General features: G+C 35.9%; 1 protein-coding gene and 1 long non-coding RNA gene across 4 annotated transcripts; one reads left to right on the top strand and one right to left on the bottom strand.

Moving 5' to 3' along the window:
• Positions 1 to 22,913: 22,913 nt before the first annotated feature.
• LOC128791787 (heparan sulfate glucosamine 3-O-sulfotransferase 1-like) lies at positions 22,914 to 69,702 on the top strand. Of its 3 annotated transcripts, none has more exons than XR_008432144.1 (3): positions 22,914 to 23,005; positions 65,983 to 68,350; positions 69,401 to 69,702. XR_008432144.1 is itself a non-coding variant. In XM_053949679.1 (2 exons), the coding sequence occupies exon 2, from the start codon at positions 66,102 to 66,104 to the stop codon at positions 67,029 to 67,031; it is 930 nt and encodes a 309-aa protein (XP_053805654.1). In that variant the 5' UTR covers positions 23,574 to 23,640; positions 65,983 to 66,101; the 3' UTR covers positions 67,032 to 68,446. The 3 variants fall into 3 exon arrangements, 1 of the variants encoding a protein (XP_053805654.1); XR_008432143.1 differs by lacking the exon at positions 22,914 to 23,005 and adding an exon at positions 23,574 to 23,640; XM_053949679.1 differs by lacking the exons at positions 22,914 to 23,005; positions 69,401 to 69,702 and adding an exon at positions 23,574 to 23,640 and having other exon boundaries at positions 65,983 to 68,446.
• Positions 54,017 to 68,777, bottom strand: LOC128791788 (uncharacterized). The gene is made up of 4 exons (XR_008432145.1): positions 68,624 to 68,777; positions 66,047 to 66,185; positions 63,930 to 64,013; positions 54,017 to 55,462 (listed from the first exon to the last, which is right to left on the bottom strand). It is a non-coding gene; the product is annotated as an uncharacterized LOC128791788 (long non-coding RNA).
• Positions 69,703 to 72,089: the final 2,387 nt, after the last annotated feature.

The raw sequence follows: 72,089 nt of genomic DNA, 5'->3' as shown, positions 1-72,089 counted from the left end.
TTTTATACTTCAATTTTTATTTTTTATACCTCTGTTTAAGCTCTTCTTATTGTGGTATAATCCTACAGAGAGTGATTTGATTCTTCATTCATTGTTTACATTCTCTGTAAAGGTCTGCCCTCTATTCTCCTTTTCCATAAACATGTTAGGTGTGCAACGAGTCCATTGCACTCAACTAGTCTGAAACTTTGGAAGCAGTAAATGTAATAACTCATAGTTGAATATAAATGAAATGTTAATTAAAAAAGGAAATGCAAAGTGCACAAAGTTCCCCACCACTCTCAGTTTCAACACTGAACTGCTCCTTCCAAAATGTTCATTACAAGAAGGTTTTTTACTTTGTCATTTTGGGATAACTCCGTAGGATAGAGAACTCTCTTCTGGACTGTTATCAATTATGCTTTGCAATAGGACTTTGCTTCTCTGAGCACTGTGCAGCAAGTTTTCAGGACCTCTTTTATAATTTGAAAATCTATACGACTATTTTTAAATTGATTGAAAGAAAAAAAAAATCCTGGTTTTGCTCAGTAAAACAACATGTCCTTAGTTTTCCTGCATTTCTGTAGAGGCATAAGAAGCTCTGGAGTAACCTTGTTTCAGTAATTCCACCATAGGAAATGACATGTATATAGGGAAAATCAGAGGCACTATCTTCTTATCTCATTCTCTTTAATGTTCCTTATAGATTCTCATCTTGTCTCAGAGGATATAAGCCAAAATAAGCCATGGAGACATTGTGTAAATAATACTCTTTATAATATTCCATGTTCTCTTAAATAGAGACATCTTCAGAACTAAATTAAATTTACAGAGTTCTGCAGAATGCAAACAAATGCACACAGGCAAAAGAATCCTGAGTTATGCTTACAATAATTCACATTTCATAAAGGACAACAGGGAGAAATTCTTGGGATAGTGCAAAGACATAGGCTTGTGAGAGCTATGCATTATTTAGATTCTTACATATAGATGAAGAGGTGCTAAGCCTATGATGAGCCCTAGGCAGCCTTGGCAATTATGAATAAGCATAAGCATCACAAAGAATGAAGAGCACCCTGCAGCATTCACTGCCATCCACAGCTCTGTGTGTTAGACCTTACAGCAACAGGAAACAAAGAACCAAGCCTCCCTTGTCCCCTTCTAAAGAAGAATTTTGGTGCTGGACCACACAATGCATACAATATTGGTTATTTCATTACTGAAATTTTCTTCATGATGGATGGATGAATTATCTCCTGTGTGTGAATATATAGTCTTGTATGAAATGTGAGAAATAATGGTCTGCATTTCTATTGGTCACTAGTAATAAACAAGAAATGTCTAATAAATAATCACCGACTGATAGTTTTTATAGCTACATAAACAACTTGTGACCTGATATGCCAACTTTTAATGGTTTTTTCTTTGTATTATCAATCAAGCAAACATATAAACAATTGATATAGCTAGAAGAAATTTAACATTAGTCCCAAGATTCCTTAATGATGCATCAAGGAAAAAGAGCTCTAGTTGACAATAATAAGTCAGCTTAGAGAAATAAAAATTTTTAAATTTAAATTGTTAATAAAACAACAGTCATGCTTATGCTATTCCACTAGTTTGGCCCTGGACACTGGTATAAAGGGGGCAGTATTTAGGTAATTAAGTGGTACTATGTTTCAGATTCTGAATTATTTATGTCTGATAAACCATTGAAATCAGTGAAGATTTTTCCCCAGCACTAGGCAAATATCCAAAGTGTTTAGGGTTTTTAAGTCAGGAAGCTGGAAGGAAGTAACTCCATTAGGAGTTTCATTAGGAGAATGTTTCTCTTCTTTTCCTTAGCAGCAGTTCAAAGTTATGCAGAGGAAAATATTCTGTCACTCTGTCCTGTGATCCTTTTCCCCTCTTTGCTCTTTCCTTCTAACTTCTGAGAAAAGACATGAGGGAGCCATGTGATGTTTAACATGACTGCATGAGGTAAGAAAGATGTGACTTTCTGTCTATTTGATTCAGATAGGTTTGGATTTTGATGTGCATTTGGAGAAGGGTAACTGCTACACACAACTTCAAAAAGTGTCTGTTAAGATGATTACTCTACTTTCATCTAAGTACATACCGGCATTTGAAAACTATATGGAATGAGATTCAAGTTTTTGTAAATTATTATTGCCTGCTTGGTTAAAGCAGCCTAGTATAAATATTTGCAATAAAATATTAGGATTTAAACATTTGATAGATCTGTTTATATTTCATGGAGTGTGCTATAATTTTGTAAACCAAGCTGAATTTAATTCCAACATCCTTAGTATTTTCTTTCTTTATTTCTTTCTCCAGAGATGTCAATGTGCTTTGTTTTTCATACAGAGATGAAGAGATGATAACTAAATTACTTCCTCCACCTATTTACATATGATACCAGGTCTCTAGGATTTACAGGAAGAGTTCCAAAGGTAGGAATTAGGCAATTAGGTATCTAACACAACTGAGAAAACCCCAAGAACTCTTTTATAGAAATTGATAGAATTGGAGGACTGCAGAAGAAGCAGCAAATGGAGAGTGATATCCAGAAGCAGTCTAGGAGAATGTTCTCTGACATTTCTAGCCTCAATCAATTCTGGCCAGTCTTTATCTCAAATTGGTCAACTGTAGACTCCCCTGTGAAAGGAAGATCACAGCTACTGCAGGCCCAGGTTACCTGTGAGATTTCAGAGCCTTCTCTTGGGGAAGATCAGTACAAACATATGTCTGAAGCCATCAGGCCACTGCAGGAACACACAGCTTCCAGTAAAATAGGCTGTTAAGGGCTATTTCAGGCATTTTAACATAATTTTTCACTGTGTGATATAGACATCTTCAGCTCTTTTTTTTAAACATGAGTTTAGGGTATTGCTTGATGAATGGGAATGGTAAAAGTCTTGCAATTTTACTACTTCTCACTCCCTTTGCTGGGAATTATTGGTGGCTCAACTGAGATTCACCGATGAAGTCTGTGTTTTCCATGTTCTTTCTTTGCTTAAGTTCCAGTGAACCTATATCACTTTGTATTGAAACTGATCAGGATCAGTCACACTCTTCCTCTCAGGAGTCCTGCATTACCTGTGAAAAGGTAACAACTTTCTTCATTTCTTTCACCAAATAACTTGTGATTTTCTTATCAAACCATTAATTGGCAATGTCACATAAATTTGTGAAAATGTGGATGTGGTCTAATCACAGATATCCCTTTATTAACCACATTTTTTTCTCCTCTCCCAACAAGGTCAAGCTCCTATTGTGAATTTCACTTTACTCTCATTTAAATTACTGTTTTATAACAATTTAATATTTTTTCAGCACTTTCTTTCATAATTCACTGTAATGATCTAGTTGCTGTGGTAGTGTCCTAAATTTGCATCAGGTGAGTCCTTTCAGATCCTTCTCTGTGTTTACAGATTCACTGATACTAAATATTTGGGGAAGAATATTCCAATTCAGGTTTTTGAAAATGGTCCAAAGAAATTAGACATTCTGAAGAGAATAGGGAGAGAAGTAGATATGTAACATAAAGGCATATTAAGTAAGTAGCAAAAAGATTAATAACACTGGCAAAGTTTATTCAGCAGAAATGTGTCTTATACATTGTTGGGAAGGATTATGGATGTCTTTTATACTTGGCAGAACTAATGGCTATGAGTCAGACCTGGCTGTAAGGTTTTATGCATGTGCAAGTTTCTTTGAGAAAACCAATTGAGAATGGAAACTTCATTAAAATGCCAGCTTTTTTTAATCAGTCCCCTTCACAGCTGTCTTATTCTAAAGGGTACGAGAATGATAGCTGACCTTCTGGATATAGAAATGACATTTAAAAACATTAAAAAGTACAGATTAATCCAGTTATAAAAGGAAAACACATTGTATCATTTCTTTGTCTTTGGTATTACTGTTTTGCAGTGATAACCTGTCTCAGTTGAAATCTATGGGAATTTACAATTGATTTTAACTCAGCAAAATGTGCCATCTCCTGACATGGGAAAAAGACTGACTGAAGAGCTTAAGGTGTCTGTAGAGTTTTATTTTTGGAAAGAATACAAATAGACTTCCTGATATATTTTAACAAAACTAACATATACTGGGGCTGATTTTTGTTACTGCTGTAAGCAGCTTTCCCACACTCTGGGAAGTGGGAGGCATACATTTGAATTTGCAGTGGCTGAGGAGAACAAACCCACAGTTTTTATGCTTTTGAACAGATTAGCTTAATTTATGAGTTGTTTTGAAAAAGGCAGGTATCATCAGCCAGCTAATCTTCAGAAGAAGGGAGTCCCAGCTAATTAAGTGCCTGTCGTCAGATAATTTATTCCAGAGTGCAGAGGATGCACCTGTGAAGGTCCTTAACAATGCTACACTGTCACTGCTACATTTGGTGGCACTTTTGGTTCATGTGCTATGCTCACAGTGATTTATTGGCTAGAACTGGATATCTTCACCACCACCCCCCGCCCCCCCCAGGGTGTTTTTTTGTCTGCAAGTTTACTGAGATTTTTTTTCTGTATCTGTTTACTTCTGAGGGGAACCTGGGTACCTCACTTCCCTGGATCATCTTCTAACTTCTTGGATCAACCTAGTAGAATCAGCCACCTAAGTTTTTGCTGCTGCTTTAACTGGATATACTTTTACCCCATTCTTTTCATCCTAAGTTAATACACTTGATTTTCAGGAAATTATTTTCTCACTGTCTATTGCTACATTTGTTAAAAAAAAAAAAGAAAAAGAAAAAGAAAAGCATTTTTATATACTAGTATTCTTGCAGGGGCTGGAAGTCAATCAGATGAACTTGATAATCACAATTGATGTGGTAGTAACAGTTGTCCCAGTCTTGGTCTAAAATTAGAAGAATAAGCTGGAATCAGTCCTCTCATTTTTGTCCCTGCTGCATTAATGGTGTTAGTGCTGTCACAAGTTCATTTATAACAGAGACTGGGCCTGGTTGGAAAAAATCTAGCAGAACATTTCTATCAGACAGCATTGGTTTGTCAGGACAAAGTGGAAATGTAGTAATTGTGTTCAGTTTTTAAATGAAACCAGAGAGGTTTCTGGTAAATCCAATGTAGTTTCTCAACAGTTCACCTGACCTCATTGTGCTTGTGGTAGCCCATGGGAAATTGCAGACCCAGGGATTGTGGGGGAACCAGGGACTGTGGGTTATCTAGATTCCCAGATAACAGACTATATTTAGTTTCCCAATCATAATAGCAAAAATTCCCTTTTTTTTTTTTTTTTTAATTTTAAGTCTCCAGCAGTTTTAAATAGGAATTCTTTTTGCAACATATAAATACTTTAAAATGGATATATTTGAGATTCTGGAATATGAAATCTCTTTATCTAGAGGAGAATTGTGGGAGGGTTTTGCAGTCCTCTCCTCTCCTCTCCTCTCCTCTCCTCTCCTCTCCTCTCCTCTCCTCTCCTCTCCTCTCCTCTCCTCTCCTCTCCTCTCCTCTCCTCTCCTCTCCTCTCCTCTCCTCTCCTCTCCTCTCCTCTCCTCTCCTCTCCTCTCCTCTCCTCTCCTCTCCTCTCCTCTCCTCTCCTCTCCTCTCCTCTCCTCTCCTCTCCTCTCCTCTCCTCTCCTCTCCTCTCCTCTCCCAAAATTCTTGAGGGTGGAGAAAAGGCTGTTGGGTTTTTTTACCCCTGTCATAGGTAGGTTTTAATTTTTTGACAGAGCACTGTGCTAGGCAAGTTATCAGAATTTTGTAGCTACCTCCTTCATGCTGTCCTTTATAATTACAATCATCACCATCAGTTTCGTGAGCTTGAAAATGTACAGGGATTTTTGCTGTTTCTCCTCTCACTGAGTGTGTCTAACAGTATCTTTAAGAAGGCATTGAACAGAAAGCATGGTAGCAGTCTCACTATACAGAAGTCTGCATTTTGTTAAAATATGCTTTAACAAAAATTGAAAAGAGCATTATCGTTTCCTCTCTTGCTTCTGTAATGTAGTTTTTTATTAAGCTGGTGCTCAGGAAAAAAAACCTGACGGGGCAAGAACTGCTCTTGCTTTACAGATGCAATATTAGCAAGAAGAAAAAGAAATTCCTGTATTTTTAGGTAGTTTCTGTTAATACCAAATGCATCAATGAGTGGTATTGAAGGTTTCATTTCAGTAGTTGAATCAGCTGATAAACCATGGAAACTTTTTTTAAAGTACGAATGTGATTATAAGCAATTCTTAGCAGTAGGAAACAGGAGTGGGATTTGTCAGAATCTAAGCCCACAAATTGTTAAGTCATAGTTCCATCAACTTCAATTTATCAGAAATTTTAAGGCAGTGGAAGTCAATGTATGCAATGTAAATTACCCCAGTGTAAAAACTGAGCTAGATTTTTTCATTTCCTCACTTTTCCATCAAAACCATTGTACCAGTACAGAATATAACACATTATTGATTTGAGTTTCTCTGCTACCTTTTCAGCACCAGGCCAGCAGTGTGCTGTAATGATGGCAGGTCAGAGCATCTGTGTCCATTGTTTCTTTTACTGTCTCTCCTAAAAAGAAGGCCTATTTATGCCCTTACTAGCAGATTCACTAATTTTTGCTCAGCAAATACAGAGAGTTTAAACTATTCTAAGACTGGCATAATAGTTTTGAATTTCTAACACTTTCCCACTTCAAAATCTACCCATTTATTATAATGAGCAATTACACAAAGGTTTCAGTATCTTGGCTTGACACATTTTTCAAACTTGTTCCATACACATATTTTTCTATACATGTGTGTGTATGGGTAATTTTTTTTTTTTTTTGCATTTTGCACAATTAATTGATGCACAATAATAAATGCCTTATAAACAAGCTATGGTAGCTGTAGTCATTGCAACAGCAATGACAGAGTTCTGTTGCTGCATTTGGCTTTTTGGCCTAAAGACATTTAAAAATAGTTAATGGAATTTCATTTTTCACCCTGGTATTTAAACATGATAAATTTTCCCATTAAAGATCCCTGACATTCTCATGTGATAGTAGATGAAGCTGAGTGACATAAGCCTCTGCCCTCTTGTGGCAGATCAGGTTGATGAAGTAAGCAATGACTAGAGATATTTTCTTCAACGGTGTCTTCTTTTTCACGGTGTCTCTATAAAACAATAAATAATTTTAAGGGTTCAGCTCTGCAGATGCAGAAATCTTTGCCCAGTTCCTAATGGAATCAGGCACATAGGGAGAAAGTGGCTGGAGTTCCTGATTCATCTCTGTTATTCAAACTGTGCTTTGAAGACTGCTATTTTCAAATTTAAGAAAAAAAAGGAGTCCCTGTGCCATGGTGATCGGAAAAGTTCTGCCTGAAAAAGATGATTCATATTTTCTGCAGCTTTGCAGCAGACAAATCATCAAATATAGGACTAAGTTGTAACAGTTCAATCCCATCTTCTAAAGATACGAGGAAGAGTTAAATGAAGGCATATTTAATCAAGGTGTACTTTAATGTAAGTGTTAAACAGAGAAAACTAGTGTGTGAATGTGAAAAGGAATCAAAAGAGTATAATTTGGACATTCAGGCAAGGAAGAAACTCTTTTCTCATTTGTTGCCCTAGCAGCAAAGTATTTTTCAATAGTATTTTTCAAGGCAGTTGCTGATACAGCAAATTCCCTTTCCTGTTTCGAGCTTCAGGCATAGTCTGTAGATGGATCACTATGAGAAGAGGTATAATAATAGAAAATCATAGTGGCACGCTGGTGAACAGAACTAGAGAGTCAGGAAGAATTTGTGAAGACAAGCTAAAAAGCTCTGGGTCATCAAAAGCTAGAGGAGGTTATAGTAAATGAGTGATTCTGGTTAAAATGTAGAAATACAGAAAAGCGTAGCTAAGGGAGAGTGGAGGTCAGGTTTTGCTTGTCAGTGCAGAGCTGCCCTTCCAATTCACTCTTGGAACAAGATCAGAAGGATCATCTTAGTTCCAACTCAATATAATAAAAAGCTGAGAAACATTCTGAGGGGAGAGAAAGAAGAAATAAGAAATTATCTATAAAAAATGAAATTGAAACAACCCACTCTCAAACAAACAACAACAACAAAATCCACAAACAAAAAAATCAAAACAAGCCTAAAACAATCAACGAACTAAACTAGTCCAGGTTCAGCGAGTAAAAAATAAGTTTAGGATAAGTATAATGCTGTAGAAATTTATTTATTTAGTAATGTATTTTATTTGAATTTTGAAATTAGTCATAGATCTGAAGTACAACAATTACTTCTGTTTCAATCTGGGATTCAGTACTTTAAGATCAGAAATCCGCTCTGTTTGATGAATAAAATGTAGCAGTTGATTGTTTCGAGCTCAGCAGTGCAGAGATCTCTCTCCCCCAGATGTTTTAGTGACCACCAAGTACTATGATGTACTACGACTCAATATCAGCAAATGTATCCACCAAAAAAAACCCATAAAATACCATATAACCAAATGTTATTCAGATATCAGATTGTTGAATAAAACTATCTGTATGCAAGGCAAAACAAGGAAGCAACCGAAAACCATGAGAATAAAAAGTAGAAACAGGAAAGTAAGAAATACTGGTTCTTAAAGTTTGTAAGGCCAGTTTAACAATGTTATAACTTTTTTTTTTTTTTGTAAAGTCGCATCTGCTGAATGTCCTAGGTAGTCAATACCAGGGAATCAGTCAACAGAATGCTATTGATCTGGGGACATATGAGGTAAAACAAGAACAAAAGGAATAAGAGAGGACAATGGAGCTTTTGCCATGTGTTTTGCAGAATGTGCTATGTGTATGTTGGCAGCTTTAGTATTTCTGTAGTTTGTAATGAATGGCTCACTAAATGCCTTTCTATCCAACCTTGCTACTCTGTGTTGTAGAATTTAAGATATCTTGACACCAAAATTATTATCAAAGAAAGAAAGAGGTAAGGAAAGGGAAGGGAAGGGAATTCAGAAGGAAGTTCAGAAGTTCGGGAGGGAGGAAGTTCGGAAGTTCGGAAGGAAGTTCAGAAGGAAGTTCGGAAGGAAGGAAGGAAGTTCGGAAGGAAGTTCGGAAGGAAGTTGGAAGGAAGGAAGGAAGGAAGGAAGGAAGGAAGGAAGGAAGGAAGGAAGGAAGGAAGGAAGGAAGGAAGGGAGGGAGAGAGGACAAAGGGTGTGTGCACAGACTGAAAATAGGCAGAGCCCTGTAGCAGCGTGTGGCCACAGTGATGGTCATGATCCAGGGAGGCCACTACCAGCAGCAAAGAAAATAAGGACTGAGTAGGTGTTGGGACTGGAAGGGCCATGCACAAACAGGGTAGGTAGGAAAGCAGTGGAGAGAAGTGAATGGGAGAACAGAGAAAAGCCAAGAATTACTGGTGTTTGCGGTAAACTTGCTTACAAAAATTATTTGTGTTACTGCTGGTTTATACATTTAATTTATTTTTTTTTTAAACCCCACTGTGGATTAGCATCCATGTAGCTGTGAGTATATTCATTATTAAATCCCTCTTCTTCATGTACTTTGTGTACTGCTACCATGAGCAGACAGCCTACTATTTTTCAAACATCTGTTTTGAAAGACTTGTGAAAATTTGCTTACAGTAGCATATATTTAACATTCAAGCACTTTCAGCAGCTCTTTGATACAATTAGCTCATAATGAGCAGCTTCCATGCTAGCAACCTATGCTAAAATGCTTATTAAAAATGTTGAGACTGACTTTAACAAAAAAAGGCCACACAATCACCAGCTCACTCCTGGGAGTCTTTCTGAGGTGTTGTTTCTACAGAGCCGAAAATAATTGCTGCAAAAGTTCTGTTTTACTCTAAGCTTTTGTGCCAGGGCAGTACCTGAAGTTACCTCAAAACCTGCCGAGGTTGAGTGCGTGTGACAGATTCCTGAAGCATCAAATGAACAGAGCTATGACATGGTATATTCATAAAAGGTATTTGGACTCTTCTTGGCCTTCCTTGTGAACTTTTATCACACCTCCTCAATCATCATCAGGCCCAAGGTGCTACCCTGACAACCTAGCTGTAATAACTAGTTTTGACAAGACACTCAAGCCAGGTGAAAGAAGGGAAGGCAGAGAACGTGCTGGCTGACACCACCTGCTACAGAGAAGGCAGCTGACCACGTGGTCTTGCCACAGGCGTGGACCATCAAACAGAGGAACTTGTCTCCCAAACAGACTTTTCCCTGTGCTTCTTGAACATGTAATAGTGTTGCCAGTATTTGAGAACTTTGACTTCTTAAAGCTATCCTTAAGAATTGAGCAAGATTTCTTTGTGCAGATCCCTCACAGAGATCCCAGGAGTCTTAAAACAACCAGAAAACAACAGAAAAAGTCTTCAGCTTTGGACCTAGAATTCTTTAGTTAGCTGAACCACAGAAACATACATAAATAAATTAAAAATCTCTTCTCTCTAAACTTTAGGAATGTTTATTATTGCTTTAGGATGTACACCCTTCTCTTCAATATGCACCTAATTTTTACTTTGTAACTTCTAGACACTTCAAAATCAAAAAAATACCTAAAAGGGACATACTAATTTATGTCAACTCTTCTATTCCAGGTTTTCTTTCACATCAAATATGAGTAAGAAGGAGTTATTTCAAGGTTATGAAAAATTTAAGAAGCAAAAGTGCTATGAAAAATATACGGAATACATATGTGTGTGGAAGCTCAAGAGCTTTAATTTGTTATTGATAGTCCCCTTGGATCAGAAGCAGCCTTGGTGCTTCCATGTAAAGGAAGCAATTTTGTCATGACTTCAATGGGCTTGTGCATTTAGCTTAGATGCTTTACTCCAGCATCCTCTATCTTGGTTCCTTTTGTCTTATTATGTGAATTGCAATCCCATATATCACGTTCTGTCCTATTGAAAGATATTGCACTTATGAGGAAACCATGAAAATTTATTAGAGACACTTGTTTATAGAACGTGGTGTGCAAATATTTGGAAGTACTTCCCTTTCTCCTTCATATTCAAACACATTTGAAATACTGTTCTAAAATATGCATTAAGAATCAGAGTGATAGAATGTTTTCCCATTTTCTAAATAGACAAGAGTTCTTCTAAATTGTTCACATTCTACATACATAAATGAAATAAACAATGCATCTTCAGTACACCTTGTTTTCTGTGATTAGCTACATAATTACCATAATTACCCATTGTATTCAATGCATCTTGGTAATAGTGTAACTGCTGTTATATTCCTGAAAATGCATATTACTAGTCATTGTCAACCCCAGGGCATATGTGCTTGGCATCATAAATTATATATCATCTCAAAGAGAAATAATCAGTTTATCCTTGGTAACTTGGCTAATTTGGGGGTAAGGAGGAATCTACTTCTAAAAATTTTCTGCTTTAAGTGTCTGAGTATTGCTTTAGATCATGATTTTGCATACGTCACAAAATAAACTTCTGTGAATAACTTGAGCTAAATTACCCACATTACAACTTGAGCAAAACATCAGCTTCCTCAGCAGACAGCAAAATAAGGTATGTAGTAATTTTTTAAAAACCATAGTTACAAAAATAAGCTTTGATCATTCATATTCAGAAAAAATTCTGAGGTTAGTTAGATAAATTAATCTGTTAGATAAATTAATGTGAGCCTTTAAAGGCAAACATGATTTTTGCCTTCCCTCTCTCTGAAGGAACAAGAGCCAAACATGAGCCATCAGGCAGCTACAGAGCCTCAGTAGCTCCAACACTCTGCATCACAGCAGTCCACAGCTCCTGTTGGGAAGATGCTTTCCTCTATTCAGCTCAAAACATATGAGACTGACACTGTGTCTCTTGGTAACACACAGTGTCAATACATCCTCTGACAATATCACCTGAGTTAGTCGTTCAGCAGGCCTGGACTCAGTCTTTTAGTTAGTTCAAATCAGATTTCTCCTTCTTTTGTTGGAGATGTTTCATATAGGATCCTCTTGATACAGGGGACAACAACCCTGCATATCCAAAACTCTCAAGCACCCAGAGAAAAAAGGAAACACAAACAAACAAACCAAAACCCAAACAAACAACCAAAACAAAACAAAAAACCCAAATCAAATAAAAAAAATTAAAACTTTACAACTTATGTTTATGGTCTTTAAGTGTGCTTAATATAGTTAAACTACCTTAGTATAAGAATGTTATTCTTATAATTATTTAATGTATTTAGTAGATACTTACATTTGGTATAACAATATTATTTTTAGGGGATGAGTACCTACAATTACCACTTCAACATCTGCTGGGTTTTGTAGTACAAACCAGTCTGAAAAATCAGGCCTCACTTTTGCATATGTTGGACATGTCAAAATTGAAGGCATATGTTTAATTCTTTGTAATTATCTCTACCTGTGGAGTTAATAAGCAATTAAGTCTGTCTGCAAAAAAATCTGAGGCAAAGAGATCCATTATTTTCTGTGTTAACCTGCATGGAAGTCTTTGCCTATGAAATATTAGTAGTGGAGGGTTTATTTGGTCCTATGCATTTAGTGCTGTATTCAGAACACTATTTGGTACCTAAAAACTTGGGAATGCAATTATTCTTTGTGGTTTTTGAAAGGGAGTCTAATTAAGCAGATCTCCACTGTTACAGGCACAGACGTGAAAGAACTGACTGTAACATCAGTTATGTATCCCAAACTGAAGGCCAGGTTGGTTTATAGAGCATGTTTATTATTTCACCGTAGAATCAACAACAAAGTATATAATTAACATCAGAAGACTACAGATACCATTATTTTCTTGTTTCAAGTGATTTCTTTTTCTTTGACAAGTATAGTAAGTTGTTCTTTTAAGGTTAATCTGTTCTTTTAAAGACTAAAATCATCACTGAGTAAATGTCTTTGGTGGTTTAGAGTTCAAGAGAGGTGGATTCTATTTAGTTAAAATATTCCATGGTGCTCTGAAGTGTTAAAATGACCCGATTACTGTGTATACTTACCAAGAAAAAATTCTAACTGAAATATCAGAAACTAGATAAAAACTATTGTAAAGAGACCAAATATCAAAAACTTAAATGAAGTCAAGGGCCACACTTAAAATTACTATCATTTCCTCAATATAAAATGTATTTCCTCATTCACCTCCAGTGTCCAATGGTTTCAATGAAAAAGTCTCAGCTGATTTCTACAAAAGTAGAGAGAGATGTGATATACATGTAAACAAATGAAAATGTGTTCAATGTGAAAGCAGGACTTCCAGAGCTCAGAACTCTTAACTTTGAAATCTGCACTGTATTTAAGGAGATGTGGCAGATTCAGTCTCTAGGCTACCATAAAATGGACTAAGCCTATAAAGAAGTTTGAGAGCTGAACAAAGTGTAAGTACCTCACTTAGAAGTATTGCAAATATTATTTTTTTTCCATAATTTTATGTTTAGAACCTTCTACATTCATTCAGAATGATTACAACTACATATGTGAAAATGAAGGCCACATGATTTTATATATTAAATAATTGGCTGTTTAGAGAAATTTATTTATTTTAACCATGAGCATTTTATTTTAAGTGTTTTTTTCCCTGAAATTTATCTGCTACAAAGCCTTTTTTTCAGCCAAGGAATTTAACATTTGAGGCCATGAAGCAAAATCACAGATTTTTAAAAAATCTAATTAGAGAACTGTTAACCCAGCAATATGGATAAAGGAATTTTAAATGGCCTGAACTTTACAAACATGGAAAAGTAAGAGAAAATACATAAAAGATGAAGTGAGTAACATAAAGATATGATTCTATGATTATTCTTAATGATTATTCATCTCTCAGTCTCTGTTTCATATGGCTGATTGGTAAGACTACACACTTGAAAACTAGATTTACTCAGTTCTTTGTATTAGTCTCTTCTGTATCTTTACTGTCTAAAGCCGTAGTCAGTTTTTATCCTGATAAGAACATACTAACCATCCCATAATGTCTGGATAAATAAAATCCCCATGTAACATTTCTTGTGCACCTACAGGAAGACAGCTGAGTTTAAAACAACTTTTAGAAAAACAAACACACTAAATTGATAAGGAATTTCTTATTTCTTAAGAAATTTCATAGACTACTATGTTCTCATTTTTCTGTCTATCAAAAAGACACAAATCATCTGCAAAAAAAACCTAACCTGGAATTGTGCCCATCATCTTTTCACAGTCCTTCAGCTATGATCCCATAAGTTTATGATCCCATAAGTTTATGGGTTAACCTTTGCTATTTCCTGTATTCAGAACTTCTCCACAAGATCATACATTTGGAGTTATGAACTTGTTTCTGATCCCATATGCCCATATGCCAAGAAAATTTTACATTGATTCATGGAGTCTGATTCCCCATTGTAAAATGTTTGCAACTGCCTCAGTTGTTTTAGGAGCCCTGAGAAAGGAGCCATCACCTTTTCTTCAAAGCTTCCTGTGAAGTGATGTCACTCAGTGTTTACACAACAAGCTGCTATCAAGGCAGATATCAAGGCTGAGATCAAGGCAAAGGTGGTCCTGTAAATTATTTTGATGTGGGTATATTTCTTCATATTTGCTGTAATGCCCTTTATCAGAAAAATCTCCTGGAATAACAGTGGCAGGGATAGTAAGTTTTTGACCGTGCTGCCTGAACTCTGTTCAGAACAGCTCTAAGAGCAAATTAAAAAATTGTAATAGACTAATGACTTATCTATGTGATTATTATCACTACTGTCAAAGAACTGAAACAGAAAAAGTTCTATCATGGATGGGTTTAACACGCCAGCTCAGGTTATTCAGTGTTACCACAGCAATGACTGACTGCATGTAAAACACTTTTCCATGAATATTTTTTGAGCCTCAGTAATAATCAGTTATGCATCAGTGTAGGCTAACCATCCCATATATCTTGCATTACAGACCAAACAGATGGTTTTAAATCCCTCCCTTTGAAATCATTATGGCCTCTGGAGTTCAGCAGTGTAGAAGATGATAACAAATCCAGGAATGAGGGGGATGAAACTTTGTAGCTGTTGCTTCAAAATGCAGGAGTTTAATATATGATGAATGACTATTTAAGGTTTGTATAATGCCATCTGTGTGAATAGCAATTTGTGCTACAGATTTCTAACCTGATTTTTCAATGTAATACTGAAAACTCAGTAGTCAAGGTTAGTTTCCTTCTTGCCTTTACAACATTTGTAGAATCACTGTAGAATAACTGATTGGCAAGAATGAACTAAAAGGAACTAAATACATTGAGGAACTGTGCTGACACATTGCAGTACATGAGAGTGGTACAGAGTGAAAAACAGATTTCCCTGAAGTCAATTGGAATTTTGCTATTGGATTCCACATTGCCCAAATGTCACTGCCAGTATAGAGCCTTGCTATTTTTACCTTTAATTAATGCACCACTCATCTGTTTTCCTACCTTTCCCCACTTATTTTCTCCTCTTCCTACTCTCCCTCTCTCCTTACCTCTCTTTGGTCCCTGTCCTATATCTGCTGCATCTGCAAGGCAGTTAAATTTTAAAATAGCTTTTCCCTTTGAAGTGCTAATACCAGCACTGCTATTTCTATAGCAAGTAACTTCACTGATGGTTGTGGTTTGCTTTTACTCTTTGTTTTGTGTATTTGTATGTGCATATGTGGATGTTACATGATTTTAAGAGTGAAGAAGTGAAAAAAAATTGAAAGAAAGGAAAAAATCTCCCAATTAAATTTTATAAATGAGAGTTAAATCCCAGCTGCTTCACATCAGGCTGTGATTTTGTCAGATCTCATGAGCTAAGCAGGTTGAACTTGGTGAGTAATGAGATAGGAGACCTCTCAGGAAAGCCCAGGGTGCTGTATGTGGTGCACAGAACATTCAGGAGCTGTGACAGTTCCTCTTCAGAAAGGGTAAATCATTGCTTGTGTTGTTCTTCCTTCATTGAATCCATGCATGGCTATGAAACATGACAGGTCTGTACAGAAAATCTGTTTCAGAAAATAATACTTTTAATACTTTAATGCTGCCGGAAGGTAGGAGGATGTTCTGAAAGGATCGCTTTGTACACACACTCATTTACAGCCTTTAACCATCTGGCCAAGGATAGGAACTTAGATGAACTGCACACCAGAGACAGAGTACTGGACCTTTGATCAGTTCCAGCATGTGAAGTATTCCATTTTTGTGTATTGAGCACTTGAGCAATCACTGTTGTCTTCTGCAAGATGTCTCTTTTTGCTGTTGCATATGATATGCATGTGTGTTTATTTTAAACTGTCCTTATGTGACCATTTTACGCTGTGCTGTGCATTTATTTAGCAAAGTGAAAAAAAAATGCATTCTATTCTTGGATCTTAACCTTAAGGAATTTGAGAGTCCTGACTGATACTGTGAGATTTAGAAAGCTCAGAGGTGGACATTTTAAATATTTTTGCTTCATTCATGAGTGTGTTGCATCTTCCACGTAAATTTTTTCATTGATTTACAGGTACAGAAAAAAAAGCCAGTGATTAAGCCACTGATGAAGTCAGAAGTGACATGTGCACTGAGAAAATTAATCACTTGCACTATGTGGGTTACTCTCACAGTTTCCTTTGGGAAAGATAATTTGAGATAATTGTTTCCTGGTCTGTATAAGTCAAGAATGTACTTATACTTTGATGAGTTTAACAGTGGGTCAAAGCTTGATGCCTGTTGTAAAGCCAGGTCCTCTTGTATGGCTGTTTCTTTGAGACATTTCTCTTTGTTTACAAAAAATTGCAAAATCCTATTTCCTTGAACTGGAGTATTTCTTCACTTCTTGCTCCAAGTCACTTTCAGCCCGCTACCCCAAAAGACTCTCTCCTTTTCTAAGCTTCTTTCAAGGCACCTGGGAGCGAAGTCAAAAGATATCTGCCTACATTCTCTTAATTTTTTTTTCCTGGACTTGCGGGAGAAGGGATGTAGGTGTGTTGGGGAGGTTACAGACACCAAATCTTCATATAGAAGTTGAAAATTAAAATATTTTTCTCCTGTATAGGAATGTCTTTTTGATTTAGCAGGTCCTTGGGGTGTATTTGAAAGATAGCTAGATACAGCAGCTCCCAAAGCGTAAATGATACTTAGTGAACTTAAGGGAAGGCACACCTCTGAAAATATGGGGTAGGAGTTCTGTAAATCAATTAATAATAATATGTATATTTCTAGCTGAGATTTATATCTTTAATAATAGCATGTATATTTACATCTGAGATCTATCATTCTGTCACACAGCTTTGTTACTGTGCCCAATAGCTGGGCAAAATTTGGAGGTTTGTTGATTATTTCCATTAGATAGGGGAGCTGTTAGTAGAGATTGATCTTTTATCAGTGCAGTCCTATTTCTAAGAAGCAACCTTAAAGAAATCTTTTTTCTTTGAGCATAGCAAAAATTATACATATTGGAAAAGCTTTTTATTTTTCAGAGATTCAACCTGTGGCAGTTTGTGCCAGCAGCCCAAGATCTGTCTAGGTTTACTCCTTGGTACCTGTTCTTTGGCATTAATTTGACATGAGCTTCTACATATTTCCTCTTTTTCCATACTTATGCCCATCCTACATGTATAGCCTACATACATTGTGTCACTTTCATTTGTATCCTTCTTAAAAAATAGCAAAACCACTCCACCCACTTCATTCTCATTCTGACCTGGCTTTTTCAAGCTTTTGTTTTGTACAGAGATGTGTAATTGTGTTTGGGGTTTAGAGACTAAAGTCATTTCAGTTACCTGTTTCAGCAAAGGAGCATAATGAGTTCTTACATCTATCTTAAATGAAGAGGGACAGCTATACCCAAGAGCTGCAATGAGGTTTACCTGACCCATAATTTTACAGCGTTATAAACCACATTTCAGCTGAAACATCAGGGCTAGCAAAACAATAATGTTCTTGGTTCAGTATTGTGGTGTAGTGAGTTTTCCTTCCAGTTATATCTGTTCCTACAGAAGCAGGAAATGCATTGAGGTTCTGAAGGGCAAGCCTGCAACATGATTTACTCTTTAGCAAATTGCACAGATTCAGGAGGATGCTCAGAGATTGTATACTGCAGACACCAGCCTTGTCTGTAACTTGCCCTAGCTTTGTATAGATAATTTTGGACTGTTTTCAGGGTGAGCGAACTACAATAGAAATTGCACCTTAGTTATAGTCTGCTCTGAGTCTGCAGAAGGTACAGCTCAGCTGGACTAGCAATTTGGAGTAATGTGGTTTTTTGGATCATCTTATTTCTTGCTGTGATTTCTCAGTCACCCTTCCCATTTTCTCTGTTTCTTCGGTTCACTGCCTCTGGTGACACAATTTAAGGTAACATAATTGACATATGGGTAAGGGTATTTAAAACTGAGGGCAATTTTAAAAATCAGAAGTAATGTATATTGAAGTGTTTCAATTTAAAAAATTATGTACACTTGTTTGGAATGCCTCAGTAACCCTTCAGGAATGACAGAATTGCTCTTATTTTCTTTCAGAAAATAAGTCAGTCATCTTTCAACATCATTGATGTCCTGTCAGTATTTTGTGTCTATTCCTTTACTGTTAATTTAAAGGATTTCTAACAGTTTTTCTGAGTTCAGTAAGAAAAAGTCATTTCATGAAAATTAAGATGTCAGAAATTACAATCCTCAATGACCAGATAAACAGGAGGGAAGATGCACTTCTCTGGAGTATTTCAGAGTTGTTAACTGTTTTGAGTAACAGAAGTTGCCTATGTCAAGCCTTGAGCTTTTATATTATATAGTTCCGTAAGTTGTATAGGGATTGAAATCCACGTTTTTCTAGATAATCTGACTTTTATAAAGCTGAGAAGAAAAGTTCTTTGGAGAATGAGGAAAGTTGAGTCAAACTCACTCTTAATTAACACTAGTGCTTTGAATACCAAAAGGTAGACCTGCCCCCTTATTTGTCAGATATTTAATTCACTGAAAATTAGTCGAAAATCAAGGCAAAAGACACTCTTTATGCCTTCAGTTTTAGTCGGTGCCTCAGACTGAAAAAAAAAAAAAAAAAAAAAAATCATAATTCATCTGAAACCACAGTTTCCATGTAGTAGCCAGAATTAGTCATAAATCAGACCAACTTCATGAACCTTAACAGATGAATAACTGTGACCAAGCTTTGAATATTAAGCCTTGAATCAAGAAAATGTCCTATGGCCTTCAGGCCAGGGATATTTCATATAGATGTACTACTATCATTTGCTTTTTAGTTTTACTCTATCAGGATTGATTCTATCATGCAATATTCTTCCTTCAATATAATTTATTTTCTAGAAATAAACCTAGACACATGTATGCTTATATTTCATATAAGCTGCTGTAATTAAGGATTTCATGTCAAATGTAGTGAACCCTCTGAGAAAATTCAGTGAATGCAATCCTGGCTCTGATGAATTAACTAGAAGAATTTCTTTGATTTTTGTGTGATTGAGATTTCATCACAAGTCTTAGACAGAGATACACCAAGACCAAATGTCTAGATGTGGCAGCACTGAAATTTGATTCACGATATAAAAATAAATATTACTTGAAATATTTTTAGTGAATCTGTGTCCATATAACTTCAGATGTTGTGGTAGTGGAACTATGCATCCATCTTTTCATACCAATAAGGCATCAGCAAGGATAGATTTCATTTTGTAGAAACATACATTTGTACTTCAATAAATAACAATAATATAAGAAATCCAGGCTTTGAAGTTTTGGATACTTTGATAGTTACATATTTCTACCACTCTCACTGAGATGACACATGAATAAAATTGCCCAGGCAAGTGAGTTCTGTAATAAGGAACCTGGAGAATTTCCAAAAATAGAAGTAACAATTGAAGAGCATAGAAAATAGGTCCACTCTCCCCCCTCTCTAGCCATGGTGATTTTTCTTTGAATTGTAGTACTAGGCCATTTTTGAGTTGGAAATGTAGCACAGCAGATGGACAGCTTTTACCAGGCTACTCATGAGTGGTTTTCTCCTTTGTTTTTAATTATATTATGCCTTTATCCCAAACTCTATAACAGTTGACACTGTCTCATTTGACACCTTTGCTTTCTCCAGAGTTTAACCTGGAAGCAGTCATCTGTGTGTGGGCAACTACTGAAATGGAAGATAAGAAAACCTGTATAAAAATTGTGAAGTGGGTAAGTACCCACTTCAAATGGTACTTTGAAGGCAGAGAGTTTATGCTGAAAAGAGATCAATGCATAAATGGAATTTGCTAGATTTGTTAAGAATCAATTCTTATTATTTCTGTATCCCTTAATAAATTAATTAATAATCTTAGAAAATAAGAAAATGCATAATTTGCTGTTGATTTGCAGCTTGTCAATAATACAAAATACTGGAGCCAAGAAATGGCACTGTATTATAACAAAACTCAAGATTATGGACCAGAGCCTGATAAAAACTTTTGGTATAATCTGGTAATTTGAGAGTCGAAAGTTGTATGGCATGAGAAGGACTTGTTGGTGTTGAGCACAGGAGAAACTGAGAGCTATCTACAGAGGAAAGTCAAGAAAGAAATTGAGGCAAAGCCCACCTTTATCAGTGTTTAAATGGGGGTGAAGAGACCATTGTGGGCATTACTAGTAAGAGTTTACTGGAATGTCATGTATAAAGCTCTGTCCATCTGTCAGAGTTTAAAATTTACTAATTCAAATTGTAATAGATCATAGATATCATCAGGGAAATCCAGAACTTGATTCATGGAAAGAAATTGAAAGAGGATCTGTTTCAGCTGAAGAAAAACATGAGTGTTGTATATAAATATAGCAATAGGTGAACAGAAGAGAATAATACTTAGAATGTTCTGGGGAGAGAAACAAATGGGACAATTTCTAATCAGGGGAGCCAGTGCATGTTCAGGCACTGCCTTCACTAGGAAGAGTGAAATGAACTGATTTTAAGATACGTATTGGATTATAGAAGATGTTAGGTAATGTTTGCTAAAAAGCAGAGTTTTGGATTGGTGATTCAGAGGTTTTAATCAAGTTCCATTTTTTTATTTTTTTCAGATGTTCATTGTTTCATCAGTTTTTGCAGGAAACATTTGATCCTGATAAAATCCTTTTTTTTTTCCCCCAAAAAAGTAGGTAGAACAATTCAATCTGCTATTATGTAATTATCTTGGAACACCACCACCAAGTGCAATGAAGGAATATGGTGGATAAAGTCTGTGTTACTCTATCTCTACTTAATTTTAAAAGTTCAAAATCAGCTTTATTTGTGTTCTTTTGCTACAGTACAAATAGCTTCTAATATTCACAGGAACATTCAGAATTCACAGATGAAAATGGGAAAATCTGGAAAAAAGAGGACAATTAAGATTTTTCTCTGTAGAAGGCAAGTATTATTTCTTTAGAAGAAAATTCAGTTGTGATTCTTATGTGCTATTGTGCTGTGTAGTCTACATGCAGCATTCAAGTATTGAACCTAGAGATTTTTACTCCTGCTATAAGTGCAAACCACAACACAGCCTTAACTGAGGAGTTAATTACTCTTTTGTGTATGAGCAACACAAATCTACAGCAAACACAAAAGGAAAATTAACGTGTCAATTTGTAAATGAATTTTTCCCACAAAACTGCTCTACTTTTTCATTTATTTTCTTCTTCCTCCTAACACAGCTTTAAACCTCTGCCTATGATTACCTATCTCAGGGCTTGTGACAATTTGGATATCTCTCTGTGTAAAGCTTATGAACTCTGAATGGTACTTGGAAACCTCTATATATAGCTGTGTCAGCTTGAAGATTCTTTGCTAATCTAAAATCCACAAGAAGTGATTTTTGCTCCTGGCACATGATCAATAAGGAATTGTTAAACCATGATAATATCCTATTCAAATACATTTCCTTGCAGTATGACAATAGGTAGGTTAAGCTGGTTTTATAGATGAAGTGAGGCAGTGATAAGTAAGTGATAAATCATCTGTTCTATGCAAATTTCATCACCTGACTAGGGACCTACCTGACTAAGAAGGTACGATGACATCTTGTTTGGTGTTGTAAAGTACATCTTGTATTAAATATTGGAGGGGGACGATGGACTTAGATGACTTCTACCTATGTTTGGAGTGGAAAATGAAGACAGAGCAATGCAAAGGGTTTCCTGCATTTAACAGCTGTTATGAAACCCTTAAAATCACAGTGGTCTTGTGCCCCTTCTGTGAAGAAACTCAAAGTCCATTGTACTGCTAGTTTAACAAATGGTGTTTGAAGAAATCGGCGCTGCCCTCAGAGGACAGGGCAGCAAAGCTCTGTGCCGGAGCACTGGGGAAGGAGCCGGTGTTGCTGCCTCAGCAGACCAAGGCGAGCTCACATGGACACCAATGATGTGTTGCATGGAAAAACCTGGCTCCAGCAACTGGCGCGTGGCCGAGCAGTTGTTTTCACCGAGGCTGAGGAGGGGTTTGGACACATTTGCGCAAACGAGCTTAGTCCTGGGATCACGGCCGCACGGATGCCCGGGATGCTCGTACTGCCCGGGATGTTGTACTGCCCGGCTGGCCCCTCCGTGCCGGCAGCTCGGGGCCCCGGGGCCCCGCTCCGCCAAGGCACCCGGCGGGCCGCTGGCAGCCAGGAGACAAGGAGGGGCTGCAGCTCCCGTGGAGCTGAGGATGCTCCCGCGTCCAGGTGAGCGGTGACTGCAGCCGCTCCGTGGCGCGGAGCCTTCCCAACTTCCCACGGTTACCTCGCTCTTCCCCGCCCGGCTCCCAGCGCGGTCCCGCCGGCCGGGAGCGGGGCTGCCGACCGGTGACCTGTGAGGGGAGACCCCGCCCTCCCTCAGGCCGGGCAGCGCACGGGCACCCGCGGAAAGCCGGGCGCGGGCGCGGCGCCCACCCCTTCCTCCGCGCCGGCGGAGCCCTGAGCCGGGGGCGAACTCCGGGAGAAGGGACCGTCCCGTGCGCCCTGCCTCTCCCCAGCCCCCGCGCCTGCCTCCTCCCCTGGTCACTGGGACTGATGAATTAATCATGATGTGGCTGCTGTTAATGCATTTATGTGGAGCGGGCTGTGCCAGTGGCTCGCGGCGCGGCGGGTGAGGGAGCGCGGGGAGCGCCGGCCCCTCCGCTCCGCTCCGCGCCGGGCGAGCCGCGGCCGCGGCGCTCTCCATGGCTCCGGAGGAGGTAATGGGAGTCGGGACGCGCTGCCCGTGCCCCGGCAGCCCGGGAAGGGGCAGGGCAGGCGGGGCGCGGAGGGCGCACGGCGGCGCGGGCAGGGCAGCTCCAACTTGCCGGCAGGGGGGACAGCTCCCGGGTTGCCGCGGGAGGTGTGCGGGGTGTGTTCGCTTCGCGTCCCCGAGGTTCCCCCAAATCCTGCCCGTGGTTTAAAAATCGCTCTCTTGGCATAAGTGCGCGGGAGCCAGACTCACTTTATCGCCGCTGACGCTGTCGAAATCGCTGTGGCTCCAGCAGTAACAGCAGCGAGCCCCCTCCCTGCATCCCTCCCTCCTTCCCTCCCTCCGCCGGGTCACCCGCTCCTCGTGAGAAACCAAATGCTGATATTCCATTAGCTTCATCTTCCCCGCTTATGCGAAAGTGAGGAAGACTTGCTAATTAATTTACATACGAGGGAATGATGTCTGAAGGAAGGAGAAAATACCCCATTGCACCTGCTCCGCCGAGACTTGTCATCTGAATCTGGAGGAGAGCTATAAATCATGTAAAGTGTTCGCGGTGGAGTCGGCTTCTTCTGAGAGCTGTAGGATTATGTATCCAAATGCTGAATTTATATTTCCCACTAGGAAAAGACTGAAACTCAGGTCAGATATAAACTACATCATTTCATTTAAAACAAAACTGTAGTTATTTATTGTAATTCTAGAGGGGATTTTTTTCTCTCCTGATTAAATAGGAAGTACTATTAGAGCATGCAGTAATGATTTACACATTACAGCCTGAAATCTATTGCAGAGTTGGAGGTGGTGGAGTGTAAGGATGGTGCTTTAGAATCACGTATGTCCACTTATTTTTGCCGCACATGAAAAGACTGAGAATAACCAGGCTGGTTTACCTTGTTTTTAGTGTGTACAAACCCATATTTTCTGAGATACAGGACAGGGAAAACTTGGACAAGGGATAGCACAACTTCCATTGAAAATGTTGACTTTCTCAACTACAGCAATTAAAATCTGTGTGATGCCTTCTTTGATTATTTCCACCATTTGAAAAACTTCAAGAAATGTCATAAGCTACTTTCAAGAATTTCACTTCTAAGGCAATTCAGTAATTGTTTTTGACGCTTACCTGCTAAATGAGCTGAACTAGGAGACCTACTGTTCAGTAAGATGTTTGTGTTATTCATGTGCCAGGTATTTAATCATAAAATACAAAATGACAGCTGTAGTCTGATGAGGTCATGGTTTCATACTGTAGAAATTATTCATACTTAATTTTGTGACTTTTCATATATTTCACAAGGTTTGTTGCTGTCAAAACTGGACTGAGGTTTTGGCATTTCAAATGGAACTGATTTAGATTGGGGTTAATTGCTTTAGTAGCCTAGTGTATTTTTGACAAAACTGTAAATGGCAAATATTACTAAATTTTTTTGTTCCACTTATGTAAAAATACTGCTTTTTGATTAAAAAGATGTTACGTGTTGTAATTGGATCCTGTACATTGCTTCAGAATGAGGAAATTAAGGAATTTGTGTGCTTTGATAGCACTTGTGATTTGCAAGTTTCATAAGTTGTGAGCTTATTGTAAAAGTGTGTGTGTGTGTGGGGCAAAAGACTGCTATGCTAGTAGAAGAAACTAATAATAACACAGAAATCTGTGAGGTAAGCAAGAACATATGAGCCAGGCTAAGCACTCAATATGCTTACTTTGAAAGCAAGCCTGGATGCAGTAGTTCTCATACCACTGTTCTACAGCAACAAAATAAGGGAGACAAAAATAAGCACAAGCCAGAAATAAAAAGACAAAAATCTAAAAGGAGACTAGTCAGGTGGGGAAAAATTTGGAAATCAAGAATTTCTGTCAAATCCAAGACTGCAGGTCATTGTTAAATGAAGTCATACTCACATACACAGCATTTTTATGGCATTTAAGGTGGAAGCCTTGGTCTATAACCAACCAATTAAAAGAGATACAGTTGTTGAGAATTTGGTTTGTCACCAAATAAGAGATGGTAGAGGTCAAATGACAGTTCATCTCTGGACTTGGAGCAGGAGAATAATTTGTTTTCTTTTCCAAGTCCCCTTTCTCTAACTGGAAATGTGGTCATGGACACCAGTCTACAAAGTGATCAAAATTTATTAATTAGTGAATATTTATTGTTTTGAGATACCATCATAATAGAAATACTTTTTTCTGTGTAACTGGTATTCTTCTGGCCAGTACTTTGGCTTTGCAAGTCATAAATGAAATATGGGAGTTCTAATTTGGGGTTTGAACAATATATGTCACTGTGTAAATTTCAGTCCAGTGTACATTTTTGTTTGGCTGTCAAGTGTTAGATTCACTTATATTAGAAGAACATTTACTTCATTTCTAAAACAAAATGTAAAAAATCATTTGTCAGCCAGAGGGAGGTGGGGAAATGTGTTCATCCTCATCAGATTTTATTTGCCTTACAATAATGACTTGTGTTTGATACAAGGGATTGTGGGGTTGGTGAATGACAGACCCGCCTATATTTTCAACATTTGCACCAGAGTGAACATGCTTTTTGGGTCAGGAAAGCACAGTGCTGCTTGTTTATTGATGGACACATCTTTGAAAGGAGCTGAATGGAGAAGAGTTGGTTGTCTGCAACGTTGCTCAATGTTCACTTGCTGCTATACAAATAAGCAAGTGAATTATTTGTTATCACAAATAATTATGTGACAACAGGCCAGCAGCTATAGATGTTGAATATGCCCTCTCTGTTTTCTGTAGCTGTTCTTGCTTTACCCACTGCCATAGAAAACTTCTGAATGGATTGTTCAATGATTAACATGTTACCATGTTATAAAGGGTGGGGACAATTGATGTCTTAACAGACAGGTTAAATTACATGATTCTGCATAGTGACAGTGTTTGAGGTGTATTTACTTTGAGTACAATCAAATTCCCTCTTTGACTGTTTATATAGTAAGCAGGAATCCATTAAACTGGCCAGGAGGACAAATATTTAATGAAGACCCAAAGAGGCAATATAATTTCTGTATGTTTGCAGTGCACTGCTCTGTTTAGCTGCTGATTAAGTCTTCTGATCTCAAGGAGATCTTCTAGTCATCTGCTTTGATGTAATATTCTGTAAAACCATTTAAGCTATAGGGGTAGGAGTTTAAGTCTTAAGATTGTTTTATCTTAAGGATAAAAATTGCATGAGGTCCTCTCACAGCCCTGGTTGAACTTTAGTGGGAATAGTGCGAGCAAGAAGTCTGGGAAGGAGGGGAGCAGAACAGGGAGTAGTTGATCACTGTAGTAATTCAGGGCTGAAGAAAAGACCTTTCTGAGTTAAATAACAATCTTATCTAACTTCAGTTATAAAATCAACACAGTCTACCTTTAAGTACATTGCCCTGTTACTCTTTCTGGAAAGATATTTCAAAACCTCTATCCTAATGCTTAGAGCTTTCTTTGAACTTTCAGCTTAAATATATTCTTTGACTCCTAATTTTTAATCTCTCGATATTGTTATTTAAAACTAACTCCTTCCTCAGTGTGTAGCCCTCAATAAATTATAAACATTGATCATGTGTCTTTCTCAGCTTTTATGTGCTAGGATCAAACAAGCAGAGCAAACACCTTTTAGTCTGTGTGGCAAAACAGAATAAATAGGAAGATACAGAGGCTAGTAACTTGATTCTCCTGAATTCTGAACCTTGTACTTGAAGTGTTTGCTCAAAGTCCTGAATAAGACTGCTAATGCTCCACTTAGTCTTTTGAAAATACTTTGTCAGACACTGGTGGATATCAAGTTTGTTTTACAGATAGGCCAGGTTGGTTTAATCTGTTAATAGTAAACATGGGTGTGTGATTTATCTTTTTGTGTTGCTTTCAGATGACAAGAGAGCATCACAGAAATAATCACAGAAATTCTGCTATTCACAATCATGGGGCTTTGAAGAGTAACTAAAGGTTTTCCCATTTCTAATCCTGTGCAAATGCTCCTCCAATTTCTTCTGTTAGGTAGCAAGAACCTCCCCTGCATCAAGAGGGCTTCCTGTAACCAGTTTTTATCAGAACATCTCTGCTTTTCACCATGTGTACAGACATGCAGTAAGATGAGTGTGAAGGATGATTTTAAAGAAGTCCATTCAATATGTTACCATTAGTCACCTTTATGCCAACTTTATTTTTGTGTTATGCTTGTATTTCCAACTCAGTAAATAATTGCTGGGTGATACCATATCAAATTCCTTAATGAAATCTGGAGAGAGTGAATTTTGAATGTCCTTTTCATAATATTTGCTTTAAAAAGGATTGGCTTCTCCCTCCCACCAAGCATTTATAAATACTGATTAAGATCCCTCCTGAGCCTTCTCCAGGATAAAGTAATTCAGCTCTCCCTGCCTTTCTTCAAATGACAGATGCTCCATGTCCTCTATCTTCTCTGTGTTCTGGATGTGCATACTGGATGTACACATGTCCATGTCTGTTCTGTACTTGGGAGCCCAGAACAGGAGGCAGTATTCCAGATGTGACCTCACTGGTGCAGAGGGGAAGGATCATCTCTCTCAGCCTGCTGGCACTGTTTTTCCTAACACTGAAAGTGTTGACTTTCATTGCTATGTGGGCACTTTGCTGATTCATGTTCAATTTCTTGCCCACCAGGGCCTTCCCCATCCTTTAATGCCCAGTTCTTTCCCCTGGTTAGTTCCAAGACTTTTACCAGTCCACACAGTTATTTCTCTCTGGGTAAAGAACGTGCATTTCTTTTGCTGAACTTTATTTCTCCAGCTTGCTGAGGTCCAACTTGCAGGCAACACAACTGCTCCTAATTTCACACATTCTGCAACTTGCTGAGGGTGCCCTCAGTCCCATTATTCTGGTCCTTAAGGGAAATGGCCCCAATATTAACAGGGGTGCACAATTAGTAATGTTCCTAGCTGAATTTTGTGGCACTGATCACAATCCTCTGTGCCCAGCAATTCCACTGCTTTCCATTTCACATCACTTTCATGCTTCATTAATAATAATGTAATTGTTAGCAATAATAGTAAGTAACATCACTAATAATTTTCCTACTGCTGTGTGACCAAAAAAATTAACAGATAAAACATATCACTTCACCATCTTTCCTTGCTCTGGTTTAATAGCACTGGCATGTGTGTGTATACATGTGCACAAAGTGATTTGCCTGTTTGTCTATGTTTGAGTGCATGACTGTGAATTACTGATACCATATATTTGACACAGGGAAGATACTATTTTACATATCATACAGGCGCTGCTTTTTTCTTTTTTTTGTATTAGATTTATTTCCCCACCTCATTTTTATGGGTCAAATGAACTTCTGGGCTTGTTATAGTTATGGGGAATTTGAAATATGTAATCTTGAAATTGATTGCATAATACAGGTGAATTAATTGCTCTATAGGTGTTGTTTTTGAAGCCAAATGGCCATTCAGTTGAAGAAAGTGTGTACCTTTTGTTAAAAAATGCAAGGGCTTTTTTATGTTTCCTTCAAATTGCAAAAAGTTTTTTGAGAAAAATTGCTTCTGTGTTCCATATTTTCTCTTGCTATTCACACTCACCTGCTTTGCCAGCAGCAGTGAGAAAAGACACTGAACTATCCTCATTGCAAGCAATACTTAAGATTTCTAGGGTGAGACTCAGTGCTCTGTGTTTAAGCTCAAATTATTTAAGTTAGGTCTAGGATCAAGCTGTTTTGCTGCAGGAAAATTTATTCAATATTGCTTGAAGAGGAGTTTTCTGTTTCTTTAGCAAGTGACTGATACTTTTGCTTTTAGCTAAAAAAGATATGTTTTGTTTGTGTGTGTGCATACAGAAGACTGATGAAAAGGAACTTTTTAATCAAACGGCTTTCCATTTACAGAATACTGCAAAGATAGCACTTACAATACTAAAAATGATGATTCTCTTTTTTCTCTGCCTTGAAATGAGGATATAGTGTTCTAGAGACAGTGATGAGCTAATTGTACTTACAACTTAGTACCTTGATACTGATTTTGAGAAGAAATCTAGTCTTTGCAGTTTGATTCTGAATTCACATTCTGTAGTAACTCCATCAGAAAAATGGGAGAATTTTGCTTCTCTGTTTGGTGCTAAGGCCTCCAGAATTTGGAGAGAAATTACTTTTGGCATCTAAGCTACAGTGAACAGGTGAGAATTGAAAAACTGTGAATGAGCACCTGTGCAAGTATGCAGCTCTAGCCTTCACTTTTGTTTCCAAAATCAATATAAATGCATATATGCTCATCATCTGAATTTCAGAAAAATAATTGCTTTAGTTTTTTTTTCCTTTTTGTTGTTGTCTATAATTTCCGATTAATACTGTACATCTGTTTAACTTGGAAAGGCAGAGCAATTCCTTTTCAACTGAGGGTATAAAAGATGGAAATGTAGTTATTAAGTAAAATGTTACACATTACCTGCAGAACAATGGAGAAAATTATTTAATATTTTTTCCTACTACAGTTCTTCAGATTGCTAACCAACCATTTTGTGTCATGTAAGTTTCTGCAAGTAAAGAAAACTATTCAGAGAGGTAAAAAATGTGTTTGACTTTTTGTAAACTGCAAGCAGTAGACTTTTTTCCCAGAAATTGGCAACAGAAAAATGTGTTCTGAGGTTGTATTTATTTACAATGGGATCTTACAATGGATAGCAGAAAAAAAAAATTGAAGCGAGGTAGGGATGTAGATTATTTTGATAAATGGCAAAGTATCAGTTAGTAGAGATACTGGGTTTTAGACATGAATTAATAAGGTAATTCAAATACAAGCAAAACATTTTAGCTTCTGGATGGAAATAAACTGGGCTACTTCTGTTCTTGTCATAATTTAGCATTTATATAGTGTTTACAAGGTAAAAAACTCCTTGTAGATACTAATGATCTTCATTACACCCTCTGAAGATAGGTAGGTGTTCTGCAAATTAATGGTATAGGAACAGTATATTTTAGACCTAGAAATTTTCTAAGAGTTTGAATTTTGGTATAAATGTGTTTGAAGTTTATGAAGGGCAGACTATATCCCTCAGAATCCAGAATCGGCTCTTACAAGATATGCTTTCATTTTTAAGGAACAAAGATACAGGCTTTCATTCAGAACACTTGAATAACATCATATCTCTTTGATTACAAAGTCTAGTCAGACATCGTTTTTCCTGAATAAAAGTGTTGGATACTATAAAGAACATTTTTTAAAGGTTCACACAGTCCTTAATTTACAAAGATTCTATAAGATCAGCTTCCATTTTTTTGTGGAAAGGTATTTACATATGGAAAGAGGGAGCTTGTCTCTCCTGTCTCCACCCTCCTTGGTTGACAGACTTTCCCTCCAGCAAGCAGTTGACAGCAATCAGTTTGCGGATTATTTCTGGAAGGAAAAAGTTTACAGCTTTTCTGCAACAGTAAGATTAAAAATAAAGTAGCTGTCATCTATTTCCATGGCTTAACTAGTTAAAATCATAGCCACAAAAATGCCATATTACACAGCTAAGCTGTTCACTGCATTTTATACAGTAAGCAGGCCTCATTAAATAAAGGCAGTCAAGCCTTACAAACAATAGTTTGTAACACAAAATTTTAAAAAATTAAATTTTTATTGGAAGTTCAGAATTTGTTTTTAATCATTTCTAGATACACTAATTCTTTAAAACAAGCCTTACACAGATATTATAGTGAAATATTTAATTTGGTAACCTTGTCACATATGAAAGACATGTAAGTAATTCTCAGGATGAAAGAAGTTTGTGTCTTGTAACAGCCAAATTCTTGAGCATCTTCCAGACTTGGCTCACATTAATCCTCACAGCACTGTGTTTCCCATTGTACCATTTATAAAGATAAATACTGTCAAGTTTAAGATGGAAAATAATTTGCATTTGTCAACTTTGACACTTTCTAATGCTAGATTCTTGAGATGCAATATGAAAATAAACATTGAAGGGGTTTCTTTTTCTAGATTGCCACAGTCAGAAATCTTTTAGACCTAATCCCCAAACATTAGGCTGTTTCAGTCTCACAGATTATGACTCTGTTTCCTTTGCACCACATGCTACCTTTAGTTTATTCTGTAAATAAATAGTTCAGTTTACTTAGATGGTGTGTTTTGTTGGGCTCTGTAAACCTACTTAATTTACAGAATTTTGTTGTATGGATGTGATTTTTTTCTGTACTATACAATGTGAAGTCTTCCAGTACTTTTGGCAACCTTTGTATCACTGATTTCCTGGCTGTGGTATTTTCCCTCCTGTCCTATAGAAATATCCTTACTATGTGTAGACTTTGTTGTGCTTTTAGGGTTTTCTAAATTCAAAATCTGATATGTGCGCTGGAGAATGAAGAAGAACAAAAGGCTCATTATTTTCATGTTCTGCTGCATTCTTATCTTCGCTCTAAGTTTCTGGATCCTAAAGAGTCATGCCTGTACACTGCAAACACTCCTGAGAGCTTAGGCCTCTTTAGCAGGTTAGAGAGCTGAACACTTGTATTGTTTTCACTCTTTTTTTAATCCCCCCTCTGCAAAATTATGGATGTTTAAGATAGTTATTTAAATGGCTAATGGCTGGCTTTTTATGCTTGCGACTTTATCTCCTTTATCCCGAGACTATAAATAGTGCCAGTGATAGAAAACCAAAGTTTTGAAACTAAATTTATCTTGAAAAGAGAACGGTTATGATAATTATGCATAGAGCTTTAGAAAATGGAAATAATATAAATCTTCACTAAATAGTCATTACTCAAAGTTAGATAATCTGCTATTCTGAAAAGACCACTGTATCATTGTTCTTTTGAATCCTTGTGTGGTCACAGGCACAGAACGTGGTGCTATAATACTCCAAGGAATTGTTTTACTTTGCTTCTATAGGGAAGCAGTTTCCTTTAATCAAATGGAAGCCAATAGAAATACAGGAGCATCGAACAGGGCTCTCTGATGCCTGCTGGGAGATATTTAAATTTGTGCTAGCTTGCACTAGAAGGAAATGCTGTTAAAGCATTTTGTTTTGTTTCTATAAAAACTGTAATATTCAGTGTGCAAAATCGCCATAAAAAGAAATCAGATAATATCGTATATACTGATTAAGGCAATTAGTTGTTCAGCCAATTGTGGAATAATACCATACATGTTTTAACATGTTTATTTTTGTACAAGCTGATCATATTGCTTTATACTATAAATAAAAATATGGGCTGCTCTATTGTTTCTGCTTTACTTTTTGTGATCCTGGGGTATTCTCATTTATTAAATGGAAATAATTTTATATATATATATAAAATTATATGGAAGGAAATAATTATATAGATCTTAAATTGCAAGTATTGTTTCAGTTAAGATGATTTTGCATTTATCTATGAATGATTCCTTGTTAAAAAGGTTAAGAAAAAGAATTTTAAAATTACAGAGTAATTTTTTAAAATTATGAGTCAAAAAATATCAGTTGTCTCTGCATATGGTGTATTATATGTGCATTAGTATTTTGACACATTCTCTGTCTGTTCAGCCATGTGCTGTTGATCCTGGTCCCACGAAATGTGTTATTTGTGCATAGCTATTAATAGCAATAGTTACTTTATAATTTTTCTTTTGTTGTTTTCTTTTGTTGTGAATAGTAAGATTAAATTTATTTTTTTCAATCTTGTTATAATCTTATTTTCTTAAACAGATGGATCGACCAAGCATATACTGTGAGTTGTTAGACAGGAAGCTTTGGGTAAGATTCAGAATTAAGTTTTGGGTTTGTAGCTATTGAATGAGGCATTTTCATTATGAGAATGTGCCTCGTGTCCAGTGGTTTAAATGTATTCTTTAATTGAATTCAATTTGTGCTTAGTATTTTTAAATGTACTTATGTAAGGCATGAAGAAATTCTATGTGTCAGCATGGTGTTGGTGAGAAACTTTTGGCGGGAATGTACCTGTCCACACACTATTTCAGTTTAATATTATCTGAGAAAATGTTGATTATGTTTAATAAAATTACTCTCTTCCTACTCCTAACTAACTTTAAGAGAACTACAGGTTTCAGGTAGCTGAGCTGTAGGACAGAGCTTACCATGCTGGCAGCAGGAAATCTGTATAAGTAGCGGAGTTTGGTTCACCTAAATTAATAGAAAATCTTTTTTTTTTTTTTTTACAAAGAGCTAGGGCAAAACTTCTTTCCCCTTCTACAAATGATCTGAGGAATTTTACTTCTTAAGTGAATTAATTTATTGTTATATTACTGCTGGAGCTTCAGGATTCCTCAGAATGCAAATTCTACCTTCCAGTTAGTTAGATAAGTATCCAAGTATGAAATAATTTCATCTTGACCTTTTAATATCTAACTTATTTGAATTTTGCCTCTGAGTAAATACCTCCTTAGCTTTAATACATTCCTATTTAATATGAAAAGTGATTACCATCTAATTGTTAAGGTAATAAGGAAAACATTTTCCCTACTAGAAGTTTTATATATTAGTTTCTTGCTATTTAATGTCAAGAGCACGAGTTCAGGAAGACTGAGTGAAATGGGAGGAGCTATAAATGGATTTCCTACAAGGTAACTAGACAATCCTTTCAAAGTTAAACTGAACTAATAATTTTTACTTACATCTTATTAATTCAATAAGTATATAACACTTTTCTTTTCTCTCTATTCAGTGTATTTTACTGAATGGTCATTATATTTCTTAAGAAATATCTGTACACATAGATCAATATTTTAGATTTAATTTGGCCCAGTGTTCCAGAGTTTTCTTACATTGATGTGACCTCAGATCCTAGCTGGCAAAGTAAGGTGCACACTGGTTGTCTGAGAGTAGCTACTTCATGTGCTCAAGTCATAGATCCAGTGAAAATGCAGCCAAGTTAAAAATACTGTTGTACCTTCTTGCCAAATAGATTTCATCTGCTGCATGTGAAACTGTTATTTTGGAGGGGCTAGTAGAGAGTAAATAGAATATAATAAAAAAAAAAGTTATGTACTGTTCTTTTTGGGGAGAGCAAAGGATATGAAACACATTGAACAATAGGGTGGAAAGATAAATGCTCCTGTTTCAATGCAGTCTAGGTAAGACGAATGCCTGGAATTAATCTAGTGGTAAATTACTTTCTATCCTACACTCATAATCTGTGCTTATTGGACTTGTTATTGTGTGGTAATCCAATTTCTCCATATGACACCAGTGTAAAAGAGAACTGTCTTTGCCTGCAGAGACCAGTGCCATCTATTTTCCTGCTCATCCCTTTCACAGACCAGAAAGTAATTGTACACTGCACTGCATTTCTAAGTAAAGCCTTCTTTGCCCTTCATTTTGCATTCTCTGATTCTTTATTTGGCACAGAAAACTCAAGAACTGAGTCTGTTTTGATCTACTGGGCTTGACTTTATAGATGAGGCTCAGATTGGCTGTCAGTGGAAAAGCTGAGCTTTTTGCTGTGAATAACCAACAGTTGGCCAGCAGCTGTATGTGGAAAGGGCTCAACTGTAGAGCCTTGATGTGAAAAGCCAGTGTTTTATCATCCATATAATTGGTGTCTGAAATCCATCTGCAGCCAAGTGTTAACAGATCTCTCAGGTTAGAAATTAACAATCTATAGCAGTGATAGCCAATTCCTGGAGAAAAGCATGGATGCTATAGGAATTAGCCACTGTTTTTCATTTTAGAAGCATCACAACAAAGGTATGTCCCTCAGTAAAATAGCAATACGTGCAGCTGAGGGGTTTTGCTGAAATAAACCTTAGAAGAAATGGGAAAATGGCACAAAAGTGAAAAATTAAGCAAATGCTCCTTTCTGTAAATGACTACTTGAAGGGTGAATTCAGACACTGCTTTGTGAGAGATTTTAGATGGAATGGTAGATGAAGGAAAATAGTAAGGAACAGAAAACTTGCTTGCTTGTGATTTGTTGTGCTAAGAAAAGCAGAAATTTATCTCTGTAAAAAAGCAAGATTGCACTAGACACCAAGTTCCATCATCTGTTTCTTTTCTTATTCAGAAGAAACTTGGAAAACATTGTAATTTTATGTAGCTGTCTAGGTCAGCTGTAGTTGAGCTGATTCCACTTTTAGCAAGAACCAACTCTTTTCATGCTAAAATAATCAAGGTAAGAATGGAAAAGACAGGTCCATCATGCTTTGAATCATTCAATCTCTGATCTCTAATTGGCCCAAGGGATTGCTAGAGAATATCAGTTTTCTAATTTTTTTTTTTTTCTAAAAAAGCACTTTAGTCTTCTAGCTGGGGAAGCAGTTTTTAAATCTGCACAGTGCACTCTAACTCACTTTTGAAAGACTTGCACCGGCTTCCACTGAAATGTCTGAGAAGCAAGACAGGGTATTGGATGAGGAGAGGTCTGAGCATACTTCTTGCCCCTGACTTGTTAAACAGCTGTTGAGCAACAAGAACTATAATTGTTGAAACCAAACCTGGTCATGTTGAAACTGGGAAGAGATTAATTCTTCCAGAATGGAATGCTGATTTTTTTATGTTGTGGGTAATACAGGTTTTTTTTTATCCATGCTTGCTTAAAAGTATGAGAACATGTGATCTGCAGCATGTGCAGTATGCAAGATCAAAAAGCGTTATTTCCTGCACTGTTTTGTCTCTTGCTGTATGTGTAAAACTTGTTACAGAATTAGCATTTAACATTTATTTCTCTTACCTACCTCTACTTTAAGACCTTTTTTTTTCCTTATTCCCATAACAATGTGTTATTTGTGGTCATATTGTGTGTACTTCTAGAAGATAGATGGTGTTCTGGTTGGATTTTTTTTTGGTTGGTTGGTTGGTTTTGTGGTTTTTTTTGTTTTGTTTTGTTTTGTTTTGTTTTGTTTTGTTTAACAGCGGTAGAGCTATCTTTGACCTTATTCTGTTCCTTTAAAATGAATTGTGAATACTTCTGTCACAGATTATAGGCTCATACAATAAATTCAGAAGATACCTCAGGAGGTATCTTGATCCAGCCTTCTGCTCCAGAAGTGTTGAAGTCAGGCCAGGTTACTCAGGGTTTTCCCAGTTTAATCTAGAAAACATCTGAGGACAGAGACAGTACCAGCTCCTGGGACAGCCTGTTCCCATGCCTGACTGTCCTTGGGCAAAAACCACTTTTCTTTATGGGCATTTGGAAACTTGTGTCCCAGCTCACATCTGTTGTCTTGTGTCCTCCCACCAAGCAACACCCTGAAGAGCCTTGCTCTGCTCTTGTGGTGACCTCCGTATAGGAAAGCTCTCTTGTTATTAATAGTAGTTTTATAGTGATTGAAGTACTCTGCTTCACTTAGAAGATTAGCTTCCTTTTTTGTGGTTCGGATATAAAAAAGCTGTTTGAGGCAATTTGTCCTGTGTGTCTTCTCTGTCAAAGATATGGGTGCTTAAAGAGAAGGCTCAGAAAGACCTTATCAGTGTTTATAAATATCTAATTGGAGAGTGCAAAGATGAACCTCGTCCCTTCTCAGTGGTGCCCAGTGACAGAACAAGAGGAAATGGACATCAGCTGAAGCACCTGAATTCCATATGAGCATAAGAAAAGGTTTTTTACTGTAAGGGAGGTTTTGAGTGGAAGTGTTTGGATTTGGCTTTGGTTTATTTATTACCTGAAAATAATAAAAATAATCTCATGTAGAAGTAAGTTGTACATGATAATGGAAAGATAAAATGAGATGCAAGCTAAAGGGAGCCAACTGAACAACATCTAAAATACTTTTGTTATAGATAATATTAAATATAACTATATAATTAATAATATATTAAATATAATTATTTTAATGCTATATTCTTAATTGCTTTTTTTTTCAGAGGTTGAAATGAGAATAAAATATCCTGATTTTTTTCCATCTGTGAAGATACTGGGTCTATTTGTTTCTGTAATGTTAAGCATTTTAGTAAAAGTTGTGTTTTATGTCTCCAATCAATTCCTATTGTTCCAATAGGAAAAAAAAAGGCAAAGTATTCTGACTCATTGTGTAACAAAAAAAAAAAAAAAGCTTTTGATTTTCTTTATCTCACATTTTATAAAGCAAGTAACATTAATAGAAATTTCTTCTGCTAGGTGCACAAATCAGAACAAGCTTGTTGTTTAAGATAACTGTTTAATATAAGTCTGAATTAAATTTTCCAGAGGACAAACTTGAAAATTTGTAGAGGCATTTTAAGATTTATGGCTTGTAACTGGAGATATTCAGGATTACAGGCTATTAGCTAAATTGAAAAATAGTGTATATTGAGGGATTGCCAATCATTTCAGAGATGGTATTTAAAACCTTTATTTGCAGATAAGTATGTTTTCTGAAATATCAGCATTCTTTGTTTATTGGGGCAAGTAAACTTGGGGAGTTGTGTCTCATGCAATGATCTCTTGTATCTCTCCAGAATCATTTGGAGCTGATGGTTCCAAGGGCCATATTTAGGTAATGCTGCTCCATAATTGAGCATGTCAGGCAAAGCTGTTTGCATCATGTGATTACACACACATCCCTCTTCATGCCCTATAATTCTGGCACCTAATAAAGCTAAAATCGGGATTCTAGGCTCTCTAAAGTCAGTGGTGGATTCAGAGACTAATTCAACTGTCTAAGTTAGGAGCACAATCTGCACTGATTTCACAAAGGATTCTTATTTCATGCAAACCTAAAGAACAGCCATTTAATTGAATTACATCTTTAGGGGAAAGGGAACGTTCATTCTATCCCCATCTTTACCTGACTCCTCCCTCATATAACTTGGAAAGGAAAGTAGTTTTCGGTAGACTGTGCTCCTTGTTTTGGTGTTTGATTGGGGTTTTTAAACATGATCTCTTTCTTATCTTGCAGATCAGCTGTTCCTGTGTTTTGTACTAGTACATAGAATATCTGGGTATAAAACTGAAAATTGTTTCATTGAAAATTGATCCCTGTGCCACCCAAAGTGGTGTTCTTAGCTATTGTCATCTAAGAATCCTCATAACTTAATCTATGTGAATATTTTAATTTTTTTCTGCACCTGTTCCATATTATTGTCTAATTAAAATATATAGAAAAATATGTTGCATGTCATTAGCACTTTTGTCCTAAGGAACAGCTCTGTTTATGGAATACTCCTTGAGACCAGCTTTCCTCTGTTTGGAGATCATTTCCCCACCTGTGAAGTAGTCCTAGGGAAACTCAGTAATTCAATATAAATATATCAGCAACTGAGAGAAAACCACACACTGAGATTTTCCTATCATTTAATGTCTGTCATGGAAATTTTCAAGCAAAGATTGTCAAGCTTCTATTTTTACATTGGAAAATATGTCTCCAGTAGATGGGATGGCTGGGTTTTATGAGGACTTCATTTTGAGAATACTGAAAACTGGAAACAAATTTTCTTTCAAAAGCTAGACCTGTAATCCTTGTGAAGTGGCAGTTAATTCACTAGTACCATTAAGAATCATATCTCTGTTCTGGCTTTCTCCCTGGCTAATAAAACCTGGATAATTCAGCTTATCCAAATGCTTCCCCTGCCAGAGCAGTAATTATATAATGAGTTGGGTTGAAAGGGACTTCACTCCCTGCCATGGGCAGGGACAATTTCCACTTGCTTGCCGCACCACTGGACCAGGCTGCTCAAAGCACCATCCAGTCTTGAACATTGCCAGGGATGGGGCATCCACAACTTCTCTGGGCAACCTGTTCCCGTGCCTCACCCCCATTAGAGTGAGGCATTTCTTCTAAATGTCCAATAGAAATCTACCCTCTGTCAGTTTAAAGCCATTCCCCCTTGTCCTGTCACTGCATGCCCTTGTAAAAAGCCTCTCTCCAGCTCTCTTGCAGGCCCTTTAGGTACAGGAAGGTGCATAGTGTCTCCCCAAAGTCTTTTCCAGCTGAACAGCCCCAAATCTCAGCCTGTTCTCTCAGCCTGTATGTGTATGAATAGTACTCAGTGATATCTGGATGAACTTCACACTGTCTCCACAGTTGCTTATATAAATTTTCTATAAACAATAATCTTCAGTTTTACTGAAGTTCTGAAAATGAGGCATTACATGTTTCAATAGCCTACATCGTATTTTAGCTATGAAAGTCATGGTTAGAAGGGTCTACCTTTGGGGATTTAGACACTTAAAGGGACATCAGAATCTGTACCTGGAGTGATCCGATAAAGGTGTTTTGTTTGTTTGTCTTTAAAGTGTAAACAATCTTTGAATAAGTCATGCTCAGGACCATTTCTGGTACTATCAAGTTTTCTGTTTCAACCATGAAAGTGATAGTCATTCTCTCAAATGGAAGATTGCCTTCAGATTTTAAAAGCTTTCTTCTAGTTGAAAGTGAACTTTCATTTCTCTTCTCTTCTCTTATTATCAATCTATGGTGACTGTTAGGTAAGGTTTTTCCTGTATTGATACATTTTGCTGATCATTTGAAATTCCGTGCTGATCATTTCACTTACTTTGTTTTAAAGTTTTGCTGTTTGGGGCATTAAATGTAAATTGAAATGAAGTTTTGTTGAGGCTTCTTGGTTTGGATGCGTTTACAAGAAATTTAACTGCAAATGCAAATGTAGTTTTAGAGATAGATATAGAGGTAGATTTCTAAAGGAAAAGTCTTTAACTCAAATTTGAATGGATAAATTTCTAAAATGTTTTTGTTGGTATGCAATTATTGTAGTAGTATTTTTCAAAGAGAGAAGAAAAAGATATTGTCTCCACCTCAAAGTCACTGCTGTGGAAACACTGTTCACATCTTTCTTTCAGTTTTGTTTTGTAAACATATTTTTAGAAACAACAACAACAAGACAAAAAAAAATCCATGAGTAGAAAAAAATCATTAGTTCAGTTTTCCCTGTATCTTATCATCTGGCTTACTTGTTATTATGCCTGCAGCTAGGTCTAAAGAATGCTTTAATTCTATCTCATCTGTCACTTTAAAAATATCAAATTTAAAGTCTCTCCTGGAGTCATGATTTTTTTTTATATTTTAGGATTCGTTTTCAGGAAAATGGAAGAAACATAGATGTATAAACTCATATTACAGATATATCTTCATTTTTATTAACACTGTATAAAATTCTGTCATGTTGCCTTCTGTTTCAAATAGATCATAAAAAATTATTTTTAGTATCTTATATTGGTTTTACTTCAACTCCCTTTTTCTCAGATTTTCTTTTTGGGACACTGGATACAGCTTCAGGCAACACCTTTTGCCATTTGATTTTTGGTACCAGCACAATGAAGCTGAAAATGGATTTCTAAAACTGAGAATCAGGAAGGACAGTGTAGGGCATGGATGTAAAGTACTACAGAGCACCTGGTAGCTGCTGAGGTTTATGTGCTTGAGCAGTTGGGGATGCTTAAAACTGACACAGCACATTGAGATTTATCAGATTGATAACCAGGAGTTCCACAGACATGCTGTGGGCTAACAGAGACACAGTAAAGTCTTGTCAGGAATGTTGTGGCTGTAACCATGACAGACAGTGATCCCTACCAGTGCTACAAGTAAATAGATATATCCGCTTTCTATAATGAAGTTTTTTAACAGCCTACATGTAATGTACTTAGGCTCTTTTTCCTTTTCTGATAAATAGAAATTTTTAAATATTCTGAGTTTTTGGGGTTAATTCTTTATTCTTCTGAAAAAAGGACCTATATTAAAGGTGTCACAAGCACATCCATTTTCTGAGCTGCTTCACTAAGTGATCTGTTTTGTAACATTGTACTTAGAGAAAAGCAATTTATAACTTCAGGCACATAGCTAATTTTGAATTAAAACATTGCTACTAAAAAGATGTAATATCAGCGGTGTTAAAGAGCAGTGCTTATTGTTTCAATAAACAAGGCTACCCTTTAGACACTACACAGTAATCTTTTATTTGTATTTATATATACACCTTCAACTTTCAAATTAAAATCTAGTTGATAGAACTTGATGAATGCATTAGTTTCACTACAGACTGAAGTATTTTGCAATGTCCCAGAGCAGGTCTAATGTGCTTTAATTGCACATTCTTCAATCCCAAACTACAAGTTTCCTTTTTCTTAGGAAAAAGGGAGTTTCCTCTCATCTATGGTGACTGTACAGACACTTGTGGCACAAGTGGATTTTAGGGGTAGTTATTATCAATTATAATACATTTATAAAGCAACAATAATTAAAAATATAGACTCTTGTTATTATAAAGCAACAAGAGTCAATGTATTTAATTATTAGCATCTTCACTCACATCTGTACCTCTTGTTTGTTGTTTTGAACCCCTGTATATGTGCCACAGAATAGATTATAAGCTATAGCTATTTTTACTGGAGTTATCCATATTGCACATTGTTCGAGTTGTAGAGTATTGTACTTTTAATGAGCCAGATGTAGAGGTTTTTCAGCTGTTCCCAAAAACTTCTGATGCTTTTACCTACTCTCATAACTTTGATCTCTGATTAAATTTAAATAATACTAACAGTTGTTTTCTGCAATTCTTGCTGCTTCATAATTGTTTCTAAGAGCATCAAAGACTAGAATGAAATTTATATTCTTTTAACTTAATTAAAATGTTTTACTGCAGAATACTAAGCCTAACCTTCATGATCAGAATGTGCATATGAAACAACTCATTACTAAACTGCAGGAAAGAACCTGCACACACAGAGATTCATGTGTAGGATGCATTGAAGATGATGCTGGTGGATTTGGCAGCTCGTTGTGAGAAGATGTGGCAACTTCATGTGTATCTCCTATGTTGCTGTGATTGTAGCTCTAACTCTAGAGGGCTGTTTTGTTTATAAAATATATCTTACACTAGCAGAAGATGTCAGCTTTCAACAAGCCAAGATGTAGAAGGGAAGTGTGATCCCAAGCTGTTCCCAGAGACTCTGCTCTCTGACAGCTATACAAAAACAGCTCTTGAATAACTAAAATGGAGGTATTTTGAAATACATCTATTTTTATGCTCATTATTAATACTTCTTGTCTTTTACCTAGCAGTTGTTTTTGGATTTTGTTTTGTTTGGAGTTCTTTTGGGGGGTTGGTTTGGGTTTTCTTAATGCTCCATAAAAGTTCATATTTAATCAAATACGAGGATTGCCATGTCTTCAGGGCAGATACACAAGGTGAGACCTAAAGCCAGCCTGTGTTTAATTAATTCTATGCTAATGAATAAGAATAAGATGATTTATAACTACCTGTAAAGACTTCTTCTGTTTAACTATATTAATTTGTTGAGAATGCCTATAGTGACCATTTAGCAGTGTCCCAAGTTCATGTTGAGCATCTGGCTTTTCTTTTTGATTCAAGTGTTTGATATATTAATTTTTAGATAGAATCTTGCATGGATTAGATGATCCAAACTTTTTAAAACTTCCTTTCTACTTCTTTCAGGGAAAATTCAGGGAAAGAGATGGTGACGCTTTGATATCTGTTTCTTCTTCCTTTTCTTTTTCTTATACTTCTGCAACCATCTGTTCTTTTTGATCTAGTTTGATGCCAGAAGGTTCTTACTCAGGCCAGAACTAGCTTTACAGACAATACTGTGTCATCCTTGCATCATCATAGACAGAATTGGATTTTTGCACAGGAGTAACATTTGCGCAAAAGTCTTCAACTGAAAAAAAAAAAGGTACTGGTGGCTTTCTTGTGACCTTTTTTCCATTGAAGTGTTTCTTAAAAGCATGCTTAGTAAAATCCTGATATTTAATAAGTAGCAGTTCATATTGAAAAAAGCTCAAAGACTTTTTATTCTTTGTTCTCCAGTGCAGAATTTCATGTGTGAGGCTACTCATGCACTGACAGCACTGCCTGCTGTGACATTTTCTGATTATTAGTGATTATTGGCAGCACTTTGCAAGTATTCCACAGCAGAAAACATTTCATTATAGGTGCAGCCAAAATCTCAGTCAAAAACTGCATTTCAAAGGATATATACCAATGAAGTGATAAAAAACAAACCAGAACACCCCAAAAAAAAAAAATTGAGCATGGCTTGTAAATGCTTTAAAATATGCTTGGATGTGATAGTGTTCCTTGTGGAGTGGGTTTTTGCTCTGGGGGAAGAGGCCTTTCAGTCACCTCTGGTAGTTGCACTAATGCTTTTGCCATCTTAAGGTTTCACTCAGAAAAGGTTCACTTTTACCGGTGTGTTCTATTTCATTACAAGATTTGGTTACAGCCCCTCCAGATTTGTCCTCCCTGCACACAAAGGGCATAATGTAAGAATGAGATCTCAAGGAAACAAATATTTTAGGGGTTATTTTATTTACTGTATTGCAATATGTGTTGGAATTCGAGCCTGGGACCACTGGGTGGGGCTGTACAAATGTCAAAGACTTCTGCCTACGAGTTTGTAATACAAGCATGAGCTAAGAGACAACACATGGATACAAACCAAAAAGGAGGAATAATATAAGGTAGCAGTAAGATGTTAGATGTTAATCATTCAGCAAAGAAGCAACTGGCTTTTGAAGGTCAAGGAAGCAAAGAATTTGAAACAGAGCAATGAAGTGGCTTTGCTGATACTTTCTAGCATGTTTTGTGTGCAGAAGAGCACCAACTGTGCAAAAATCCTCCTGCAAGTACAGCAATGGACAGCAGACATGAAGTACAGCTAAATGATGGAAGATGTCAGCAGAAAAGGACAGATTATGAGCCACTGAAGAAAATTAGGAGAAGCAGAAGACTATACAGATTTTTGGCATATATTGGGATTACTTCAAATCCTTTTAACTTTCCTTCTCTTAAAGAATTCTGTTGTAGAACATCAGGGCTAGAGCATTCATCCTACATACAGTATATTATAGTTTATCAGACAAGGTACATGTTAATCTGACAAAGTAATTTCTGTTACCTTTCAGTTCCAGTAACTACAGAATCCAAATGGTTTAAAGATTGAAGTCTTCTGAGAATACATCTGATTCTTTCCTTTTGTGTGTCAGGTTGTTGAAAATTTCACTCTGAATGTCTGTTGCCATGCTTAATTAGCAAGAGATCATGAGTGAAACTGCTTCTTCACCAACTGTGACCAGCAGGTATTGACAAGAAAGCCATGTAAACTCTACAAATGACTGCTGGTGTGCTTAAACCAGCAGAAAAATATGTTCACTTCAGTGTCCCTGGGGCATTTAGCTTTGTATTAGACAGCAGCTTTTACTGGAAATGTGAGCACAGGGCTTGTGAACTAGCAAAAATCTATAATGTTCCAGCTGTTTGAAAAGGTCCCCACACACTTATTGGTACAGTGTTGTCAATATCTAACTCAGCAAGTTCAAAACTTTTCTTCTAGGGGATATAAACTCAAAAAAGAGATTGTCCATTTTTCCACTTTTCAAAGTTGTTTTTAATCTATTTTTGTTACTCATTTTCTTCCAGGTATTGGGACTAAAGCCTTAAAGCTGTCCTTTCCCCTTAACTGCAAGATCTTTTTCACTCTACCACTGTGAAAATTTTAATTTGTCTAGCAAAATTATTTTCATAAAGGAGAAAAAAATACAATCTTGCAGGAAAAAAGTAAGAAGCCTTAGTTAATGTGTATTAAATTCTGGAAAGAGTTGTTGCCTTTGCGAGTAAAATCCTGCTGGCTTTTATGTTGTTAGGAAAGAATTAATTCTTCATCCTTATTGCAACCAACAGGGATTCCCAGCTCCTGCTTGTGAATAAACTGTAATATTGACCCTCCAGTGCAAGTCAGGATGCAGACAGGTGTCAAGAGCCATCTGGCTTGGCCTGACCATAGAGTCCTCATTTGTGAAGGTGCTAATTTCTTTATCATTATAACCTTTGGCTTCAACAGACTTAGACACCTGGGAATATTTTGCATTAGAAATTTGTATTAATCCACAGTCTACCCAGAGGGGATACGTGTGTATATTTATATATATATACATGAAATTGTGTGTCCTTCTGTTTCAAAATAATATGAAAGTAAGATAAATTTATTTAAAGTACACTACTGGAGAATTGGAGAATTCAATGCATTTGTAGCTTGATTAGTTGTGAAATTCTCTGTAATTTACTAATTTAAGAGCACTTGTGATCAGTTACACAGAACTTCTCTTTTTGTATAATTGGAATCCAACGTATATATTGTACGCCTAGTCATGGAGATATATGTGCATAGTCATTATCTGCATGGATTTAAGAGTGCCACATTGTGGATTAAAACTGGAAAGAATTAATCTTGCAGTCCAGTGTCAGTAAGGACTTTTGCTATTTTGAATAGTAGCTGCAATTTTTAACAATATTTTTGTAGATTGCCTAAGGAAGTGATGTGTTTTCCATCACTGGAAATTTTATAAGATCAGGTTAAGCAAACGTCTGTCAAGAATGGTTTCAGTATACTGATGGAGCCTTGGGGCTGACTGGCAAACTAAGTGACCTCTTGAGGTCCCTTCCACCTCGGTGTTCTGTAACTCTGTGTCATTGTGATGCCACATATTGTAGATATGTATATAGAAGTTACCCACTTTGAAAAGTTTATTTCTACTATTTTATCCCGCTCCCATTTCTTAAGGTTTGGGGATTTATGCAGACAAGTAGAAAAGAAAGGAGAATGGTTCTTAATTAATTATGGAAATTTTTGCAATTTAATCAGATTATTCATTTCGAGATCTACCTTGAGACTGAATGGAAGGAAAACAAAAGCAAAGCAGCACAGATGAAATCTTGGAATTTGCTAAAGCAACCTTTCTTATTTAAATGATGGTATGTTTAGCAGTGTTGTTAGCCTTTACTAACAGGTGATACAAATCACATGCTAATTCAGACTGTTCTGTGCAGTTCAAAATGTGAATTTGTAGTCTCTCACTGTCTGTTGTCAACAGGACTGAAATTGTCCTGGTGATGCAATTAGGGTGGATTTACCTTCAGGACTCTTCAAAACTATAGATGCCAGTGTGTAGGAATCTTTAAAATCAGTGATTTGTACATATCCCTCTATGGCTGGCAATACCAATGGATGACAACAACAATGTTCATGCCTCTGCAGCTACACCTGCAATTTGTTATCAACTTTTCAATCTCAAAAACTGAAATCCCAAGGGAGGTGTTAATTAAACTGGAGTTGAAGAAGTATACTGGATAGAGAAGCTAGGTAAGGAGGAGAGGACACAAGTGTTACTCTTGAAGTGGTCTGGTCTAATAATGGCAAATTCGAGTGAGACTAATCAAGTACTTGACTGTTCTCCCAGCGCCCAGACTAATGTCCCAACAGCAGCCCTTCAAACGCAGCTTAATGTCATAGCACTTCTTTTGAATATTTAAGTGTTTCAGGTTTGGTGTTCTGCAGAAGGAACCTCAATTAGGAAACTTTGGAATGTAAATGGCTTTTCAGTAGGATCTTCAGTCCATATTGAAGGTACAGTTAACATAGCTTAGATATTATGAGAAACACAACATGGCTTTTTATTATAAACCAAGCTAAGCTTTCTAGAATTAACTGAAATTAAATCTCTTATGGAAGTGAAGCGGTAGTTTCGCTGGTAGAACAGATTTGAGGTTTCTTGAATCTTGAACAGTGACTAATGGTTAAGTCATCTTTCAAACTTTCAATCTTTCAAACTTAATTTTCAAAGTCTTTCTTAATTCATCTTTCAAACAATTTGTATCTGTGAATATGCATGTCAGGGTTTGCTCTTTGCTCTTTGTTGTTCAATTAAAGTAATTTGTTTTAATATATTTAATTGGTTTTATTTTGGGTTTAATATTACTGAGTTCTTATTTTTAAAAGTCAATATTATTTGATATTGTTATTTAATATTTCTGTCATTGAAATACATGTCTACCATTAAACGTCAGCTCTTGAGAATGTTTTTTAAATACTACTATATAATAATAGACTGAAAGTTTTAGGGTTTTGAAACTGACCCATTTTTAGAAATTTTTGCAACATTTGCAGATTCAGAATACAAACAGCTATACCATTTATAGAACACTCATTAAAAATGAAGTAGCAATTTAGTACAGGAATAATTAAGAGGTCAGTGAAAGTCCCTGCAGCCTGGGACTAAAGCATTGTCTTTATTTGCCATAGTACTTAAAATTTTTCATCAGTAACATTAAAAACTGGTAACATGAAGGTAACATAAGCTGTTATTTACCTCAGATGGACATACATGGTTAATTTTTTTTATTCTGAGTAGACATATTAAAAGAATAAGTGCTGAACATGTCAGCACATATCCAAATATCCAGTTTCGAATAAAACAGTGGGATAAAATATTTTCTCTTGCCTTGAAAAATATTTAACACACATATTTTGAAGTCCTTATTAATTATATATGCTTCTATTCTTAGCTATTTGATGTAGTTGGTATCAGGCGATATGTACCTGACTGTCCTTGTTAATATGGGCTGTATTTGTAGAAGTTTTGTATTTAGAAATCTTGTATATTAAAGGTTTATTTAGTAGGGATGCATTTTAATATTAATTTAGAAGGGATGCATTAAAATTTACTGGAAACTTCTAAAAAAAAGTTGCCCTATGTTTCCATGTCTATGGAGTCTTGAAATGTTGTGTGTCAGAATCTAATCTATACAGAAAATGACTCGTTTGAGCCTTTTATTCTAGTTTGTTGTTTTTGTTCTCCTTGCTCATTTGTCACACAGTTAATCAAGTATTTAAGAATGTGTGAGCAATTCCAATGAATTTTGAAAGGGAGCTATTTACATGAACCTTAAGATTTACCTTTCCTGAAATGAAATTCAAGTACCAGTATCTAGTTAAAATATCCCAGGACTTGATGTGGGAAATCTGCCAACTGAAGGAGATGTTGCTTAAATTGCAGCATGGCATTGGAAAAAAATAAATAATATATATATATAGCCTAATTTTCTTTGATTACAAAATAATGTAAGCAAACACTTTTAGACTGAAATATGGTGCTTTTTACCCCAAGGAATTCTAATGTGTGCCTAAATTTAAGAAGTTAAGAGCTTTATTTGATATCTCTTTTCAGCCATGTCTTGAATAGAGAGAAAAATGAAAATATAGTTCTTTAATTTAGCTGAGATACTGACAACTGATCTTCCAGAAATAACTTCTCAGTGTCAGAGAGGTTGCACAGCCTTAACCAAATAATAAAATGTCAGGTGTAAAAACGTTATTGGTTTATTAACATTTAACCCATTCTTATGAACTATTCTAAAACTTTTAAACTGAGTAAAAATAATTCCCACGGGCAGGTGGGGTTTGTATTATATGCTTATTTTAGAGGAGGTTTATTGCAAAAACATCAGCAGATCTCAGCAAGTGAACTGATGCTTTCATCTAGGCCACTTCCAAAGCAGTGTATTGGCATATTGAACTGTGTGGGTGGTTTTAGTCTTGGACTTCAGTGACAAATTAAGGTCTTCTAGAAGGCAAAAGTTTCAATTGACTTATTCTAGTTCCTTTGATTATATATTAAATAGCTCTCTTCAGCTACTTTTGTTATAACTCTTAAGGGTTCATTTAGTCTGTTCTAAAAATCAGATTTTGACTAAGTCTTCTTACAAGAAGGCACCAACAAATCAGTATGTAAGAAATTAAAGCAGACCTGTTACTCCATTATGCAAGAATAACAGAAACATAAAGCCCAAAAATAAAACATTAAACCACAATAGTGTAGATTACAAAAGAGCTTTCAAAGCAACTTGTTAAAGACATAAGACCAGCATTATTTCAAATGCATTAGAATAGGAAAATTTACACAGGAAAATTTGCAGCTGATAGTAAATTATGTAGAATAGGAGAAATGAAAACAAACTGCAAAGAAGTACCTCAGTGATACTGAGTGATAAAGTGACAAGTGAAATTCACTGCAAATCAATTTAAAGTGGTTCACAAAGGGAAAAAAATATAAATTTGTGCACAAAAATGGACTTCAAACTGACAATTATTGTTTAAGAACTTCACTGTGAGATTATCTATTCCCAGTGTATTCACTGTGAGCTATGAAAATAGTAGAAGCAAAAAAAAAAAAGTAAATTTAATGTTACACATTTTTAGAAAGAAATAGAATAAATTAGAAAATATCACAGTTACAAGCAGTGTCACAATGCTGCACCTGCATCTTGAATAGGTAGAGAGAATGGGTTGGATGAGTAAAGGATGATTGAATAAATATTTTAAATAAGGAACAGGTAGAACTACAAACTTTCAATCTGGGAAGAAGAAAATTGAAGGAGGCTGTGGCAAGTTTCTTAACTCATGAGTTGTGAGTAAATAGATAATGAGTGATTGTGTACTGGCTCTTTACTGCAAGGACATTGGGCATTGGGTGAAACTAGCAGGTGGTGTGTTTGAATTGAACCAAAGGGAGTATTTTTTCAGTTTCACATAGGAACACCATGGAACTCCTCAACACAAGTTGTGTTAATAATGATTCAAAAAGTAGTAAGATTTACAGAATTGCTGATATTGTCCATTGAGGACTATAAAGCTCATAATTCTGTTCCAGAGAGCCACTGAAGCTTAGACTTGCTGGATCCCAGGAAAGTGTGCTTGGAAAAATCACTGCATGTTTGCCTTGGATTTGTGCAGTCCCTCAATGTCCCTGATGGGCCACTGCTAGCGAGGGGACAAGTAAATACTTGGTTCAATCAAGTATAGGCTGCCCGAGATGAAGCTCAAGAAAAGTTTCAGTTAAAAACACTGCTGAGATGCAAACATACTTTGATTTGCTTGTAGCTTCAGAGATGGAGGGCTGGCTTTGTCTCTTCTATGTTTGTTTTAATTTTACTTAATCTGAAATTAACATCTCCATTGAGATGAATGGGATAGGATTTCTAGATGTTTGTTGTTTGTCACATGAAATTATGTTCCTTTCGTGGCTAATTATATTTTAATTTTCTTACTGCCTATATTTGTATCTGTTTTTCTTCATTTAATCACATATCAACTCTTGCCTTGTATTTAATTATTGTACTTTCTTTTTAATACATTTTGAATGAAAGTTGTGCTGAGGAGTTCAGTGTTTTTTTGCAAAAATCTGCATTGGACTGCACAATTTTAAAGCATAAAGAACGCAGTAGGTGGTTTCTTTTATTAATTACTTGGGTTATGGGGGAGACAAGGGTGACTTCAAGACAGGAAGGGTTCAAGCATCCTGGAAAACAAGACTGAGTGTCAAAATGCTGTTGGTGTCTCCAAGAAAATGTTTAAATAAAATAGGCTGCAGTTTAATAGAAACAAGTGTAAGTAGGAAATAGAGAAATGTTTAACTGTACAAATCTCAGGTGTGGAGTTTTTGGCTAGATAAGAGTTCTGCCCTGAAGAATTTCATGTGATTTGATGGATTAGAAACTGTTCGAGAATTAATGCCCTCTCCAAGCAAAAAAGCAGGAAGAATGTAAGGAGTATTTACCTCGACCATAATTTTGTTATTCTCTGTGTTAGTGGGGTGGGATCTGAGTAAAGAGGCCTAGAATTTGGTGTCTTGATTGAATATGAAGCAACAGAAAATTTAGACATCAGTGAGAATGGCCAGAGTCTAGAATACATGACTCACAATCTGAAATTAAATGAACTGTGATTGTTATCACACGTCCTCTTAAGTTTAATCATTTAATCATGTTACTTTGTGCCCTGGCATCTATGAAACCAGAACCATCTGAGTTCCTAATTTTCTCTGTTACTTGCTTCATTTTTTATTTTTGCAGCCTTTTCTCCTCTGGAATGAGACTCCAATCTGGCATCCTGCTCTGGTTTTCCTTGTAGGTCCAAATTTGCTTGTACTTTCAATATCAGTGTCAGACTGTATGCTCTGATTGTATATTTCCTAGTCTTTAGTAAATTAGTGAAAGGCAAAAGTTGGGCTTTGAGAAATAAGAGTGGAAACTATGGTCATTTAGTCAGAAATGGAGATTTTTTTTCTCTCTCCCTCTTTCCACAGAACTCAATAAACACATCCAAATGCATTTAAAATTATTTAGACTTTATTTATATGAAATTTCTTTGAAAAGTATCTTTAGTAAATTGCTACATATTTCTGTATGACATACCTCTGAGGTATTATGAAGCTAGAAATGCAGTTTTCTCAAATTGATTTCTGTTTCACCCAGGGCTCTTGTAAAATCCACTTTTATAGTAATTTTTTTATATAAGAAATTTAATACTATATTTTGAAATACAACTTAAAATGTCCTTTTTCTTTGTTGGTGGTTGCTTTCTTTTTTGTTTGCCTTATATAGATCTGCAGTAGCATTTAGTGACAATGACACTTCTAGATTAATTGTGCATTGTTCAGAGCATATAACTTTGTCAGTTTTAATTTCATTGCCTTTTTGTTTCTCTGAAATATGTTTTGTGAACTTGTGAGGGAATGAGCAAGGGTTATCTTAGTTCATTTATCTAATGCTGCAGTCAAAGTACAGACTCTGCATTTTTTTACTATCTCCTTATATTGACAAATTATTTATGCTTGCAATCTTTTGTTGGCAGCCAACTCTGAACTCCCTCTTCCTTTTGGGAGTGATTGACCAGAATGAGACATGCTGTTCTAGTCACTCTGAACCATTAGTTTATCAAAATGCATTAAAACTGTACTGTCATTTTCTCTTACTGCTTTTGCATACTAATAATGTGCTGGCCTTTGTCCACTGCTGTGCATCCAACTGAAATTTTCACTGAGATTTTTGGGTGCTTCATAAAGTATCCTAAGGGTAGGGCTTTCCAGGAAGTCTAAGGGATAGAGGTGTCCATCTCTAATTTGAAATTCAAATTTCAAATGCATCAGTAACTGAAGCTCCTTGGACTCTGAATCTCTCAGCCAATATCTTTTGCTAAAGAGATGTCTGGTGCAAGCTTGTGAATTAACTGGGTGTTGAGGATCTCCTGTGCATTCCTACACTTTGCTTTCTGAGTTATTTTATTAATCCACTTTGAATATTTGCTTTTTTTACCCTGAAACTAATAGTGAAGTACTTTGTCAGAAGGCCAAATAAACTTTGTCAACCTGTTTTTCAGCCCATGCTATTTATCTTGCATGACCGATGGAATCCAAAAGCAGTGTAAAAATTTTGCTCAGCAAAGTAGAATATGTGTTTGTTCATATGGGAGGGAGGCATAATCTAAACAAATTGATTTAATTTTAGCATATCATCACTCCTTTCCATTTTCTCACTAATTTCAGTGTAATTTCTCTCAATTTACATCAATGACTGTGATATTTTTGCTATTCTCCATAGGTTTAAAATATCTTTCAACATGTGGGCTGATATTACTTGGTAGTTTTTCAGCTCTGTGATTTAAAATCTCTTCAGAACACCTGGATGTATTTCTAAACATGCATAGTGATTAGATGTTTCCATTATTGTTCAGCTGTAGCAATGCAGCTCAGCATTTCAATCTTAAGGAATTAATTTTATGGTTTCCTCCATTCTTCTATCACCTGGACATTCAAGGGGTTTGAGTTTGCCTTTGTAATATCACTACAAGGTGAGAAATACAATTCTGAAAAGCACAAGATGAGGAAGAGAGAGGAATCTTTCAAAATTTTCATAACTTTGCTACTAAGTAAAAAATACTATGACTGACTTCTGTGGAACTAGAATGAGCCCTGCATAAATGATCCTGAAAAATTTCACTCTCAAGGCTTGTCTTCAAGGGGAAATTACTGTGAGAAATCTGAAGTATAAGTTATAGAACGCATTCGTTGCTGAACATTAACTCCCCATGCAAATAACCAGAGTTTGAGTAAGTTGCTCTATTTGGAAAGTATGTAACCAATTGTAAATTCAAACTCCATCTCACTCCTGCACTATAGTAGAATCTAATTTTTTTTTAAGATTTGATATGTTGTAACAAATCTAAGTTCTTCTGCACTTGAACATTTGATCCTGAATATGTTTCTAGTGTACACACATTTATCCATTTGCAATCCATTTTTGTAATCTGTCAGCATCGGCTGCATTGCTCATAAACCCAAGTAATTTGAATTCTTTAATCTGCCTATATTATTTCCTATTACTGTCTGTTCTGTATTTCTCTGTGTGCTATATATATATATATATGCGTGTGCTTGTGTGTGTATTTGCACAAGTATAGAACCTAACTGTGCTCACTAAAATTATTAACAACCTGTTTTTCCTACAAATGCTCAATTTTTTGGTTTTCATCACTTCCCTTGCTTTCTCCAATCCTTTACTCTTTCACTCCTGGTTGTGTGGTGCATTGACTAGAAGATGGTTACGTGTTATAATTTGAAGTACTTCACATTCAATTTCTCTTGCATACTCATACATACACAGCAGATCGTGATGTTTTATAAAATAGGTTGGACTTCATGATTTATTTCTCCTGGTACTTTTATATTTGACTGAAATATTTCCAGACCCCGAATGGCAGTTATATCAGCTACATTTTTTAAATGTCAGAGGGAATAGCTTGATTTTATTACTTTTTTGACACGCTATGCCCTTATTTCTTATATAATTTTGGTAAGTTCCATAGTATAGGGATCATGATTCTTTCACATTCAGTAATTTAATCCCTTATTTCTCACACACTGACAGATATTGTTTGATCCCAGCATCTTGATTCTGATCTCAAAAATTTGCTCTGAACTGTTTATTATCTATAAACTCAAAGTCACTTTGACTGTTGACTATAATTCCTCTTAAGGTATCATCAGTAGTTGTAATAATTTTCCAAGTGCATCCATATCACCTCCCTGGACAAAAAACCTTCCAGGAGAAATTTAACCCTCTCTTAATATTAATGTTCTTTCTGCTTGAAATGGATAGGTGCCATTAAGAATAAGTGAGACATGAATGTGAAAGTATTTTAGCTAAGAATGTCAAACTACAAATCTAAGATGAAAATTCAGCATAAAAAAATGTGAAATAATATATACAATTTATAGTTTGTAGAAGAAATACTGTCCTCCCTTGAGAGGAAAAGCTATTATCAGTGCTTTAAAACAGAACTGCCACCAATAAGCAGTAGCTTACACTGCATACTTGCACTACCTTTTTTAGTATGCTATAAAAAGAAATAACTATTCCATATTTTATAGTTACAAATTAAATTTCAAATCCAGATTTATTTTCCCTTGTGATCACATATTTTAAGGTAAGAGGAATGAACACCCATAATCAGAATGCAGAAAAAAAATCCTTTATTGTCATGAAATTAAACATGATGTTGCTTTAAATAGAAGTACATATTTCTCAAAAACTGGGCTCAGGGGAAATAGTATTATGACTATTTTCAAACCACTATATGTGCCAGTGGCCAAACACTGAGAAACTAAACCCTGAGAGCAGGAGGATGGGTAGGTTGTGTGAGTAAATTGGAGATTCCACCAGAGATTCTCTTTCCCTAACTAAATTTAATATTAATCTTTCTGAACTACTGTGTGAATGTGAGGCTTTTTCAAAATATTAAAGTTCTTATGAAATGGTACAAAGTTTGGACACATCATCAGCTGCAAAGAGGGCGGCTGCAAATGTCTGCTCAAGAATCTTTACACATATTGGCATATGTTTCTTCCATGTTGCTGAGCTGGGAAATAGTTTTATCTGTGCCTGAGAACAGGCAACCTTCTGTGGAGTTCTCAGCCATCCTAAAATGCAAAAAAAGCCTCAGGTGCTCAAAATTTTTAAAAATTGCACCACAATTTATATAGTGAATTAAGATTCTCTAGTCTCAGCTTCAGCACTGTCCAACTCCATCTCCATTTTATTAAAGGAATAAACTCCTATTCTCTGTGGTAAACAGCAGGAGAGCGTCGGTCTGATTTTACGCAGCTTTTGCAATCTGATTTGAAAGTGTTGGTTTCGTGCTTTACTTTCTGGTTTTTATCTGTGAATCCCAGTGGACTTGTAAATTAACTGGTATTCACATGTTGACATTTTTTCTTCAAAATGTTTAAAGTAACTGCTGAGACACCAATGAAGGATGCTGCAGAAAAACTGCTGGTAATATCCTGTTAACTCTGCAAGAACTCCAAATGCATTCGTAAGGAGAAAAAATGTAGTCAAAAGTAAAGGTACAGTAAGATGATGATTTTCTTTAAAATTGTACCATTCGTAGGGACTGCTAAGGGTATTCATGGGGCAAAGAAACAATGATCAGGATGCACAAGATGTGTATTTTATGTTTAACACCACTACATACTAACACCTACATCTTTGCTTTAAATAGCAGTGTTGTACTGGTAATAGAGAACAGTGAAAAGAGAAATGAGTACTGATCATCAACTTTTCTTTTTTTAAATTTCCTGAGAAAAAAATTAAGTGGACTAGAACAGTATGGAATATATGGATCATAAGCTATATAGAAAGAAGAAAAAATTAATTGCAGCTAGAACATGGATCTAGGATCACAAAGCTGATCACTTCCTCCTACAGAAAAAGTAAAGTTTGAAACTAAAATAACAAAATTTGGTGCTTTGAGGGTTTTTCTCTTTTATTTGGGAAGGAAGGAGACTGAGAGAGAAAATATAAGATAATGGAGGTACCTCTAGGTCTCCTCTATGCTGTGATGAAGCATTGCTCCTTGGGGAAATGTCCTGTTGTTGTGGCACTATGAGACCGTCTGCTGTCATACAGTGTCTGCTTGAGAAGCTGAAATCAAGGGATTAGAATCAATTAAAGTACATGTGTTGTACAGCCTACCCAGTCTTAAGAGAATGGCTTTGAACATTCCAACTATTTATTGCCCTAATTAATATGCAGTTAATTATGAGAATGTATCAGAGCCCTTGCCTACCTCTGCCTCTTTCTCTCCTATAGGTGTTCCTAGCACCTTATCAACTCTCTGAATACTGGTAAGACCATTCAGATTGAAGGAGAAAAATATGAAAAGGTCATTATAAGATACCTAGGTGCAACAGATGTTTTCCAAATTGATACTAAAGATTAAAATTAAAAATTGCTACTTATAAATTTTATTATCATAAACAGAAAACACAGTATTTGAATCTGAGAGCTAATCTTACCATGTTTTTAATTTGTCTCCAAGCACATCTATTGTAGCTCTTTCTAGTTAGTTTCTCATGTGACAAACCCTCACCATTTGTCACAAGTCTCACAAATCTGAAGTCCTGAAGTCCACATCCTGAATGCATGTAATGGCTCTTAAATATGATTTTACCTTAAAGACTTAGGTGAAAATTGACAAAGATTAAGGGTGGCAAAAAATTTCTGTAGGCACTCTCAGCCATCAAAGAGCCTTTCTGAGAAGCTGTAACTGATTTGAAATGAAGCAGCACTAAAGGAAAAGTGTGGAAGATTTATTTGAGTGCACCATGGCAGTGAGCTGTGGGGCAGAAGTGATGCTGTGTGCTGAGGAGCATGTTCTGCTGGAATTGACTGTGCTGTAGAATGCAGTGCTGTAACAACAGAAAGTGCTTTTGTGAGGACACCTTAAACTTGTAGATGCAGAGGATGTTTTTGCACAGGGAAGTCATATAACCGTCTGGACTAATCAGAAAGAAGAAAGGGAACTGCTTTGTTTTCCACTGAAGTGTAGGAGACACTGTACCTACATGACATGTACCTACATCTTTGGTTGTACTACTGACACACCTATAGGTTAGGCTGTACATCAAAGTTTGAAAAAATTGGACTGCAAAGAAGGTTTCCTAAGTTCTGTCTTTCCTAACTAAAAAGTGGAAAAGACAGTCAGACAGGACTCTAGTAAATCTTAGAAGTCTTGGAGAAAATCATTAGAATTTTGTGGTATTAGTTGTCTGCTCTCAGACTCTTAAGAGTGGTGAGTATTCTTTTACTGTACTTTAATGTGCTACTTTGGCACTGGAAAAAGGTTTGGTAAGGAGCCAAGGATCTGATTTCTGATTTTCCATAATGGCCAGAAAATGATCTGTCTTTTACTTCATGTGTTCAGCCTGTTGTCTTTGTCTCCCAGTAGCAGCCTGAGGAGCAGTGTGAGAGACACAAGTGCTGCACTTGGGGCTGTTTTATGTGTTTTATTCCAGTTGTCAGGCATTTCCAAATGTTCCCTAAATTGCTTTCATTCCTGTATCTCTACAGCTATCTGCTGGGCTGAATGTGCACATAGCTTGATGATGGATGTGTGTTGAAGGCATCGAGCTTTTATTCAATAAACGTTTTATCTATTTATTTCTTTTCTAATATGTTTACTTGTCCTGTATTGCAGTGTATTTACTTTCTTTATTAGCAAGAATTTGTTTACCAGTGGAAGACAGAGTTGTGACTAATATATTTATTTTATTGATATTTTTTATATATTTTACTAATATATTTATTAATCAATGTTAAGACTTGCTAAGCAGTTGCTTTCTATGGTCTCTTCAAATCATACTTCTTTGTTTGCTTTGAGAAAAGATGGACTATGAGGTCCTTTCTGTAGAATTTCTGATTCTTTGATGCCCAAAGTCTCTCAGCATACCTGAACTCAGTGTGGATTTAGTATGTTTCTTGGTTTTGTAAATCCCAGTATTTTATCAAACATTCATACTCACTCATAGTGTTTTTCTCTGACCTTTATCTTGATCTTGTCTCTTATCAGAGCCTGTGCCAGTAGCCAAAATTTCAAAATTAAATTTTCAATCTTAAGTCCATCATTGATTTATTATTTCACCTTCTTTACATCCTCTGTTCTGTAGTTACTCTTAAAAAAAAAAAAAATTGCTCCTGAGCTGTTATTTTTTCTTAAATTTTGTTCAGTCATCCTTTAAAAGGCCAAAAGATTTCAACTCTGATGCACCTTTCAGCTGCTTTTTTAAATTCTGGGTGAATTCCGTGCTCAGTTTACATCTGTGCTTTACAGTGTAACTCTGAGCCAAGAAGCTGGATCCTTCTCTTACTGTTTGCATTTGACAGTAGAAGGTTTCCAGCCTGGGCATTGTGGGATAGCAGAATTCATTACCAAGGGAAGGATCAGTTGTTTCCTGCCTTGTATGATGGGGGTATACAACAGCTATATGGGACCCAATAGAGCAATTCTTATCAGACAAATGAGAGAACTACATCCCAGGGACTAATGCCAGAGCCTTGGAAAAGTTATTAAAAAAGATGTAAACACAGGGTAAGACACTGGCCTTGGCTCATCAAACTCATCTGAGATGTCTTACTGTTGGGTAAGTTTCAAGGTGGGGATAAAGAAGCCTCCCTGCCTGCAAGACAGGCTTGTTGCCTGGCTGCTCCCCCTGGCCAGCTTCCCACAAGTCACCCCTGGCTGTCTTGGGGTGATCCCCGAGCCGCTGCCATGGTCTGATGAGCTTTACTTGGACTGCTCCTCCCCTGCATGGGGGCAGTGCTGAAAACAAAAAGTGTAATATTGACAAGTGCTGCCCAGAAAAGCTCTGAGAAGAATTAAACCTTTTTGGAGTCCTTGAAGTTGTATTGTCTTAAAACCAGCATGGGTTTGTAGTTTTTCTTTGGCTTTTGGTTGGGGTTTTTTTGCAGGAATAGGATTTGGTGGAGGGGTATGTGAGTTTTTGTGGTTGTTTTTATTTTTTAGCATCAGGAATCTGATACTCTTTACAGGAGCATAAAAGATTTTAGGGTCAGTTATTTGACCTGGATGTCCTGTAGGAATTTGCTGTTTTATACCACAGAGTTAAACTGTCCTCATCCCTCGTGAATGCTTCTCTTGCCATCCCTGACCCTCTGAGGAATTTTTTCCTTTAAAAGACAGGTCTCTCGTAAATCCTCTGCATCAAATTCTAATTTTATTTCCTAAACATCTGTGAGTATTAAGGTATTCTTTGTGACAATGAGTGGGGGAAAATTAATAATATTCAATTAATTATACCAGAGGTAGAGAGGCTGAAGTTTGACCTTTTTGCTGTACTGTAGAAATATACACAAAAGCTTCTTATCAGCCACACATCATTACATCTTGCACCTTTATAATTACATGACTACTGCTTGTTTGGCTGAAGAACTGACATGGCATCTTTGTTACTTCAATTTATATTGATTCAGATACTTAATTAACTATTTGAGGTGTAAGTTTAATTCAACAAATGCTAATGAAATTCCATTTCAAATATGCTAATGTGATAAGTAAAATTGGCCTTCTCATCTGCGCTAATCTGACCATTATCCACTCTTTGCATCTTAATAGGAACTGAATTTTTATTTATGTCTATTTAGAAGTATCCTTCTAAATGTACCTGGCTTTATGGGCTAAACTTATTAAAGGTCTTTATGAAATTGTAATTCAGTGACTTTTATGTGGATGGTTTGAGTATGGTATTTTTCAAAGATACCATAAAGTATGTGTGTAAACTACAACTGTAGAACGTTTATTTAGCAGAGAAATTTATTAATGTGTTTATACTGTATATATTACTGTACTGCTACATAAGTGCAGTCAGAAAAGGAATTAGGAAATGTAATGCTAGCCTTAGGGAAGCAAATTTCCTTCAAAACTCCTATCTGCTAATATCACCTGCCAATGATATAATGGTGTTTATAGTTCATGCTAACATTTCTTAGCTTTCCTTTTTATCCATTATAGTCTGTGTACCTGATAGAAGCCTGCAGCCAATTGCTGTTACTTTGTAGCTCCTACCTTTACTCACCAAATAGCTATTTCCTTTTTTATTCCTTTTTTTTTATTCTTGTAAGGTAGTAACTGTTGGCTGTTATAAAACTGCAATCTCATTGGAAAAGGCTCACACAAATAAATTCACTGCTGAGATTAGGACTTTAAAATGTTAATGTCTTTCTTTGTGCTAACATATATTTTGTGTTGCTGCTTAAAGAGAAACCTTTATACTTTTTCATTACCCAAAGAGGTGTTACAACAGCAAGGCAGCATTTCTGGAAAGTCTGTGGGATCATGGGTTTTTAGGTACTACTTCATTTAGGAAATCTTAGTGCATCTCCCTAACAAAAATATGCCCATAGTTTGAGTAAAATGAAAGTGAACAAAATTCTTAGGTGCCTAGAAGACTCTTAATCAGCAATATGAACTGCTGCAATGTTTATTTGACTTTGGGTCTCTGGTCCTTTTTGTACTTTGTCTTCTCCTTCTTGTATGAAAAGAGATCACTGAGCTCAACTTGCAGCTCTGTTACAAAACTCCAGTGTTGTATTTTACTCTCTCTTACCCTTTCTTGCTTTCTCCAGCTGGCAGCAGAGATTTTCCATGGTTACAGGTGGGAGGTATATTCCTGGGAACTGACTGACCTCTCCTACCTGATTCTGATAAAGGCCAGTAACGACAATGCAAATGTTATTTAGTTACTACAGTTAGTCTGGGAATGGAGCAGAGCATAAAAGTGTGCAGAGAAGTTTCATGCCATATAAAGGGTTATTTCTCTGGGATAACTGTCCTTTCCCACATAGTCTTTAGTCTCATGGACTAGGTAATTTTGGATTCTTCTGAATCAAGTCTCACTTCAAGGGCACAGCTCTAAAGTTATTCAATTGCACCTGATTGGTCTCATTCTAACAGACCTAATGTAATTGCTCTGCTTGTAATAAAATTAAAAGTCACAATTGTTTTTACACAGGAAACTTTTCCAAAATTTTTAATATTTTTCACACTCAGAAATGTGCTCTTATTGTCTCCTGAACTCTGCCTAGGCATATCTCACATGTGTGGCTAGAAGTAGCTGAACTGTGTTTCCTTCCAAGTGGTATTAAAGAGGATACCTTTCTGTTCAACCATTGGACATGTGCCAAGTATTTTCAAATGTCCATTATTTCACAAATTATATTATAATCAGAATTAAGGTATTATGAAGAGGACTTTTGATGATTCTATTACTTCTAATATTTAATGCTTAGAATTAATAAAATTATTCATTACATTATTGGATTTGAATACATTGATACTGGATTCTGTTAAGCAATGTGTCCTATATGCACTGGGTAATTCATTTGTCTGTTTTTAAAAAATGTATAAGCCATGCTGAGTGGAGATTTGCATTTATTATGCTATGTAACTAATTCTCGTTTTACTGAAGGAAAATCACCAGATATTCCAAAACTTTTAGAATTATATTGTTTTAGAATTATTTATTACATAACCCAGTCTGTACATAACCCAGTCTGTATAGGGATACTTTACATGGGTCTAACTGACATCACAGTATGATTGTCCTTCCAAAAAATTTCTGAAACTGTTCACCTTATATGACCTTTGGTTGTGAACACAGTTAGGCTGGAATTGTTTTTTATATTGTCAGCATTGGAGTTGTTCTTAATAATAGAGATATAATTGAGCTGTTACAAGTTTGCGTGCCAGTAAGCCTTAACATGTTTGCATTGTACTCTTCTCAGTGATTGATCTTTGTGTTGCAATAAGTTCATATCTAACAGGAATTAACAGGAAAAGCAGTATCAAGACAAAAATTGGCGTTTTGTTATATTTGCTCTGACCACCTCCTCTTGCTGCAGTTTTCAGTCACCAACAGAAGTATTTCTGCAGAAATGCTTTGAAACAACGAAATCCTGATTTTGTAGTTAGTACTTGATTTTTTTTTTCTTTTTTTTTTTTTTTTTTTGTGAGGAGCAAGCTTTATAAAAAAAATTGAGTTTTGTGCTGAAACATTGCTGAAACATTGAGGAACCTCTTTGCTTTTCAATTCAGCATGTAATCCAGCTATAAGTTATCATAAGGGTTGTGAGAGGCTGCTATGAAATGGCACAAAGTTGGAATTGGAAGGGGAATTGGATGGAGAATTAGAAGCCCTGGGGTTTTTTTTCTTGGTTGGACTATAAACCTGCTATGTGACCTTGAGCAGACCAGATTAACCTGACTTTCCAAGGCATTTGCACTCCTGAACTGGATCTATACATTGGTCAGCTGCAATTTCCTGTAAGGTGTGAATGGTGCCTTAATAAGGTGCAGGCAGTTCATTAACACAAAGTGCTGCAGAATTCTCCAATGGAAAACATTACAGGCAGTGTAACAGGAAGTATTATTAGGAACTAATAATGTTATAAATTAGTAATAATATATTTAGGTTTACCCCATGATTTTGTACTTTACCCCAAAGCAAGATAAATCGTAAGACGCTTGGAAGTTTTTTCAGAGTAGAGTGCAGCAGTTCAGGGTCTTTAGTACATTTCTGTAATATTAAAATGATTTTTCAGCCAGCATAGCAGCTTCTCAAGTCTAGTCTAGGTTTTAAAAAAATAAAAGAAACAGCAGCCCAAGGTACTATTTGCTTAATTAGTCCTTTCTGCAGCATGAATTTATTTCTGAACTACATTTCTGCTTAATAAGTATCATATCTGTTGATGTTACTAAACAGCACCAACACTACCAAATAATAGGGAAAAATGGTAATAAGGCACTGTAATTCTGATCATGTGTCATGGGTTTTTTTTTAATAAGAATACTTTCAGATTCTTCATTGGTGCAGTGCACCAACGTAAAATATATTGTTTTCATTATAAAAAACAGTTAATATCTGCTAAAAATGTAGTTGCATAAAGGCACAAAAGCAACACAAAAATTATTCAAATAACATTCCAATTATATATGATAAATTTTCTTTAAAACCTTTACATTTATGTAGCAATTATAACCTAACCACAGGATCTAATATCTTAGAGCTTCACTGAAATCAATCAAATATCTTAGGCCAAAGCTGAAATGTCGTTCTGATAGAATTGCTCCCAAAGGCAATTTTGATTCATTTAGGAACCAGTTTTACCACACATTTTGAATTTGATTTTTTCTGTAATATTTCCTGGGTAAGGTTTTTTCCTAGCAATGATTCTAATAAATTTTTAAAACAACTAATTAATTTAAAAACTGGTTAAATTGGTTAATGTTAATTATTTTTTCAAACAATATTTCAGTCCCCAGAATATGCAGAATACCTTCTGCTACTTGCTGCCTGAATGTGTCTTACAAAGAACTGCTGATTTCAGATGGTAAATTAAGCAGACTCTCACTCACATCAGAAGTGAACCTGAGAATATTTTGGAAGACCAATCTTTCCTCAGCAATAAGTAGGATTTTCTCATTCAGCTTACAGTCTTTTTTGGGTTTCAGTAATTGCACCTGATTCTTAGGTGTATGAAACTAGAAAACTCAGGGATGAAATAACATTAATGTGTTTGAATTTTTTAAACAAAATTAAATAGTGAATGTGAGAATTTTTTCACCTGCCACCAGATCTAGGAAGAGCACATCTCTGTCTATACTAGTGCAGAGTCCCAGTATGAAATACTTGTTTCTTTTCTACTCTGGTTTTAGATTATTTCAGAGAAATTCCTTTTTTTTCCCTCTTCCTTTCTATTTTTTCAATTTAAGCTATTAACCTAGTTAGTCTCAAGAATACTAATTCTCAAGAAATCTAAAAATAGTTTTCTTTCAAGTTAAATAAAATTGCCTAAAATACCTGTCTAGAATCAGTTCATGAAACTGTTTCAAAATGGGATAGTTCCAGAATTTAAATCAGAACTGTATGTCTCCACCTTGCTATTTATAAGTAATCCCTTGCTTGGCAGACACTCAGGGAGGTCTTAGGGCTTAGTTCAAAGTATTGTAATCTAATGTATAGATGTGTAAGTGCATTTATAATGTATAACATGCTGTATTATCATGAAAGATGTAAATTGAGAAAACCTGTAAGATTTTTATAACAACAATTCCTCAGTCTTCCTGGAAGAATTTTAATTTAACAATGAAGATTAATAGAATGCAAACTAACACTGGGTTTTCAGAACAGGTTGAAAGAATGATTGGCTCCCGCTCCCAAATCCCAGCCTGCTGGCATCACAGGTATGGAAAGATGCCATACTGTCATATGTTGCTACTTCTGAAACCATCTTATGCATAGCTGTGCCTTTCCTCAGATTGAACTATTCAGGAACCTTGTGAATTGTGAAAAATTTGGCTTGAAATTTCTAAAGCAGAGTCCCTTCTTTGAAAGCTGGCATTCTAGGAATCATCTGGGGTGCGACACTTCAAATTTCGTGCTGTGCATCCTAAGGATCTTTCCAAACCAACATTAGCTGCCATTATTGTAAAATGCATTTTAGTCCCTCAGCAGCACTGAACAGCATGGTTACCACTTCCCAAGCTTGCCACGCAAAGGAATAGTAACTATAAATGATTTGGATATAAACATACCTATTCTTCCCTCCTGTGACTGCCATAGAAAGTCTTGCATTCTTTGCTCTTGGGAACTTCAAACAGAACTTCTGAGTGGAGTTCCTAGTGAAAAAATTGTGATCTTTAAAATGAAACCTCCTTTCAAGTTCTCAAAGAACAGCATTCCAGTCTGTCATTACAAAGCAAATTTGTACTTAGACTTTTCTAATATTTAGTAATTGTATACTCACTGTTCCTAGCTGAAACTGTACTCTCTTTGAAAAAGCAGTTGCCCTTTAAGTCTTGCTTGGACATAACAGGGAATGTTCTCTGCAGATTTCTTCACTAAAGGTCATAGTTTGTTTTTTAAATTACAATTTTAGGGTTAATATTTGCTATATAACTGTGAATTTAGTGCTCATTGAGGCTGACTACAATCATTCCCTAGATATCCAAGAAGCTGGAGAGGGTTTCAGTAAAATTTAGAAAATAGATTTAATGAATCTGCTGCATTGCCCAGACTGTTATTATCAAAAATTTTAAATCTTTAAGCCTGTAAAGTAAGACTCAAAGTAAACAATTTTAAAATAGAAATATTGAATACTCCTCAGTGCCATGACAAATGGGAATTGTCTGTGTTTTCTGTGGTTGTTTCTAAGAGATGAAGTACTGTGACCAATATGTTCAGAAAGAGACAGTGAACACTGAAGAAGGAGCTAAGGTTGTAACATTTCTGAGACTACTTTAAAATATGAGCCATAATTCAAAATTATTCTAAAAATGGTTTTTGTTTATTAAATGACTGCTGCTTCACTGTAGAAAAAAAACCCTTGCTTCTGCATGTTATATTAAAAACAAAACAAGAATGTAGGTATATTCCACAAATCTTAAAATCCTATAATTGCTCAGAAAGGAGTGAAACTCAAGAGTCCTTCCAATGGGTATTTGTCTTGTGGGATTTTCAGAGTTAAAACAGGAAATCCAAGCACAGTGGTTCAAGTGCAGGTGTTGCATTGATCTGAATTTTTTATGACTGCTGTTACAATGGCAGATCTGTAAGCAATCTGTTTCAAATATTATGTACAAAAGTTACCCAGGAGATTTCAAATGTTAGTAAAACAGTTATATAGATGTTTTCTTTCACTTACATCTACACATGCACATACCTGCAAGCCTAAAGTTTTTGCAAATTTTGAATATACTTAACATTTGCCACTTCTTAAAATGACCATATGCAATGTGGATTAAGTAAAAGAAGCTATTCAGCCTCAAGCAGACTTGCCTCCCTGCAGAAAACTCTCAGTGACCAGAAGGCATCTGGATATGTCTTATACAGAGCTTTGGAGGAACTGTAGAATATTTTCTGAAGATCTGATTTTGCAAAGACTTTTCCAACACCTACATGGCTGTGCAACACAACACTTGGATAGTCACAGAGAATCCATCCACCCTGCATCATTTATTTTTCCCACACTGATCCCACTTAGCCACTTTACTTTTTTTGTTTTGACACAGCTTTCTGCTCTAATGGGCTCAGATTTCAAAACTTTGCCTATATCTGTGTTTTGTTTTTTGTGTCTAAGTAAACAGAATTATTTTTGTATGATTCATAGCTCACTAAAACTCAGATGGTGGCACCATCATCCAAGTCTGTTATTTATATAAGAATATACTATTCTAGCAGGGAATTTGAGGAAAGGTGCTGACATTCAAATATTCTTTGGAATTATTGTTATCATATGAGGTACAGTATTTATAACAAGAAAAGTTTGTGGTATATATGAAGATAATTAGGAACATCAAAGCAAGCAACAAATGGTCAGGATTTAAAATTAGGTAAACAATTACAATCTGTTTAGATGAAATAAAAGTTGTTGAAAGGTTAGTATCCATCATTGGTCACTTTTGGTAAGGAGAAAAAAGCCCCAACACATGGGACTTTTCTGTCCTTCTGAAATAAAGTCAGGGGAAGCAACTTCCCTATAAATTTCCTATTGGGATCACAGATTACCTTTGTGACTTGAGTTGTGAGTTGAATTTTTTAACTGATGATGAGTTTAGAATCACTGATTTGTCTAATTTTATTTTGCAGATGCTTCAGAAGCTTGCTGTGTGCTTACCAGGGGTTCTGTCTACCATCTCAAGAGGGGACTCACCTATTCTTTCATTAATTGAGCAAAACATTATCTTGAAATAATTATTCCTCTCCACATGGCCTTCCTACTCGTGTCAGCTTATCTTCTGCTGACTCATGCTCGGGGTGCTCCTGATGAGAATGGGGCCCTGTTGGAAACACTGAAGTCACAAGTGGGATTATTCAGCAATAAAAGTGAACACTATTCAGCACAGGTGAGACCTCCTGGCACGAGCCGACAAATACCTCAGACAATCATCATAGGAGTTCGTAAAGGAGGGACCAGAGCTTTGCTGGAAATGTTGGATATTCATCCTAACATTGTGGTGGCAGCTACAGAAGTCCACTTCTTTGACTGGGATGAAAATTATGTGAAAGGAATAGACTGGTATAGAAATCTGATGCCATTTTCTTATGGAAATCAAATTACAATTGAGAAAACACCAGGCTATTTTACATCACCACAGGCTCCAGGAAGAATTCATGACATGAATAGCTCCATTAAACTGCTGCTCATTCTAAGAGATCCCACTGAGAGAGTTATATCTGACTATACCCAAGTATATTACAACAGAGTAGAAAGTCACAAGCCTGTTCAGCTCTTTGAAGATATTGTTATTAAGAATGGAGTGCTTAATACCAAATACAAAGCTATTCAGAGAAGTCTATATGATGTCCATATGGAAAAGTGGCTTAAGCATTTCAGTCTGGATCAAATTCACATAGTGGATGGCAATACTTTGATCAAGGACCCTCTTCCTGAATTACAAAAAGTTGAAAGATTTCTAAATCTTCCGTCCCGAATTGTGTCTTCTAATTTTTATTTTAACCAAACCAAGGGATTTTACTGCATCAGAAGTGATGGGAGGGAGAGATGTTTACATGAATCCAAAGGGCGTCCCCATCCCCTTGTTAACAGCACTGTTTTAGAGCAACTGTATTCTTATTTCAGAGAGCACAATGCAAAATTTTACAGGATGGTTAATCATTCCTTTGACTGGCATTAACACATTTGGGGTCAATGTTTCTTAAAAACGACCTGAGACAAACTTTCAGACATACCTTTCTAAACTGTAAAGACTTGTATTATGAGAATTAACACACTGGTTATATGCTTAATTGGAATAACACAACTGTTGACTCATTGAAAGGGTACTCTTTATGTTGGGAAAAATAAGTTTTATGATTTGTATGATTACTGGGAGTCATATTCTGATCTTCTTTCTCTCACATGCAAATACATTAACTTCAGCAAACTTAGCAAAGGTGTATCTCTACAAGATTTCTGCTGTTCTGGAAAAATGCATCTAACTGTAAAAATGTAAATATTGGAAATTGTATTATTCTAACTGTTCTGTATTTTTTGTTGTTAGTATTTTTTATACCCCACATGATAGTGGTGTTGATTTATAGAATTTTTCATAAAATAAGTTTAAATTGTATGTTAAAATAGGGGCATACATAGTAGCTCCAATAAATAAATCATCATCTTTAATATGCTGAAGTACTTAATTAATAATAGAAGAAATCTAATTCACCTGTAATTTTGAATAGGTGAGCTAGAAGCCACCTGTCTGTATAACATGAGTATTAAACCACACACTTACTATCTTGGGTTTGCAAAAAAGTCTGCAAAGTAAGAATATAAACTGTTTGAAGAAGGTTAAAGTGAGACTTCTGAATGTAAATAAATTAAAATATCCCAGGAACACTAATACTCTATACACTAAAATAAAAATCAATGCCAAAAAATTATTAACAATTAATGAGCAACTGTACAAATATTTGATTGCATAAATTATGTCACTTTGCTCTTGAATGGAAAAGCTCTTAGTGCTACCATATGAATTATGTTTGTACTCTGTGACTAGTTATTCTGTTGTTCTCCTGACTTTGGTTTATATATCTCCATTGGCACAACAGTTCTTGTTGAAAAAAAATATTATTTGCTTGCCCCCTGAAGCATGGTGTAGTTTTATTTTGCCATTTCTGGTGCAGACCACAGGATAGTCTCAACATTAAAAAAACCTCTTGTTGTGTTACATATCTCAGACACAGTGTTCAGTATGACATACTCAGGTTATATGTACGAACCACAACCATTTCTAGCCCTGCATCAGGATTTTATTTTCAATATTTTTTAACAGTATTGTGCTGATTTTTCTGATTTTTCATGTAAACATTTTATTGCATATCAATACCAAAGAAGAACAACTCTGAGCATCAAACCCAGCTGAACCCTGGCAAGGGTCCTGCATCAGTCACTGCTCAGCCTAAAGCAGTGTGTGTTCCTACCGTGGGATTCCTCCACTTTCCAGGCTAAAAGGTATGTACTGCAGGGCTGATTTGTAGGCTTTTAATACCTTATGAGTGGACTGCTTAGGCAAGTAGCAGAATTCCTCTGAAGCTGGATGGAATTAGACTCAGATTATGTGGAAATAGCTTTCATCAAATATTCTGTCAAAAATGTAAAATGTTAAAAATAATATAATGAATCTTATTTTTTAGCTCTTCTATTACTTGTATGTATGGGAGAAAATACACTGTATATATGAGAGCAAATTATTTTCATTAGCATATAATTAATCTTTGAAATTACCTTTAGTAAGTATATTTGTAGTATATTTACTACATCCCTGATTTCTATAGATGGTGCAAATTTTCTTTTACTTCTTCCACTTTTCTGAGATTGTGGCTTCTTAATTAATTAATACTGATCAGATGTAGGCACTAGAAAATACAATTTCAAATTATAATCTGTGGAAAAACAAAAATATTTGTTTCAAATTAGTCAAAGAACAGAGTGTTTATGCTGGTCTTTTACCATCTCCACAAGGACATTGGATAGGCAAACTGTAATAATTACAGTTGTGCAGTCTAACAGTATTGTCTTTGTCTTTTCTCAAGTAAAAAGCTAAACCAGAAAATGTCTGAACTCTGAATTTACAGTGTGATTCTCTATCAGAATAGCTCTTTATACTTTGTGTGCACAGCACTTTAGTCTGATAACAGAACACCCAAATCCAGATCCCCAGTATTGTCTAGCATGGCTGGCTCTTTCTGACCAATGCAATCTCAGTGATAAACAAAACTCCTTCCAATTTCAGAAATATGTTATTAAAGGGAGAAACATAAATGCAGCTTATATAGGACAAAAATATATTACTTTCTGTTTCTTATACATTCTGAAAATCTATTTTTTCTTTTTTTTTCTTACAAAAAGCAAATTTGAAAACAATGTATACTTTAATAAAAGTTTCAGGTAGATGCTAGTAATTGAAAAACTCATATGTCAATATGCCACATTAAATTTCATAGTCTTCCAAGAAAAAGAAAGGGAGAAAATTCTAATGTCTTTCTATATTTATGCTTGCAGGCATCAAGTCTTTCTCTTTCTTCTCTGAAGTTTACAGCTAATCTTTAAATGAGCTGAATGCAGGAGCAGCAGTTAGCAGAAGCTGTATGCATCTTTGAAAATGCAAGTCCCTTTCTGGAATTTACATTTCAAGGAGAGCTGAGCTATATGGATTAGTGATGCATATATCTATTTGATTTGTTATCACTCCTCATTCCTGTTCAGAATTTTGGGGAAGAACAGAGTTGATGGAATGAATTTAATATTATTTTAGAGTTTACTAATATAATGAGAAGTATATTAAGCATTAATAAATATATGAATATAATCTGGGTGAGGGGTTGGTTTGGTGTGTTTTTTTATGTAAACCAAGATTCTCATCAGAAATTTTGTTTTGGTAAATGGTCAAAAAACAAGCACCTTAACCTCTGCAAAACAGCAATTAATGAACAATATTTAGTTGCTGGCCAAATAGTTTCCACTTTGATTATTCTAAGTTTCAATGTAACTTTATAAATTGTTTTGCTATTTTCTAAAACTAATTTAAAAGTTAGAACCAACAGTGGCTAAAAAGACTCTGTATCATTCTGTGATTACAGAGGAATTGTATTGTCTTGCCTTTAAGGTTAATTAACAGTGACATGAGCTTACCACAATTCCTGCAAACATTTAGGATAGCAAGACATTAACTAAACTGCAATGTATAAATTAGTCCTTGAAGGTGAATCTGCTACTTAGGGGAAATACAACAGATTGAAACAGACTGATAAAAATAATAGTTTTCTGTGTAAATAGATGTGATGAAAAATGTAGACTGTCCTGTATTAGCCCATGTAACAAGTACTGAATCTGTCTTCTGATTCAATATAGTTTTACACTTTCATATCACATATTCTTTCAGTGCCATTACAAAAACCTCTCAGTAAGTGTTTAAAAACATACCTTCATGTAAACTCTCAACCAGGAGTACAGTTTTTCTCTCAAAGGCCATTTCTTTAGTATTATATTGTTTCCTCTGAGATAAAAAGGTGGTTTGAGTCACCCTGCAATAAAAGTAGAGCGTTATCATGCCAGAATTAATATTACTTCAATTTGCTATAGTTCTCAGTCAAAAACACTTCTATATAGGGACAGATAACAACTCAACAGTCTCAGTATTTTCTCTCTCTTCATTACATAATACAACCATGTTCCAATTTTTCTTATTCTGACGAATGTTAGACTAAACACATTGTCACTCTAAAGCACTGCCTTTCAGATTTAAATCAAGTGGCAGTAATTAAAGGGAAGCACAGGTAATTGAGGAGCCATTCCCTTTGCTACTCACACTAGAAAAGGTTTTCTTTTTGAACCATCATAAACTTTGTTAGGGATGTACCAGCCAAACTTGCAATAGGAAAAAATAAGGGCAACTAGAACAGGATAAAACCAGAGCTTAAGGCCCTCTTCTGTGAAATATTTGTTAAGTCAATATGGCAAATTACAAATGAAAATTATAATTGGACTGGTAAAACAATGCACAGGACTAAGATGCTGTTTCAGGGATTTAGTCTTCTACATGTCTAAATGAATTTTGTGATCATTAGGAATATACATTTTCAAAACACTGTATTTCACCTTATCAGAGAGTCCTACAGTGCTGTAGGACAGGTTGAGTATATTATGCCTATCCTTGGGTGAAATTCTGCAGTGATACCCTGGTAAATTGGATGGGAAGTAACAACTGTCCTTACTAAATGCTGGGCATTTTAAAATGCCTTTTGGAAAATCAGCAGCACTAGATGCAGCAGATTTGTTGTTGATTTGACAACGACTGTCATCCTAGAAGAATGCTGCAGCTGTCACGAGAAGATTGAAGATACCTTTTCTATACTCTGCCATGATACAAATCTACAATTCCAGACAAGTGATGCAGATGGAACTCTGCAAACTGTGGGGGGGCAGTGCTGCCTCAAGTGAAGAAAGATTAAGGCCTCATAAACAGCATATGCTGTAGTTACATGCATGCATCATACACAGCTTACAAAATACACCAAGTCTAAAACAAAAACTGGCACAAGCTACAGCTGGGCACTAATATGATGCTGTTGAAGGCATACCAAACCAGAGGTAACAGTTATATATGAGCTATCTGTAACTTATTATTTGTCATATTAACTGTGTGTTTGCCAGACAACCAGTCTTTATGTGATTGAAGTTCTTTGTCAGGTGTACATATGACAAAATGAATAAAACAGATGTACAGATTGGCTGGGGAAAAACCAGCCAGTGGATCATATACATAGGGCTCACTTATGCACAGGAGCACACCAGAACACGGTTCAAGCAAACTGCCTTTCATACTTTAAAAAAACAAACTTTCTCTATGTTTTAGTTTCTTTAAATTGTTTGTGTGCATGTGTGTGTGAGAGTAAAATCCTCCAATACACTTTTTAATAACAAATGTGGAATTTTAAAATTCAAATGCATCCAAGAATTCAAAAATACTTTGGTTTCAGTGTCCTAAATAAGGTATTTCTATTCAAAAATTACTACATCTTTAGCAGCATTACAACACCGTTCACTTCCCATTTAGTTCTTTTATGCCTTGCACTGCTCCCTCTCATCTCTCCCTTGAAAATACGTTTTCATAGGAAATGCCTTTTTTTTGCCACCTGATTTCAGTTTTATATGGGTACAGTTCAAAATATGCATCACTTGCATTAAATAT

Source organism: Vidua chalybeata, chromosome 8 (assembly GCF_026979565.1).
Source record: "Vidua chalybeata isolate OUT-0048 chromosome 8, bVidCha1 merged haplotype, whole genome shotgun sequence".
Lineage (NCBI taxonomy): Eukaryota > Metazoa > Chordata > Aves > Passeriformes > Viduidae > Vidua > Vidua chalybeata.
The sequence above is the reverse complement of the archived record's forward strand: the minus strand, read 5'-3'. Positions and strand labels throughout refer to the sequence as shown.

Bases quoted from the DNA above. Each gene is read 5' to 3' on its own strand.
- LOC128791787 (XM_053949679.1), top strand. From the start codon at position 66,102: ATGGCCTTCCTACTCGTGTCAGCTTATCTTCTGCTGACTCATGCTCGG.